At 43.1% G+C, this 61,841-nt stretch overlaps 1 protein-coding gene and 1 pseudogene across 2 annotated transcripts; both read left to right on the top strand.

Moving 5' to 3' along the window:
• Nucleotides 1–17,225: 17,225 nt before the first annotated feature.
• Nucleotides 17,226–29,763, top strand: LOC310785068 (uncharacterized protein; the record flags this gene model as incomplete). The annotated part of the gene is made up of 9 exons (XM_083646058.1): nucleotides 17,226–17,358; nucleotides 18,797–19,676; nucleotides 19,847–19,970; nucleotides 21,140–21,344; nucleotides 21,454–22,517; nucleotides 25,403–25,670; nucleotides 26,254–27,127; nucleotides 27,298–27,421; nucleotides 29,554–29,763. 9 exons carry the CDS (start codon nucleotides 17,226–17,228, stop codon nucleotides 29,761–29,763), a joined length of 3,882 nt encoding a protein of 1,293 aa, XP_083502184.1.
• Nucleotides 29,764–37,515: 7,752 nt separating this feature from the next.
• On the top strand, nucleotides 37,516–39,383 carry LOC310785067 (riboflavin transporter 2 pseudogene; annotated as a pseudogene). Its single transcript has 3 exons — nucleotides 37,516–38,522; nucleotides 38,720–38,843; nucleotides 39,162–39,383. The product of its transcript is annotated as a riboflavin transporter 2 pseudogene (transcript).
• The last annotated feature ends 22,458 nt before the right edge of the window (nucleotides 39,384–61,841 follow it).

The following is a 61,841-nucleotide window of genomic DNA, read 5'->3' as shown; positions in this document are numbered from 1 at the left end:
GTCTCTATTGTTTTACAGGATGAAACGAGAAGTAAAACGATGATAACTAATGTGAAAGTTCGTCGTTAGCATCCTGCCACAACCCATTGTGATTGTCGTTACACCGCGATCGATGGATTACCTTTGCCGACCGAATTAGCTAACCCTTGTGCATGCTTTTAACAATAATACAATTATTAAAGAACTTTGTGTATAAAAATATACATAAATAATACCAGGCATACAAATATAATGTATAGTTAATTTTCTTTTTGATTAGACCGTAATTTGTATGAAAAATAAATAAATACATATTTTCAATGCTGAATGCAAAGGTGGAATTATTATTATTATTATTATTATCACAGTCTGGGATATGTCATTGATTAGCACCAACATTGATTTTGACCCATTGTTATTTTTTGTGCACTGTCAGATAAAAAAAAAATATAGGCTATATATAAATACATGTGTGTGTGTGTGTGTGTGTGTGTGTGTGTGTGTGTGTGTGTGTGTGTGTGTGAGAGTGAGACACGCACACACACACACACACACACACACACACACACACACAAAATTTACACTCGCACACAAATTTGCTAAAGCCTAATGTCAAAGAATTCATGCTTTTATGCAAAAAAAAAAAAAGTCTGGAAGTCGAAAAATGTCACTTTTTATCATTAAAAACAATGATAAATTATGTCATGGCTCACAAATGAAAATGGCTCAAACTGGTGGTTGTTGGTGACAACAACTATAATTTTGAAGCCTTAATAGTCTAGGGAATCTGTGAGAAAAAATGACCCAACCTTAAACAAATTGCAACAGAAATTATTTGTGTTGTATTCAGCTCTTGAAACCTTCCAATTTAACATACTGAAAATCCCAGAAAATCCCAGTAGTGGAACATTCTCAAAATTGGCATTGTCTCCACAAAGGAGGTGATGTTTTCGGTGCTGTTTGTCTGACCGTTTGTCTGTTAGCAGGAGGATTACGGCAAAACTACTGGGCCGATTTTCATGAAACTTGGTGGAAGGGTAGCATGGGCCAAGGAAGAACCCATTACATTTTGGAGCGGATCTGATCCGGGTCGGCTCAATGGAGGGGGCGGGGCTAGGGAAAATAGTCTGTTGCTAGGGATAGGAAGGTCGTAGAGAGTCTGGATTCGAGAGGTGGGTAGGGGGCATGGACAGGTGTATCGGGGGGGAGTGTATGTGGGAGGTGGGAGGGGGTGTGGTCAGGAAAGGGGTGGGGCTAGGGAAAAGCTCTACCAAACATTAGGGCTGTGCCGATTCACTTATCTCCCGATTCGATACTATCACGATACTTTGGTGCCGATTCGATATATATTGCGATTCACGATTATTGCGATTCTACGATTATTGCGATTCGATATTACGATTTATTGCGATTTTTGTTTATTTTTTTCTTTTATTTTTTCAGTTTGTTTGCTTTTTTACACTAGATTAGAACATGGGAAAAGTTGAATCATACACTAGAGACTGTATATTATATATCATGAGTAGGGCTGGGCGATATAGTTAAAAACAGGGGCGGACTGGGATCATAATTCAGGCCGGGCATTAGATACCAAGCAGGCCAGGCCGATATGGGCCAACGCGCGTGAAATTTGGGCCGTTTGAAGCCAGATTTGGGTCCAATTTTACAATGAGATGCACCCACTTTAACCCTGAAGTGTAATTATTACTTCAGACTAACTAATAAAGTAATAAAACCACTAGTAAACCAGTAGGCGGCGCCTGGCCTGCTGTTCAGTGAGTGGCCTGACTGCAAGCACCCAAAATTTTTTTTTTTTTTTTTTTTTTTTTTTTTTTTTTTTTTTTTAATTTGCGATTATCGATTCTGGAATAAAAGATCGATCCAAAAAATCGTGACATTAAAAATCGCGATACTTAGGTGAATCGATTTTTTCCCCCACCCCTACCAAACATACTGTAACATAACAAAACAAAACATAAAAAATGTAAGTGTGGCTAATATGTTCTAATAGTTAGTGGAAAAGGGTGAGTTTTCATGCACATCTTGTTCCCTCAGACAGCCATCGCAAACCATAACTTCATAGTCATGTCATTCACGAGTCTCGCATTGGAGGCAATTTGATTTCGGCAAGGCACATCGCAAGTTGTAGCTCAAACATGCAGACGAGAGGACAGGTAGGCTAAAGGCCGTTTCACACCGGTGCGGATCTCCGTGCGAATAATCGGCACAGACATTCGCAATTTTCTTTTTTAATTAGTTGTAATTGAAGCTTGCACACCGCGGCCGAACATTCGTGCAGCATTTTATTTTTCCGGATAGACATTGACGTCCGCGGATTTCCGCCTGCGGAAAATACGTTTGACCAATGAAATCCTTTGTTTACAGCTGACGTCATACCTCCACTACTCTTGCCGAACCTCATCAATTTGGTTTCTCAACATCCAATTTTATATGACAAACACCATGACGATCAACACCGAAATTAAGGACAATAGATCTTCAGATCGCCCAGCAGCTGGGATTCACTGAAGATGGTAATGTAGCTGAAACGAATTCCTACTTGCTAACCTTGTAAACCACTGTTGTAAATGGATGGAGCTAATGTTAGCCACTTGTATCCAAATGCTAACTAGCAGTTTAACATCAAAATTGGGGTCCGCTGCTCCTGCCTCCATTTCACTGAAATGGACGGCAATTTCACTGCCTCCAGTTGCTTTTCATGGCTCGTCTCGCTGCTGTGTCTGTCTGTCTGTGTCTGACGTTAGCCGACTGGTAGCTAGCTTGCGCAAGTAGATGGTGCTGTCCTACTAGACGGGAGCCGGGGAGGGACATTAACTACTGGTTACACTGAACACTGTTTTTCCGCTGCGGAAAATTAATGTGGGACTGCGAATAATTCGCACCGGACCTGTGTGTATAGGTTGCAATGTGGAAAATTCGCACGGAATTTCGTACCACATTCCGCCTCTGCATTCGCACCGCATCTGTGTGAAACAGCCTTAAGTCTCCATATCCGAAGGTTATGGGTAAGTTGACCGCCATTTATTGTCTGTTACCAATGACAGTCATTGTCTGTTACCATTCAAAGTAGGCTAGCTTATTAAGCACTTACTAGTTAGTAGGGGTGCACCGATCGATCGGCACGCAATCTGTATCGGCCGATTTTGACCTCAAATATGTGATCTGCTGCTGCAGATATTTCTTTATTGTCGCTGATCGCATAGCCGATCATGCTGCACGTGAGAAACATGAGGCAGCCCATTTTCATGTCTTCAATGTCCATCGTTTAACTTTAATATTGTGCTCTAACGTTTATATCAGGGGCACTCAATTAAAATTCAAAGAGGTCCAGTTCGAGAAAATGTCCTTAAGCAAAGGTCCGGAACATTGTAACGTAGCTTGCATTATGATTCAGTGCCATTGAACTCAATGACTAAAGTAGCCTAATGGTACAATGTCTGTATACAACTGACTGTTAAATCAAGCCAACAAACCTCCGGCTCCACCTTTTCTCTTTAGAGAAGTGAGCTGTCTGTCTGTCTGTCTGTCTGTCTGTCTGTCTATCTATCTATCTATCTATCTATCTATCTATCTATCTATCTATCTATCTATCCATCCATCCATCCATCCATCCATCCATCCATCCATCAATCTATCCGTCTGCCCCCTCTGTCTGTGTCTGTGTCTGTCTGTCGAGCGTTCCCAATGCAAACTTCTCCGTCGGGCAAGTGAATGTGTGTGTGCGCTGGTGTGTGTGTGCTTGCTCATGTGTGGCGCTTCCATAGACAGGTCAGGATCGGATCGCACTTCAACTGAGACATACTGGTTTTGAACTGCCCGTAAGAACAATGAATGGACATGTAAGAGTCATTTGTTTTGACCACGCCATATGAAATTACTTCTATCATCGCCTCCGTCCATGTGTCACTCTCACAGCAGCACTAGGAAACGACAGGGAGAAACGATTCGCTTATTTGATTGGCCGAGTAGCATCACGTGCGATGATTTACAGCGCATTCATTGGTCTGTGAGCTTCCTGGCAGATGAACCAGTATTACCGTAAAGGTTAGAAAAGCATGTACCGGTTAAAATAGAAACGCTCCGTGAAAATGTAAGTTATCAATGATTTGTAGGTTATAGGGCTCGGTCCGGATAGGACGGCGTCTCGGTCCGGATGCGGACCGGAGTCCGGACTTTGAGGATCGCCGGTTTATATCATTGTGTTGCAAAGCACACGCTTTGCTTTCGTCAGCCGTACTTTCCGTACTATAAGGCGCAGCAGCTAAATTGAATGATTGTTACAAGCCGCGCTGGACTAAGCCGCAGGTGTTTTAATGTTTAAAACTGGTCAGGAGGAGGCGTAGCGCCTGCCTGTAACAGAGATCTCCGTGTCTTATCAGCGGAGACCATTTTGAGTCCGATGAACAAATCAATCAAAAACACTTCACTACGTCCAACATAGGCTACAAGATTCGTTTCATTCCATTGAATTTGGCAGCGCGGACGAAACATGGGTGGAACGAAACATGCAAATTACATGTTTTGCATCCTCATCGTCGTAACACAGCCAGTTCTCCATCTTTTGAAGCATGATGTTAGATTACAACGAGCTAGTTGTGTGGCTTAGCCTTCCAAAATGTTGCCGTTAAGTTTTTAGAATGTAATACATAGAATTGGGAACGTTACATTCAATTTCATTCAGACTGTGTTTCTGGCTCAATCGCCGACTTTTTTCCCCCGGAGCGAGGGAGGGTGAGAGGAGGGAGGGTGTTTTACAGTAGTGGCTGATAGAGCGTAGTGGCACAGTGCTCCAATCAGGTCGCGAGGCACATTTTTTGCAACATCATCCAATCAGGGTCTCGCTCTCGTAATGTCTGTCTTACTCTTGTTCTGTCTCTCGTACCAAAATCCATAGATTTAGGAGGTCCCCTAGTGGCCGTTAGCTGTAAAAATCCATAGATAAGCCGCACCGTTATATAAGCCGCATTTTATGTAAAATGGAAATATATATGGAAATATATATATATATATATATATATTAGGGCTGTGCGATTAATCGATTTTGAATCGTAATCGAATTAATTAGTTAGGACGATGTTAAAAAAATTAAAATCGTAAAATCGTTTTTTTTTTTTTTTTTTTTTTTTTTTTAAATTTTTTAATTTTAAATTTAATTTTCACTTTAACTAGGGTAATTACGTTACGGGGGGCGGCTCTCTCTCATGTACGCATGCTGCTACTTGTCCATTCTCCCAGCTGTAAAGTCTCTCTAGAGGCTGTGATACTGGCTACTAAAGACAGCAGCGCAATGGACTTATTTCAACACCTCCGACCAAAAAGCACAGAGTGAGCACTGAGCGCAGCTTGTTGCACTGCGGGCTGTAGCCTACAAGATAACGATTGCCACAACACACTCACGCGCGCACACGAACACAGACGTTATCACCGGACGATGAAACGTTGCCTTTACAGTTCACATAATAACAAAACAACACGTGAGGCCACTGAGTACTGATAGATTGGCTGTATTCATGGCTGTAACTTAGCAGCCTCAGCTGACTCACCAGGCTGTCCCTGTGTGTCTGAATTTCCCCCTAACTGCTATCGCAGTTCCACGCATTCCTGTTGTGACTTTGTGTTATTCTAGTACAGATATAACTCCGAGCACGGGTGGTCGGAGTTAGACACTAATTATCTCACGGAGGAACACGCAAATCCACCAGTGTCAAGTTAGCAAACGCAAGCCAGGAAGTTAAGCATAGCAGCGGCAAGCTAAAACAGGAAGTTGAGTTGTTCTGCCTTCAGAGTAAAAGCGTAAATTGTCAATTATGGAAAAAAGGTGGAAAAAGAGCTCTGCAGGGCAACAAATGTTTAAAGAAGTATAATAGTATAATAAATCGAAATCGAAAATCGAGTTTTGAGAGAAAAAATCGTCAATTTTAGTTTTAGGCAAAATCGCACAGCCCTAATATATATATATATATATATATATATATATATATATATATATATATCGGTAATCGGTGATCGGTCGATGATCGGTTGGGCAGATATTTCTCATAGGTGATCGGCAATCGGTGATCGGTGGCAAAAAACGTGATCGGTGCACCCCTACTAGTTAGCTATAATAGGTATAGCTTAATAATAGCTTATTAAGATACTTGTACTATCTGTTATTCATTTTCTTTGTGCAAATAAACAATAAACAAACATAAATAAACAATAAACACTTACTCTGGAGATGATGTAGCCTACCACTTGTGCTCTTCTCCCTACTTATACTCCAACCACTTATAAAGCCTCAGCCAGGCGGTAATGCAACATAAGGGCCTGTGTCCACCTAGCGTCTTTTTCCGACGTTAAACGCTGGGAGTGCGCTGGGGGGCGCTGATCCCAGCGCACAATATACAAGGAAGCAGTCCGAAAGTAACGTTAGTTCAGCTTGATAGCTGACAGCTAGCAAGCTAACAACACAGGTAGGCTACGTTATTAAAAGCAGTAAGCACAACACTCACCAGAAATATTAAGTGTCTAGCCAATCTGCTCCCACAATTGAGCCGTTCTGTCTCTGTTGCGATAGTTTTTCCATTATGATTAGCTGCCAGAAAGGAGCAGCCGACACCAGCGTCTTTCTGAAAAGTTAACATATTTTCAGCTGGGAGCGCTGGGAGCCGGCGCACAAAAACGCTGGAACGCTCTGAAAAAAGACGCTGGGCACTGCGCACTTTCTATAGACGTCCGTGTGCGCCCGCATAAGCTCTCCCCCCATTGGAAACAACTGAAAAAAGACGCTGGACCTGAGGAAAAGACGCTAGGTGGACACAGGCCCTTAAGGATGCCAACTGCCATAAAACACCACAGAAGGATTTATTACATAACTGATGACATCACAATTGCTCGAGTGACATCACTGATCGAGTGACATCACTGATGACATCACAATTGCTCAAGTGACATCACTGATGACATCACAATTGCTCAAGTGACATCACTGATGACATCACTGATACATGACAATCGTGACATCACAATCGTGGCACACACACCGCCCGCCCACTTATTGGACCATAACATCAGAACCATTGATGGCCACAACACATTCCATGTTATGGGCATTATAGCTGGAGTTACACCAGAGAGCCAAACCAGTACCTCTGATAGCTGTGACATAGCAGCAGTTTGACACATCATTTGATTTTGGCAAGGCACAGCGCAAGTTGTAGCTCAAACATGCAGACGAGTGGACAGGTAAGCTAAGTATTCTCCATATCCGAAGGTTATGGATAAGTTGACCGCCATTTATCGTCTGTTACCAATGACAGTCTTTGTGTGTTACCATTCAAAGTAGGCTAGCTTAATAAGCACTTACTAGTTAGCTAATAGCTTACTAATAGGTATAGCTTAATAATAGCTAATTAAGATACTTTCTAAGGTACTATCTGTTGTTATTCATTTTCTTTGTGCAAATAAACAATAAACAAACATAAATAAACAATTATAGCTGCTGCGCAGCAATGGGTCGTGGCCGGGCAAGTCTCAAGGCTTTGAGCTAGAGTCCCCAAGTCAAGGCTGAAGTCTTTTAGCTATACTCCAAGTCAAGTCTCACGTCTTTGGTCACAAGTCCAAGTCAAGTCTCAAGTCTCTTATGTATGAGCGTTCTATCATCTGCTTCTGCTGCATGCCATCCAGTCTGCTTAGAACATTGCATAGCTAAAACTAAGGGATTCAAAGCAGGTTCAGGTTTCTTTGCAGCATGTAGCTTTTTCATCATCTGATTCCGTTTTTTGTTGCGAGGCATCTCACAACAATACAAGTAGGAATCAGTATATTCACAAACAAAAGTAGTAGTTACTTGCCTGTTGCCTCACTGTTGTAGAGTGGATGAGGTACTGGTGGAGTTGATGTTAGATGGAGAGGGAGGCTGAGCGATTAATAGCCACCTGGGGAGTTTGTATCTCTTCGGTCCTACGCTGCAGGTCTGTGGGGTCACACAACTGATATACCAGCAGGAGCTGCTTTTTCGTCTTATGGACAGACTGGATGCTTGCTGGTGGTGTTTTATGGGACTGGATGCTTGCGTGTAAAAAGACACACTGCTCCCACTTATAGGGTGAGCCAGGAAGGATTTATGACATCACTGATGACATCACAATTGCTCGAGTGACATCACTGATGGCATCACAATTTCTCGAGATGATGTCATCAGTGGGACGGACAGACAAACAAACAGAGCCCTAGCTCCCTTAGATAGATAGATGTGCTCATTTTTGATGTATTTCCAGACACTTTTAGAGACACTGAGGCAATAAATTCATTACCGTAACACATTTTTAATTGGAAATATGAAACAAACTTTTTTTTTCAATGGCAAGCACTTTAATATGCTCAAGGGTAATGGGTAGGCTATCACCCAAAATGTGTATGATTAACAAATACGAAGTTGTAGCTAACATTGTGAGAAATGACATGTTGTATTACGACTACATACTTACATGAGAAAATAAAAATCTGTTCTACTTAGAGACTCAACAACCATTTCTGTGGATTCCTTGCCCCCAAAAATGTGGAAATAGACACCAAATTTGTAATTCTAGGTCTAGTTGGAGTCAAGATATGGCCAACATTTTAACACATTCACTGCCAGACGTTTTTTTTTTTACTGTAGTTAGCTTCTGCCAGAGGGGTTTTTTGAGGATTCTGGCTCATCTTTCAAGACCCGAGGATTCTTTTCTGCTAAGATTTTGTGAACACACAATATCTCAAAAGAACTAATAGAATGTGTGCTTTCTCTGTCTAAAAGAGTTAGTTTGTAGAGTTAGTAGTTATGTAAGCATTAGCAGTTGAATACAGCATGGTTTCAGCGTCAGAAAAATTATTCAGAGATAAACGGCTTTTTGTGAAATTCGATAGAACAGTCACTTTAACCATTCATTTTTGGCTCTCTCTCTCTCCCTCCCCCTCTCGCTCTCTCTCCCTCCCCCCCTCTCGCTCTCCCTCCCTCTCTCTCTCTCTCTCCCTCCCTCTCGCTCTCCCTCCCTCTCTCTCTCCCGGAGACGCACTAGGTTTAATCCTAGTGAGAGGGGGAGAGGGAGAGAGAGAGAGAGAGAGGGAGGGAGGGAGAGAGAGAGAGAGAGAGAATGAGAGAGAGAGAGAGAGAGCGAGAGGGAGAGTTGCTTCCAACTCCTCCCTCCGTGGGCGTTCTTCTTGGCTGCAGCGGCCGTCACAAGCTTGTCACCAGTCTCACTGCTTTGCTGCTGTCCTGTGCCTGTCTGCGCGGCCGCTGTTTGAGGAAGTCTGGATGGACTCGCTCGCTTCTTGGAGTTTTGGTTGAGAGAAGCTTTTGCGATTCTGGTCATATTTATGCTGCGTGTTTCAAAGTGTGTTCCACCTGTAATCTATTATGCAAATTTGCAATCCAGCATCGCCAGCAATCAGCGCGAAAACGAAAGCGTTTTCCCCCATCCATTTTCATGAGAATGGCTGCTTTTTGCTTGCCTTCCTCTAGTCAGGAGGGCACTGTCGCCACTTAGTGGCTCGGTGGAATGGGTTGTAAACGTTCGGTGGCTCCAATAATTATATAAGAGATGTAAAAGGGTTAGATGCACATCCCACGGTCAAAAAAAAAAAAAACATTTTTTTGACGTATTAATACGTCATTGGCAGTCAACCGTTGGATTATTTTTGACGTATTAATACGTCAATGGCAGTGAACGTGTTAATAATGGCAGCCATTTTGAAAAAATGTAATTTTAACATATTTCCACTAATGGGATTTTCTGGGATTTTTAACACGTTCACTGCCAATGACGTGTTTTTACGTCAAACAAAATCCAACCGTTCACTGCCAATGACGTGTTTTTACGTAAAAAAAATAGATTTTGTTTTTTTGACGGTGGGATGTGCATCTAACCCTTTTACATCTCTTATATAAGTATTGGACGTGTACAACGTGTACAACCCATTCCACCGACCCACTAAGTGGCGACAGTGCTTTCCTGACTAGAGGAAGGCAAGCAAAAAGCAGTGTGACGAAGCCATTCTCATGAAAATGGATTGGCGAAAACGGGCGAAAACGCTTTCGTTTTCGCGCTGATTGCTGGCGGTGCGGGATTGCAAATTTGCATAATAGATTACGGGTGGAACACACTTTGAAACACGCAGCATAAATATGACCAGAATCGCAAAAGCTTCATCAAAGCTCTCAACCAAAACTCCAAGAAGCAAGCGAGTCCATCCAGACTTCCTCAAAGAGCGGCCGCGCAGACAGGCACAGCAGCAGCAAAGCAGTGAGACTGGTGACAAGCTTGTGACACGGCCGCTGCAGCCAAGAAGAATGCCCACGGAGGGAGGAGTTGGAAGCAGAGGGGGGTTTCCTGCTGTTATGGAGGAAATTACTGTTCAAAACTATTGTTTAGATGTCTGACATCTTACTGATGCCAAAAATGAATGGTTAAAGTGACTGTTCTATCGAATTTCACAAAAAGCCGTTTATCTCAGAATAATTTTTCTGACGCTGAAACCATGCTGTATTCAACTGCTAATGCTTACATAAATACTAACTCTACAAACTAACTCTTTTAGACAGAGAAAGCACACATTCTATTAGTTCTTTTGAGATATTGTGTGTTCACAAAATCTTAGCAGAAAAGAATCCTCGGGTCTTGAAAGATGAGCCAGAATCCTCAAAAAAACCCTCTGGCAGAACCTACCTACAGTAAAAAAAAAACGGCTGGCAGTGAATGTGTTAATATAGTGTTTCGGGCATCAATATACACATAAAAATGTGAAAATAAATTCTGTTGCAATTAGTTTAAGGTCAAACCTTATTTTCCCTAGCTCCCTAAGTCCAGTTCTGGTGACAACGCTGATGAAGGCTGCCTGCTGAAATGCTTATGTTGTTGCTGTGCTGTACAAGAACCTATATTAAACGCTTAAAGGACATTCTGGAGTGCTGGCCTTTTTCCTTTGTTAAGATTCTGCCTTGGCCCTGCACCTTGATTTAACTTTATTTTGGAGTGTGTTGTACTGTACTGCTGTTTTTAGAGATTTAAACATGCCTGTGTCTTTTCTCAGTTGGCAATGGAGGACGGCCAAGACTTCTCTATTTTTGGGAAGGCAGCTGTAACAGAGGCTAATCTGAGTAAGTTTGAAAACCTTTAATTTATAATAGAATAACTAACTTGTCATGCAGTAAGCCTCTAATTAAAGTGAAATCAAAAGTTACCTGCCACACAAACATCACATCACACAAGATTACCTGACCTGCCTTTTTCCACCTCAAAAACATAGCACGTCTCCACCCTTCACTCTCTTTCTCTGCTGCTGAAACTTTGGTCCATGCTTTCATCTACATTACATTACGTCATTTAGCAGACGCATTTGTCCAAAGCGACTTACAATATCACAATTTGTCAACAGTACAGAAAACCACTATGCAACACAATCAATGACAGCTAAGATATTTTGATAGACTAGCACCATGTAGGAAGTAGTTTGAGAAGGAATAAGTAACATGTAGCATTAGTATTTTTTTATTTTTTTTTCTCCCTCTCATCCTGCATTGACTACTGCAATAGCATTCTATATGGCACAACATCCAAAGTCCTCAATAAACTCCAGTACATCCAGAACTCTGCCGCCTGTCTGCTCACCCGCTCCCGTGACCACATCACCCCTGTCCTCCATAAGCTCCACCGGCTCCCTGTCCCGCAATGCATTCAGTTCAAAGTCCTTCTCCTCACTCCCCCATAACCAGGCCCCGTCGTACCTCACTGACCTGCTCCACCACCGTACCCCCCGTAGCCTCCCCTCCTCCCCCCTCGCAAACCTCTTGTCAGAGGGAGTGACAGAGCCTTCTCCAGTACTGCCTCTGGAACTCTCTCCACAGAGACTGCACCCATCTGCCCACATTCGAGTCATTAATCAAATCTCACCTGTTCAGAAGTGCTTTTAACCCGTGATAACTGTGTATTGTCGTCTGTATTATGTTTTAACATGTTTCCTCATTCTTTGATCATTTGTATTGTGTATTTTTTTTTATGTGTTGTTTCCCTGATCTTTTTAACCCTATGTAAAGCGGCTTTGAGTAGCACGAAAAGAGCTCTATAAATTAAATGTATTATTATTATTGTTGTTGTTGTTGTTGTTTTGGATGTTCACTCCTGAAAAATGTGTACGTTGTTTGTTTATTTTTCCTCATCACTCTCCAACTTGTGTGTTTTTCAGGAGATGACACCTTCAGGAAGCTTGTTGCAGACTTCCTTGGTCCTCAAACAGGGGGAGGATTGGAGCTCGATAAGGCACCCTGCAAAAACAGACTTTTGATTCAAGTAGGACTTATGAAAGAGGACAAAAATAGTTCTTGGAAAAGTGTCATTGAATGGCTTCAGAAGATCTTCCCAGAGCATCAGTCGGCTGACTTTCGCTGTTTGATCGAAACGGGGATCGCCACGACATTGAGTCTGGGAAGCGAGGCGAGGCTGACCTTCCTGGAATCAGACGTGAACTTTAATTTTGTCGGCCCAATATGCGATAGCATTGGAGTCGAGCGAGCACATCTTTTGGAGATGAGCGATTTCTCCGAGCAAGCAAAGTCCATCGAAGTCACAAATGGATTGATCCTCGAGTTGAGTAACTTTGTCGACAGGGAAAACATTGACCCGGGGATTTTAGTTACTTGGCTTAGAAATTTCAATCCTATGTTTTGTAAAGACGGGAATATCCACAAAGCAAGTCGATTCCTTAGGCCTAAGATCAGAAAGCTGAAACTGTATTATCACAATTACACCGAAACAAGAAGTCACAGGAGGCATGCAGTGAGAGAAAATCTGCTTCAAACTCCATTTGAACTGGTGCCGAACAAAGTCGTCGACGTATGTCAAATAGTGAAGAAAGAAAGAAAGAAGCAAAGCTATCGAAAGGTGACAGTAAAGGAGGAATATGAGAGTTATGAAAGTATGCAAGATGACGAGAGCCATGAACCAGATGCAAAAAAGAGGACGATGGACGAGGGAAAGTCCACATCAAGCGATGAAAGTGACGGCGATTCAAATAAATCCAGCGGTAAAGATGAAATCCCACATGACAAAGCAGAAGCCTTAACCTTGCTGGACATCGCTATGCTTTCTGTCCAAAAGCTGACGAGTGTGTATGGTGGGAAATCAGATGCGTCCAAGAAAGTTTCCATGGATCTTCTCAAAAACCAGTATGCTCTCACATGCAAAGAGCATCCGGCCATGATGCAGTTTGAGGAACAAATTGACTCACTTCCTGCGAGCGCGTCACTGGTTTCTCCCATAGCTTTTTTACACTACAATGCCCACTTCCTCGTCGACATGCACGACGCGATCGAGCAGCAGATCATGAGCATTGAAAGCGAGATTGCGCAGGCTACCGGAGAGAAACTGGGCCGCGATAGGATTCCGAAGTTCAAGAGGTTTGTGAATTTCTCCGAAAGCGCCACTTCGCGTTACATCCACATGGTCTGTGACGTCTTAAGCCCCCGTGCGCCTGCTAAGGAAAACTACAGGAAGCATTGGGTTGCTTTCTGTGAAGAGAAGAAAAACCCCTCCAGACTTGCGGTGAATCTGTCGAACCGATTCAACAACTACTTTGAAGCTGCGGCGGGCCTGGTCCACCATCACAAAGAGATCGCCCTCTTCTTCTCCGATCTGCTGTTACTGAACAACGACGACGAACCCAATGTCATTCTGGAGAGTGTCACCGCTGATGCCGGTGACGATGTGATCCAGAACCTCGTATGTGTTCTGGCCATTGTATACTGCAAAATCCTCGGTCCTTACTGGCAGCTTCTGAAAAGCGTCGGGGAATACTCGCTCTTCAGCCGATACATACTCTGTCTCTACCAGAAGCTCCTGGAGTGGTCCAAAGATCCTTCAACGCTCCTGGAGCCCGAGTTGATGGCCAACGTATTCCTGCAGACCCCACTGCAAGAGAAAACCTTTGACAGGGTTTTCCATTATTGTGGTCAATGGCACACAGACCGGGAGCTGATCAGAGCCTGTTTGAAGAAGATGGTAAAGGTGGTTGCTGCTGTCGCTGAGGAAAACCTGAGGGATTTCCTGCCGGGAGGAAAATATGGCCACAGTCCACCACGAGAGGTGTGCTTGCAAATCGCAAACTGCAAATTCTCGGTCTTGATGGGAGAGTATCCGTACGGTCACGCGTACCCATACCATACGGAAAGCCCCGACAAGTCCTCCAAACGCCCCTCAAAAAACGTCTCCTCGGGCAGCCCTCAGGAAGACGATCACCAGTCTGATTCGGCTGAAGACGACACTTTTGAGGAATCTCACCGTTCGCCAGTAAATAAGAATGTCAGGCGACACAACGGAAAGATCGGGGAAAATCCTTGGAGACACGATCCAGATGATGCCGACGATGAACCTGAACCGCCGAGCATGGACAGACAGTACATCCTGCATACAGTGAGCAAAAATGGAGGACCTTGCAAGACGCAGCAGGATGTCGACAAATTGCTTTTGCGATTGGCCGAAAGACCCCGAGCTGTCAAATATGAATCGCTGCGCTGTGAGATCATGTACCAGAAAATGGTTCTTGACAACAATGACCCAATCCTGGACAGAGCGTTAAACTGCACCTCCTACACACAGGCGGCTAGTAAACTGAAAATCGCACTTCCCCGGGTTAAACCTGGGTACCGTTTTGTCATGTCACCTAAACTGACATCGCCTAGTAAGCATGCAACAACAGAGGCTCAAACTGGTCCGAGTGGAAGCAGTAGCAGCTCGTGAGAGAGCTTTGATTTGGGCTATAAAACTTTAATTTGAGGTGTAGATACGTGATAAATGAGTTGCATGTCACTATGCAGAAATCACGTCAATCTGGGACTCGGCAGTATGATTCTGTGTTCACAAGCTAAGAAAGCTTGCAGGTGTGAAAATGAAAACCCCAGATAACAAAGGAGAAGCCTTACGCCTGCTGGACATTGTTATGATTTCTGTCCAAGAGCTGACAAGTGTGTATGATTTGAAATCAGGTGCGTCCAATCAAGTTTCCATGGATCTTCTGAAAAATCAGTATGCTCTTAACATGCAAAGAGCATCCAACCATGATATCATTTGAGGTGGAAAATTAATTTGTTACTGTGCAAAACACTTCACTGGTTTCTCCTATAGCTTTTTTTTTGTACACTACAATGTCCATTTAATTGTGGACATACATGATGCAATTGAGAAGAAGATTATGAACTTTGAAAGAGCTCACATGGACCACTGGAGTGATAGGAATTCCAAATTGAGGAGGTTTGGGAATGTCTCATTAAGTGCCACTTTGCATTCCATCCATCCATGTCTTAATGCCCTTATTATGGAAAGGTAGAGAAAGCATTGCTTTCTATGAAGAAAATAAAAATACCTCAAGACTTGCAGTTCAACTTTCATTTGAGGTGTAGATACATGATGATATGACTTGCATGTCACTAGACCGATATGTCGATGTGGGACTCGGCAGTATGATTCTGTGTTCACAAGCTAAGAAAGCATGTTGTGACCTCAGGCATGCCTCACATTTAAACTACATGTATCACTCAGTATATCGCAGATGCAGCTAACATGCGCTGTACATTTTGTTGATGCCATAGTAAAATAAAACACATTTGGTTTTGTGCTTATATATTTTTGATATTACATAATGCTCATTGTCACAATTGCCAAATTGTATGACACTGTATTTTCCTATTGGTTTTTATAGAAAGGTGACATTTTTGTTGCTGAAAAGTAGTTGACTGTTAATACTTTTGTTTGTTGTTTTTATAGCACATAAAACTAATTTTCATCATTCAAAGGACAGTCAATAGTGCTGACTTCAAAGGTGTATGTGAACACTGGCAAAATAAAGTTTGTTTTTGCTTTGTATTTTGTTGGTCATTTTAGTTACATCATCTACAGCTACATGATAAACTAGGAAAGCGTAGCCTGGTGCCAAGTCATTTATTTCTAAGTTTGATGATTGTGATGATATGCATTTTTTAATCAACACATCTTTAGTTGTATTTTGATTTTGTTGAATGTCAGTCTTATACAGTCATGTGTGGTTGCATCAACTCTGTCAGTGAGTTCCTGCTTGTGAAAGAGTTGACTGGGGGAGGAGCTCAAGAAAAGAAGGAAACAGCAATGATTGCGAGGGGCTTATTGGGGTCACTGTGTCAAAAGTCAATACACTACTAGGATTTATTCATTTTGAATGTCAACAACAATCCACAGAAGGATCAAGACCGTCCCAGCAGCAAAATAGCTTAATTACACTACCATTAGTATTTGATTTGAAGGCCAGTCAGAGAATGTTATAGGAATATCTTTGAACCCTCTTTCATTTTTTGTTTGTTTTTCCATTCACTGTTAAAACCATGGATGTGTGTGAATTGTTATGGAAATAATACTTGACTAGCCTTATCTCCCCAACTACAGTATAAATAGATAAACAGTGGTTCGGTGCTGTACTAATCATTACTATCAACAGAAACTTGTCAATCAAAGGTCCGTTAGTGGTCCGTAGTCTAATCTGTTCGGTCGGGGCGGGGGCTTGGCAGGGGAACGTTGGGAACCATGTCTGCTTTTGACAGAGATGCTGCTGGTGTGTCGCCCGGACTGGAGGAGACGGATAACGAAATTTTCTCGAAATGCCCGCCCCCTTGTTTTTTCAGTGCTGAGCTGAGAAGAGCCTGGTGACGCGAGGTTAGTGCTGAGCGGTTCTGTGCTAATGCTGCCTTCAAGTGCAAGTGCTAATAATAATTACAATTGGAGCGCCAATGAAGGACCGAACAATGTGCTGCAACCATATTGCTACAACAGGGATACCAGAGAGTTGCAAACATGTGACTGTTTTACATGTAGTTGTTGTCACGCACAACATCCATTTTGGCCAATCATTACAACATGAATTTCAAGCCTGATGCAGTCCCCCCTTCATTCCGCTGCTGCAGCAGAAGCTCTGATTCATAAAATAAAACAGTCACAAAACAACTTTTGTTCAGGGTCTATTGCAAAAAGTGCTGTTTTCCCCGACCAATAGCACTTGAAATACCCCGCTTATGGTATTTACGAGTTTGCAAGTCGAAAGACGGAGCTTACGAGGAGTACTTGAAGGCATCAAAAGAGGCGGGAACACGGCGTGTGGGACCCCAGACCCACATTGTCGGCGTCAACAGGCAGAAGCAAGCCAAATGACAACACCCATCAATTAATTTCCTCCCAGAGTTAGCAACAATGTCCCGGGCTAGCTGGTGGAGCAGCGAGGCGGTGACACACGGGCTGGTGGCTCTCTTCGCTATGGGGTCCTGGATCTCGGTCAACAGTTTGTGGGTTGAGCTCCCGGTGGTTGTCAGTGTCCTGCCCGAAGGTCAGTGCTCCTCAGATGACCTTTGCATGGTCTGTTTACGTTTATCCAGCTCACCGATCGCTGGCTCCTCCAGTGAGAACTTGGCGTTGTTGGTGCTATTAACGTTATCTTTCCGTTGAGATGTACAGGAAAGGATTGCTACTTTTATGCTGTTAGTTCAGCCGCTGCTGCTATAGGTAACAATAATGAATACCCAGCAAACATCGTCTTGACCGCGACATCACCAGACGATAGAATTGTGGTTTGGCATCTACCATCTAAGTCTGACGTTCTCTCCACATTCCTCCAAAGTAACGTTTAGACTGTCACTTCAAAACAAAAAATATTGACCTCATATTGCTTTGAAAACACCACATGTAGGTGTCTTTTGTGTTTTTGTTGAATAAAATGACGTTTGATTGACAATTTACCTGTTGTGTGATCAGATACTCACAGTGTGACATGCACTCCACCTGCAATGACGACTTTTATTGAACGCCCTTTTCTTTTTTTAATATGAAAACACGTTTATGTCATATAAGTGCAAGTGTCTCTTGCTATGGGCTTGTATTTATCACAAACTTCCTGAATCCTGGTATTGTCCCATTTCTCTTGCCGTAACTAAACGCAGTGTTGTGGGTTTTGGATGTGCTATGCTGTCTGCTAAAGTCACGTTGGTTATATTATCGTAAATTATATAAATATACCTGTCTCATCGCTGGTTGAAATCATGAAACAGAATTAGCGAGGCAGCTAGCCTATCAACGCAACTTCCAGTCGGGACCGTCAAAATGCTAAGTGCTCAATGTTAAGTATCTCTATATATGACCAAATCCGTAGCATTTGTAACTAATTCGGTGGCCTAATGGATAAGACACATGACTGCGAAGCGGGCGCTGCAGGATCGAATCCCGCATGAGGTGTGATCTTTTGTCTTTCAAAAATCGTTGAATCTGGACACGTTGTGGGGAAGTAGAGGAATTACGTCGCTAAGATTTCCATTCAGAATATATAATTAGACCCTGACTAGATGTAGTGGTTTGACGTGCAGCAGACGGTCGTTATACGTGAAAATGTTTGCTGGGTAATAATAATAAGTATGATACCAATATCAGAATCAGCTTTATTGGCCAAGTATGTACACTACACATACAAGGAATTGGGCTCCGATGTTGCTTTAATAATAAGTATGGTACCAATGTGTAGTTTTATGGTAGTAATTTGCATAACTAAGCAAATTAATAATTAGTTTAGTTGGGTAAATTAAATCAGAACACATTTTTGACTGTTTCACTGATGAGTGATATAGTTAATTGTTTTCCCATGTTTTAATTCACTGCTATTGCATGTAATCCAGCTATATGACGTATAAGGCCAGGTTGTATGTTTGCAATATCACAGTATTTGCAAATTATTGACATAGCATTAGCTGATGATGACTGCCTTTTCTTGTTTGTAGGGTGGAACCTGCCCGCCTACCTCTCAGTGCTTATAGCCTTCGGGAACCTGGGTCCAATAGCAGTCACCGTTACACACCACTGTGCTCCAGGGAGGTTAAACGAGCGCCTCCTCATCCACTGCATCCAGGCGTTGGCGGTGGTGGCGTCGGCGTTCCTGGCCGTCTTCTGGTCGCACACGGTCACGGTGGGCGGAGAGGAGCGCTCGCTGCCCTTCCTGCTCCTCACCTTTGTGTTGTCTCTGGTCTGCTGCACGTCCAACGTCACCTTCCTGCCGTTCATGTCTCGTTACCCCCCTCAGTATATCCGCAGCTTCTTCATCGGACAGGGCCTCAGCGCCTTGTTCCCCTGCGTCGTGGCCTTGGGCCAAGGCGTGGGGAAGGTGGAGTGTAAAACGGTGAACGGCACGGTGCAACCCGAGTACTTGAAAGAGAGCTTCCCCGCCCAGAACTTCTTCTGGTTCTTGTTCATCATGCTGTTGGTCTCGGCCCTGAGCTTCCTGGCGTTGATGCGGAGGCGGACAGAATCGCAAGCAGACACGCCGCAGCAGCAGCAGCAGGAGCCGGCCGACGCCACGGCAGCAGCGAAGGGGAACGGGGACGAGACGCACGAGATGCACCCGCTGCACAACAGCGGGCCGCCCGCGTCCGAGGAGCAGGTGCAGGTGGAGGAACAGCCGCCTGTCCAGACGTTCTGGACGCCGCGCAACATCTACCTGCTGGCGCTGCTCGCCATCTCCCAAGCCCTCAAAAACGGCGTCCTGCCATCTGTCCAGAGCTTCTCCTGTCTGCCCTACGGCACCATGACCTTTCACCTCTCCGTGGTCCTTGGCAACATAGCGAACCCCGTGGCCTGCTTTGTGGCCGGGTTCCTTCTCCTCAGGTGAGAAAATATGACGAGCGATTGAATGACAAAGGATCTTTTTTGACATCGATTGAGCTTAGTGAACCTAGGAGCACAGTTCTTACTGTACATCTGATAGTTAGGACTGTTTGTTCCTATGAAAACCTTTTGACTAAATTCTTGTGATCATCTCTGCTTTTGTCTTCCAGGTCCTCCGCTGGTCTTGGGTGCATGTCTTTGGGAGCAGGAGTGTTTGCTGTCTATCTCCTGGTGTTAGCAGCACTCAGCCCCTGTCCCCCTCTGTTGGGAAGCCACTCCGGTGAGGCTTTAGTGGTGAGTGAAGACACACATTTCTCATCAGACCATTAACACCTAGACCAGACCAGTGGATCTCAACGTGGAGTCTGGAGACCAGGTGCAGGAGGCCTTGAGGGGGTTCCAAGGCGTCCCCAGCAAATTGATGAATTGTTAGAGGTCAGCAGAATCAGAATCGGATATCATTTATTCACCATTTATGTTATGTAACATATAGGAACTTGCTTTGGCATTAAAGTGCATTAATCTTTTCACATAAAAGGGACAAGTGCAAAACAAGACAGATACAGTGGAACAGCAGCACAAAGAAAGTGCAATTACTAGTGATCAGACAGATATGGGCAGTGCAAGCTTAGATTAGAGTTCAGTCCCGAGGCAGCTCCCCTGAGGGGGGAGGGGGGAGCAGGGGGATACCTGACTGATTTACAAGACGTGCAGCTGAGGGGAAAAAGCTGAGTCTGTGGCGGTTTTTCAGAGTGGGGAAGCATGGTGAAGAGGTCGTGACCCGGGTGGGATGGGTCAGCCATGATCTTTCTGGCCCCCCTCAAGGCCCTGGTGTCGTGTAGGGACTCGAGGGAGGGGAGGGGGCAGCCGATCACCTTCTCCGCATTTCACTTTGAAGAAGTTAACACAATTAGAGAATGTAGAAGAATGGCTGTTTTGATTACCTACAATATATTAATAACAACAATAACTTTATATACTACACATTTTTCAAAACAGTTACTTGTGCTTTCCATAAAATAAAACATAGGAAGAGTAACAGTTCCAATAAAACCCGACAAGGGAAAACAAGCAACAAGTAATGAACAGAAGAGGCAAATAAGACGAAGCAATAAAACCATAAAACTAAAACAATAAGACGGAGATAAAACATCAGTAAAAGGGGTGTGGCTAAGGAATAAATTCAATAAAACTATAAGAAGGCCTTTGTATAAAAGTGAGTCTTAAGATTCGACCTAAAAGACGACACCGATTTATAGTTTTCTGGATAAAATCATACCTAATCATAAAAATATTCTCTGATTTTGGTCCGAGAGACAAAATGGGGTCCATGGCTCTAACGTGGACTAAATATGGCGTCCTTGATATGAGAAAGGTTGAGAATAACTGACAATAGACACTTCAGTTTCACCGGTGTTTCCCCCTGTACCCGCTGACTTGAACCACTTGTTTGTGCTCCGCAGGTGATCTCCTGGATCATCTTCACTGGCCTCTTCTCCTACCTGAAGGTGGCGATCGGGACGCTGCTCCACGAAGCCGGTCACGCCGCCCTGCTGTGGTGCGGCATCTCCATCCAGGCCGGCTCCCTCGTGGGCGCGCTCGCCATGTTCCCCCTGGTCAGCGTCTACCACGTGTTCGCCAGGGCTCAGGAGTGCGTGGACAACTGCAGCTAGCGGGGGGGAGCGAGACACGTCACGTCGGACTGGGTTTGGCTTGTTTTGGACACACAGCTCCCAAGAGATGGCTCTTTTCTCTGGTGAACTGGTGCCGAACAAAGTCGTCGACGTATGTCAAATAGTGAAGAAAGAAAGAAAGAAGCAAAACTATCGAAAGGTGACAGTAAAGGAGGAATATGAGAGTTATGAAAGTATGCAAGATGACGAGAGCCATGAACCAGATGCAAAAAAGAGGACGATGGACGAGGGAAAGTCCACATCAAGCGATGAAAGTGACGGCGATTCAAATAAATCCAGCGGTAAAGATGAAACGCCACATGACAAAGCAGAAGCCTTAACCTTGCTGGACATCGCTATGCTTTCTGTCCAAAAGCTGACGAGTGTGTATGGTGGGAAATCAGATGCGTCCAAGAAAGTTTCGATGGATCTTCTCAAAAACCAGTATGCTCTCACATGCAAAGAGCATCCGGCCATGATGCAGTTTGAGGAACAAATTGACTCACTTCCTGCGAGCGCGTCACTGGTTTCTCCCATAGCTTTTTTACACTACAATGCCCACTTCCTCGTCGACATGCACGACGCGATCGAGCAGCAGATCATGAGCATTGAAAGCGAGATCACGCAGGCTACTGGAGAGAAACTGGGCCGCGATAGGATTCCGAAGTTCAAGAGGTTTGTGAATTTCTCCGAAAGCGCCACTTCGCGTTACATCCACATGGTCTGTGACGTCTTAAGCCCCCGTGCGCCTGCTAAGGAAAACTACAGGAAGCATTGGGTGGCTTTCTGTGAAGAGAAGAAAAACCCCTCCAGACTTGCGGTGAATCTGTCGAACCGATTCAACAACTACTTTGAAGCTGCGGCGGGCCTGGTTCACCATCACAAAGAGATCGCCCTCTTCTTCTCCGATCTGCTGTTACTGAACAACGACGACGAACCCAATGTCATTCTGGAGAGTGTCACCGCTGATGCCGGTGACGATGTGATCCAGAACCTCGTATGTGTTCTGGCCATCGTATACTGCAAAATCCTCGGTCCTTACTGGCAGCTTCTGAAAAGCGTCGGGGAATACTCGCTCTTCAGCCGATACATACTCTGTCTCTACCAGAAGCTCCTGGAGTGGTCCAAAGATCCTTCAACGCTCCTGGAGCCCGAGTTGATGGCCAACGTATTCCTGCAGACCCCACTGCAAGAGAAAACCTTTGACAGTACATCATGCATACAGTGAGCAAAAATGGAGGACCTTGCAAGACGCAGCAGGATGTCGACAAATTGCTTTTGCGATTGGCCGAAAGACCCCGAGCTGTCAAATATGAATCGCTGCGCTGTGAGATCATGTACCAGAAAATGGTTCTTGACAACAATGACCCAATCCTGGACAGAGCGTTAAACTGCACCTCCTACACACAGGCGGCTAGTAAACTGAAAATCGCACTTCCCCGGGTTAAACCTGGGTACCGTTTTGTCATGTCACCTAAACTGACATCGCCTAGTAAGCATGCAACAACAGAGGCTCAAACTGGTCCGAGTGGAAGCAGCAGCAGCTCGTGAGAGAGCTTTGATTTGGGCTATAAAACTTTCATTTGAGGTCTAGATACGTGATAAATAAGTTGCATGTCACTATGCAGAAATCACGTCAATCTGGGACTCGGCAGTATGATTCTGTGTTCACAAGCTAAGAAAGCTTGCAGGTGTGAAAATGAAAACCCCAGATAACAAAGGAGAAGCCTTACGCCTGCTGGACATTGTTATGATTTCTGTCCAAGAGCTGACAAGTGTGTATGATTTGAAATCAGGTGCGTCCAATCAAGTTTCCATGGATCTTCTGAAAAATCAGTATGCTCTTAACATGCAAAGAGCATCCAACCATGATATCATTTGAGGTGGAAAATTAATTTGTTACTGTGCAAAACACTTCACTGGTTTCTCCTATAGCTTTTTTTTGTACACTACAATGTCCATTTAATTGTGGACATACATGATGCAATTGAGAAGAAGATTATGAACTTTGAAAGAGCTCACATGGACCACTGGAGTGATAGGAATTCCAAATTGAGGAGGTTTGGGAATGTCTCATTAAGTGCCACTTTGCATTCCATCCATCCATGTCTTAAGCCCTTATTATGGAAAGGTAGAGAAAGCATTGGATGGCTTTCTATGAAGAAAAGAAAAATACCTCAAGACTTGCAGTTGAACTTTCATTTGAGGTGTAGATACATGATGATATGACTTGCATGTCACTAGACAGATATGTCGATGTGGGACTCGGCAGTATGATTCTGTGTTCACAAGCTAAGAAAGCATGCTGTGACCTCAAGCATGCCTCACATTTAAACTACGGTACATGTATCACTCAGTTTATCGCAGATGCAGCTAACATGCGCTGTACATTTTGTTGATGCCATAGTACAAGAATAAACTCCCACACACTGTCTCCACATGCAATCAAAAGTTTAATAAGAATAACGTTTCGGTCGTGAGACCTTCATCAGATTATCTTGATGCCATAGTAAAATAAAACGCATTTGGTTTTGTGCTTATATATTTTTGATATTACATAATGCTTATTGTCACAATTGCCAAATTGTATGACACTGTATTTTCCTATTGGTTTTTATAGAAAGGTGACATTTTTGTTGCTGAAAAGTAGTTGACTGTTAATACTTTTGTTTGTTGTTTTTATAGCACATGAAACTAATTTTCATCATTCAAAGGACAGTCAATAGTGCTGACTTCAAAGGTGTATGTGAACACTAGCAAAATAAAGTTTGTTTTTGCTTTGTATTTTGTTGGTCATTTTAGTTACATCATCTAAAGCTACATGATAAACTAGGAAAGCGTAGCCTGGTGCCAAGTCATTTATTTCTAAGTTTGATTGTGATGATATGCATTTTTTAATCAACACATCTTTAGTTGTATTTTGATTTTGTTGAATGTCAGTCTTATACAGTCATGTGTGGTTGCATCAACTCTGTCAGTGAGTTCCTGCTTGTGAAAGAGTTGACTGGGGGAGGAGCTCAAGAAAAGAAGGAAACAGCAATGATTGCGAGGGGCTTATTGGGGTCACTGTGTCAAAAGTCAATACACTACTAGGATTTATTCATTTTTAATGTCAACAACAATCCACAGAAGGATCAAGACCGTCCCAGCAGCAAAATAGCTTAATTACACTACTATTAGTATTGTGTTGTATATTGTATTGTATTAGTATAGTGATTTGAAGGCCAGTCAGAGAATGTTATAGGAATCTCTTTGAACCCTCTTTCATTTTTGTTTGTTTTTCCATTTACTGTGTTGAAACCATGGATGTGTGTGAATTGTTATGCAAATAATACTTGACTAGCCTTATCTCCCCAACTACAGTATAAATAGATAAACAGTGGTTCGGTGCTGTACTAATCATTACTATCAACAATGCTATCAACAGAAACTTATCAATCAAAGGTTCGTTAGTGGTCCGTAGTCTAATCTGTTCGGGCGGGGCGGGGGCTTGGCAGGGAAACGTTTGGGAACCCTGTCTGCTTCATGGGTCTGCTTTTGACAGAGATGCTGCTGGTGTGTCGCCCGGACTGGAGGAGACAAGATAACGAACGCACCCATTTTCTCGAAATGCCCGCCCCCTTGTTTTTTCAGTGCTGAGCGGTTCTGTGCTAATGCTGCCTTCAAGTGCAAGTGCTAATAATATTTACAAGTGGAGCGCCAATGAAGGACCGAACAATGTGCTGCTACTACAACCATATTGCTACAACACGGATACCAGAGAGTTGCAAAGATGTGACTCTTTTACATGTAGTTGTTGTCACGCACAACATTTGGCCAATCATTACAACATGAATTTCAAGCCTGATGCAGTCTCCCGTCCATTCCGCTGCTGCAGCAGAAGCTCTGATTCATAAAATAAAACAGTCACAAAACAACTTTTGTTCAGGGTCTATTTACGAGTTGCACGTCGAAAGCCGGAGCTTACGAGGAGTACATGAAGGCATCAAAAGGGGCGGGAACTTTGCGTAAAGCTACACCATTCATTTGTTTTCCTTCTACTGTCTCGCCGAGACCACCCTGCGAGCTCATGATGGATTTGTAGGGCAACATCGCAGGGCGTGTGGGACCCACATTGTCGGCGTCAACAGGCGGAAACAAGCCAAACGACAACACACGTCAATTAATTTCCTCCCAGAGTTAGCAACAATGTCCTGGGCTAGCTGGTGGAGCAGCGAGGCGGTGACACACGGGCTGATGGCTCTCTTCGCTATGGGCTCCTGGATCTCGGTCAACAGTTTGTGGGTTGAGCTCCCGGTGGTTGTCAGTGTCCTGCCCGAAGGTCAGTGCTCCTCAGATGACCTTTGCATGGTCTGTTTACGGAGTTTACGTTTATCCAGCTCAACGATCGCTGGCTCCTCCAGTGGGAACTTGGCGTTGTTGGTGCTATTAACGTTATCTTTCCGTTGAGATGTACAGGAAAGGATTGCTACTTTTATGCTGTTAGTTCAGCCGCTGCTCCTATAGGTAACAATAATGAATAATAATAATAATTATGATACCAATATCAGAATCAGCTTTATTGGCCAAGTATGTACACTACACATACAAAGAATTGGGCTCCGATGTTGCTTTAATAATAAGTATGGTACCAATGTGTAGTTGTATGGTAGTAATTTGCATAACTAAGCAAATTAATAATTAGTTGGTTAAATTAAATCAGAACACATTTTTGACTGTTTCACTGATGCTTGGCTGGTGATGATTGATAGAGTTAATTGTTTTCCCATGTTTTAATTCACTGCTATTGCATGTAATCCAGCTATATGACGTATAAGGCCAAGTTGTATGTTTGCAATATCACAGTATTTGCAAATTATTGACATGGCATTTAGCTGATGATGACTGCCTTTTCTTATTTGTAGGGTGGAACCTGCCCGCCTACCTCTCAGTGCTTATAGCCTTCGGGAACCTGGGTCCAATAGCAGTCACCGTTACACACCACTGTGCTCCGGGGAGGTTAAATGAGCGCCTCCTCATCCACTGCATCCAGGCGCTGGCGGTGGTGGCGTCGGCGTTCCTGGCCGTCTTCTGGTCGCACACGGTCACGGTGGGCGGAGAGGAGCGCTCGCTGCCCTTCCTGCTCCTCACCTTTGTGTTGTCTCTGGTCTGCTGCACGTCCAACGTCACCTTCCTGCCGTTCATGTTCCGTTACCCCCCCCAGTATATCCGCACCTTCTTCATCGGACAGGGCCTCAGCGCCTTGTTCCCCTGCGTCGTGGCCTTGGGCCAAGGCGTGGGGAAGGTGGAGTGTAAAACGGTGAACGGCACGGTGCAACCCGAGTACTTGAAAGAGAGCTTCCCCGCCCAGAACTTCTTCTGGTTCTTGTTCATCATGCTGTCGGTCTCGGCCCTGAGCTTCCTGGCGTTGACGCGGAGGCGGACAGAATCGCAAGCAGACGCGCCGCCGCCGCAGCAGCAGCAGGAGCCGGCCGACGCCACGGCAGCAGCGAAGGGGAACGGGGACGAAACTCACCCGCTGCACAACGGAGGGCCGCCCGCGTCCGAGGAGCAGGTGCAGGTGGAGGAACAGCCGCCTGTCCAGACGTTCTGGACGCCGCGCAACATCTACCTGCTGGCGCTGCTCGCCATCTCCAACGCCCTCACCAACGGCGTCCTGCCATCTGTCCAGAGCTTCTCCTGTCTGCCCTACGGCACCATGACCTTTCACCTCTCCGTGGTCCTTGGCAACATAGCGAACCCCGTGGCCTGCTTTGTGGCCATGTTCCTTCTCCTCAGGTGAGAAGATATGATGAGCGATTGAATGACAAAGGATCTTTTTTGACATCGATTGACCTTAGTGAACCTAGGAGCACAGTTCTTACTGTACATCTGATAGTTAGGACTGTTTGTTCCTATGAAAACCTTTTGACTAAATTCTTGTGATCATCTCTGCTTTTGTCTTCCAGGTCCTCCGCTGGTCTTGGGTGCATGTCTTTGGGAGCAGGAGTGTTTGCTGTCTATCTCCTGGTGTTAGCAGCACTCAGCCCCTGTCCCCCTCTGTTGGGAAGCCACTCTGGTGTGGCTTTAGTGGTGAGTGAAGACACACATTTCTCATCAGACCATTAACACCTAGACCAGACCAGTGGATCTCAACGTGGAGTCTGGAGACCAGGTGCAGGAGGCCTTGAGGGGGTTCCAAGGCGTCCCCAGCAAATTGATGAATTGTTAGAGGTCAGCAGAATCAGAATCGGATATCATTTATTCACCATTTATGTTATGTAACATATAGGAACTTGCTTTGGCATTAAAGTGCATTCATCTTTTCACATAAAAGGGACAAGTGCAAAACAAGACAAATACAGTGGAACAGCAGCAGCACAAAGAAAGTGCAATTACTGGTGATCAGACTGATATGGGCAGTGCAAGCTTAGATTAGAGTTCAGTCCCGAGGCAGCTCCCCTGAGGGGGGAGGGGGAGCAGGGGGATACCTGACTGATTTACAAGACGTGCAGCTGAGGGGAGAAAGCTGAGTCTGTGGCGGTTTTTCAGAGTCACTGGCAGGCGTAGCAGCCGCCTACCGTGGGGAAGCATGGTGAAGAGGTCGTGACCCGGGTGGGATGGGTCAGCCATGATCTTTCTGGCCCTCCTCAAGGCCCTGGTGTCGTGTAGGGACTCGAGGGAGGGGAGGGGGCAGCCGATCACCTTCTCCGCATTTCACTTTGAAGAAGTTAACACAGTTAGAGAATGTAGAAGAATGGCTGTTTTGATTACCTACAATATATTAATAACAACAATAACTTTATATACTACACATTTTTCAAAACAGTTACTTGTGCTTTCCATAAAATAAAAGATAGGAAGAGTAACAGTTCCAATAAAACCCGACAAGGGAAAACAAGCAACAAGTAAGGAACAGAACAGGCAAATAAGACGAAGCAATAAAACCATAAAACTGTAAAACAACAAGACAGCGATAAAACATCAGTAAAAGGGGTGTGGCTAAGGAATAAATTCAATAAAACTATAAGAAGGCCTTTGTATAAAAGTGAGTCTTAACACATTCACTGCCAGCCGTTTTTTTTTACTGTAGGTAGGTTCTGCCAGAGGGTTTTTTTGAGGATTCTGGCTCATCTTTCAAGACCCGAGGATTCTTTTCTGCTAAGATTTTGTGAACACACAATATCTCAAAAGAACTAATAGAATGTGTGCTTTCTCTGTCTAAAAGAGTTAGTTTGTAGAGTTAGTAGTAGCAGTTGAATACAGCATGGTTTCAGCGTCTGAAAAAATATTCAGAGATAAACGGCTTTTTGTGAAATTCGATAGAACAGTCACTTTAACCATTCATTTTTGGCATCAGTAAGACGTCAGACATCTAAACAATAGTTTTGAACAGTAATTTCCTCCATAACAGCAGGAAACCCCCCTCTGCTTCCAACTCCTCCCTCCGTGGGCGTTCTTCTTGGCTGCAGCGGCCGTGTCACAAGCTCGTTGCTGCTGCTGCTGCTGCTGCTGCTGCTGCTGCTGCTGCTGCTGCTGCTGCTGTGCCTGTCTGCGCGGCCGCTCTTTGAGGAAGTCTGGATGGACTCGCTTGTTTCTTGGAGTTTTGGTTGAGAGCTTTGATGAAGCTTTTGCGATTCTGGTCATATTTATGCTGCGTGTTTCAAAGTGTGTTCCACCCGTAATCTATTATGCAAATTTGCAATCCCGCACCGCCAGCAATCAGCGCGAAAACGAAAGCGTTTTCGCCAATCCATTTTCATGAAAATGCTTGCCTTCCTCTAGTCAGGAGAGCACTGTCGCCACTTAGTGGGTCGGTGGAATGGGTTGTAAACGTTCGGTGGTTCCAATAATTATATAAGAGATGTAAAAGGGTTAGATGCACATCCCACGGTCAAAAAAAAAAAAAAAAATTTTGACGGAGTAATACGTCATTGGCAGTGAACCGTTGGATTTTTTTTGACGGAGTAATACGTCGTTGGCAGTGAACGTGTTAAGATTTGACCTAAACCGATTTATAGTTTTCTGGACAAAATCATACCTAACCATAAAAATATTCTCCGATTTTGGTCCGAGAGACAAAATGGGGTCCATGGCTCTAACGTGGACTAAATATGGCGTCCTCGATATGAGAAAGGTTGAGAATAACTGACAATAGACACTTCAGTTTCACCGGTGTTTCCCCCTGTACCCGCTGACTTGAACCACTTGTTTGTGCTCCGCAGGTGATCTCCTGGATCATCTTCACTGGCCTCTTCTCCTACCTGAAGGTGGCGATCGGGACGCTGCTCCACGAAGCCGGTCACGCCGCCCTGCTGTGGTGCGGCATCTCCATCCAGGCCGGCTCCCTCGTGGGCGCACTCGCCATGTTCCCCCTGGTCAGCGTCTACCACGTGTTCGCCAGGGCTCAGGAGTGCGTGGACAACTGCAGCTAGCGGGGGGGGGGGGGGGGGGGGGGGGGGGGGCGAGACACGTCGCGTCGGACTCTGGGTTTGGCTTGTTTTGGACACACAGCTCCCAAGAGATGGCTCTTTTCTCCGCGCGTTTTGGGGTCTTTGAGTTGAGCACACGTCTGCCTAATCGTTCTTGGGGATCAGGGCCACGGGTGAGGCATCCTCTCCCATGTCAAAGAGTCTACGGCCCTGGAGCTTGTTTGTGTAACTAAGAGCATTCCCAGATAATGGCTGCATTGAGCTGGTGGCCAAGGGGATGTAAAATGCCTAATACCACATGTGCTTTGTGCGGTGGTTTTATAATGAATCTCTATGTTGTTGAAGTTGTTTACAATAACAGAGCTGCTGTTGTTTCTTTTGCCCATTACTTCATATCACATGAAAAGTATGATTTACTCAGGGAGAGAATCAGTAACTCATTCATCCACACTGGTTGCTCCTCCTGGGCCTCACGCAGAAAAACAACATTCACATTGAGAAAGTACAGTGGCTCTGTGTCCCATCCCACTGCCATTCAGTTGAGCCTTTTCAAAGGCTGGCGGCTACCTCTTCCACTTGACTTCATTCCACATGAAGATGAAAGAGAGAGTGCAGATTTAGCAAACAGCTGACTCACATTTTGACATTGTCAGAATAAGATGGACAACAACCCAGTTCTGCTGTGGAAGTCAGTGCACAGTATTTGAAAAATACCAATGCAATGACTTGAAACATGTAATTCATAGATGTAGATGTACTTATTATTACATACAGTGACATTCGTTGATTTCATGCCAAAATTATTTGTGTATGCCTGAGAAATGTTAACTTTAAAGTTATAATCCCAAAGATTTTCATCTATTTATAAAAGGGAGCAAGTGGGCGTTGTTCTCGGTTTCAATTTTTGTCCCGGAAGTGATGTCATAGGCACAATTTTTGTGACATCATCAGTGATGTCATAAATGATCTTATTGTGACACCACTGATGTCATAGGCATTGTGACATCATCAGTGATGCTAAGTTATGACATCATCAGTGATGTCATAAGAGCAGTGAGCCTGCACTGCAGTTGAGCTGCACGTTACTGTAGGTTCCCAACAACTCTTGTGGGAAGTAGGATAACAAGCTACTTTTTCCCCCGTCTCTGCTAGCATTGCGGGTGGTTACTATGGCCCAACAAACTGACAAACTTAAAGGGATACGCCAACATTTTGGGAATTTGTCATATTGTCTATGTCAAAAACTAGAATGTACATGGTGCGCTGTACTGCGCATGCACCACGTGGCAAACGAGGAAGTCACTTCGGTTATACTCATTAGGTTTGGTTTGGTTTTCGGTGTGTGGATTTACTACAAAAATGACGTTTGGTGAGTGCACGAGTCACCCCATGGACATGTGAGTGTTTGTGTTGCTGTTGCAATGTGTATTTTGGGCGACTGACGGCTGTACCCGTCACTAGCATTGTAGTGCTAGCTAAGTAGCAACGATGGCTGTACCGCTCTGAAAATGAAACCATGTATATTCTAGTTTTGATATAAACAATATGACAAATGGCCTAAACTCCCAAAATGTTGGCGTATCCCTTTAACATAATGCAACACTGTTTAGACTGCACCTGCTCATTGCCATAGGTGTCAGCAAAGAGAAGGAAATCTTCGAGATTATTAGTTTTAAAATATGACTTTTAGATATTACAGTTTCTTCTAGATTTGGCTGTGTGTTGTTTTTCAAAATGTTTTTTTTTATTTTTACTAACATTTTTTATTTTAAACTATCTGATCATTTTTGGGAGATTTCTGATCATTCCAAATGTATAGAAAGATTATGTCATATTAAGGGAAGAACACCTTGCTTTGTTGTTGAATAAATAGTATATTAATAGTGAATAGTTTATGCACACTTATGTTGTTTTGCTAACAAGGGATTGTGATATTTCAGTTCATGAAGGAGTAACAATGTGTATAGTATCTGATATGCACTACTACCTTGTAAAGTCATTTTATTTAACATGCTGCTACAGTACATCACATTTATAAAATACACTAAATGCTTCAGAATTCTGTGAAAGAATAGTCTCAGAAAGTTGCCTTAACTTCATGGTGCAAGATACTTGTGGTGTGTGGAGATGGTGAGTACTCTGTACTGATTTTTAACAAATGGTAAATTATGTGATTAATGGCTCTTTCAACACACACAGCTGTGGCTTAGGAGACAGAGCGGGTTGTCACTAATCGAAGATCGTTTGTTCGATACCTGCCGCCTTTGTCGAAGTGTCCTTGGGCAAGATACTGAACCCCAAATTGCTCCTTGTGGTTGTGCCAGCACCCTGCATGCGTAGGGTAGCTTGTCGCTATCGGTGTATGAATGTGTGAGTGAATGAATAATTAGGCATTGTTGTGAAGCGCTTTGATTGGTCGGTTGAATAGAAAAGCACTATATAATGAGCAAGTCCATTTGCTACAGCATTCGTGACGGCGTCGGTGGCCGTTTGTAACCTTTCCCCTCAGCTTTCATTTTGTTTTGTTGATGGTTGACTTTTTTCAGATGATTATCATGCACAGTTTACGATACACACAGTTCAGTTCAGTATAACCAGGGTTATGATATCAAAATGTTAAGTGTAGCTGTGAAATGACGACTGGTAAAACAATAAAGATTTGTTGGAAAAACAAAACTTTCGGCGCATGTTTATTTAATTAAAGGATGATGCTAAGGCCTAAAGCTTGGATAACAGTCTCAAAACCCAATGCTCGTGTGTAGCTATTCTCACCTTATTCAGAAGAGACCGTCTGGCTTGAGAGACTAACGGGAAGTGTAAATACAATCAGATGTTCCGATTGTATTTACACTTCCTGTGACTCATAAACCTAGTCTGACACATAATAATGTGAGTTAAACTAGGTTTGACCAGGTGAGTCAGACTGGTTTGAGCAGGTAAAACAGATTTTTTTTTTGCAGTATAAAATTCAGCTTTATTGTTGTGGCAGTGTTTTGTAATATAATCCCCTGTCCCACATAAAAACCTGCACAGGCGACAATACTCCACTCCAATTTCTAATTCTTTCTAAAACCTCAGTGCCAACTTAATCCAAACACTGCATATTCTGTTTCTTTATTTTATTTTATTTTATTCAGAAAAAGGCAATTTCACAAAGAAACAAACTTTCCATTATTTTTTACAAATAGTCCTTTTCCAGTGATATAAACAGACAAAAAGATCAGGGGTTTTCAAAGCCTGAGACTGTGGGCCTCCCCCTCGCTCAATTCCTGGATCCTTATTGGATCATGATTATGTTATTTGATCCCATTGACACTCAACAATTTGAGCCAACATAACCTGATATTCCTGTTTGACATACTTCATACTGCACCAAATACATAAAAAGGTCTGTCTGAAAGCATTTACTTGTTCCTGGCTCTAGGAAAGTCGGGGAAACTGAAATTCCCCAAAACTATCTCTGAACTATCTCTTTAATCAAATCAAACACATTTAGGCTATTCTATGAAACCTCCTTTTAATAATAACTAATGTAAAAAAGAAAATCACTTCCCTTCACTGAGCCTCCCCTGAAACTGCTTGGAGCCCCCCTGGGGAGGCCCACCTCCCACTTTGAAAACCTCTGCATTAGATAATTATACATTGCAATATTGTCAATTTCCCTCTAGATGGCATAGTAATCAGAAAAGGAATGCTGCTGGTGTGGGATCACTGCACTGGTCAATATACAGTATTTTGAATGACCATTACACACATCCAAAATACTGACCAGCAGCTTGACCCAAAAGGAGAAGCAACAGAAAAATGCCTGAAGAAGTCTATAGACGGTTTTCACGGAATTGGGTAAAGGTAAAGTCCCACTGATTGTCACACAATTTGTGAAATTTGTTCTCCGCATTTGACCCATCCCCTGGGGGAGCGGTGAGCGGCAGCGTGCGCCGCGCTCGGGAATCATATGGTGATCCCCCCCCCAATTCCAACCCTTTGATGCTGAGTGCCAAGCAGGGAGGCAATGGGTTCCATTTTTATAGTCTTTGGTATGACTCGGCCGGGGATCGAACTCACAACCTCCCAGTCTCAGGGCGGACATTCAGACCACAAGGCCACTGAGCTGGTTGGGTTGCTATGGGAACAGTTTGAACCCTAGCTTATTTCCTGTCAGCTATTGTATTAGCAAACATTGCAACAGGAAGTAAGCTAGGGGCAATTTTGAATGTTTATGTTGTCAAATTAAAAGCGTCTATACTGTATAAAGTCCAAACATTTTGACTAGAGTGCAGATACATTTGCACATACATTTGTATTTCTTTAATTTCACTTGACTCAAGATGCAAAATGATGTCGGATGAAAACTGCTGTTCTAAGATCAATATGGGACCAGCTGAGCACATTTCAAAGTAAGTGTATGTGTCACAATAAACTAACTACTAATCATCATACTAAACACTCACTTGTTATTATGTCTTAGACTGTTTTCAATAATGAAGACTACTTCACTAGTCAATGATTGTTTATCCATCCCATTCACTAATCCATGGTTCCTTTCCATTCATCTCTCTCTCCCCTGCAGCAACGCCCTCAGGTTACATCAGCCATTCATAAATATGCACGCCCTCTTTATCCCTGTCCAATCAACGTCTCCCACGCTTTCCCTCTCTTCGGCTGTTGCCAATCACCTAAATGAAGTTCTATTTAAGACTCTTGCAAGTTGTAACTCACCCTGTTTGTTCACCCATATAGCTGCTGTTCCTGCGTTGCTGCTGCTTCGCCCCTCCTCCTCCCCTGAACACCACCAATGTCATGACTCCAGTAGAACTCCCTATGGGGGTTCTCTATCCTATAAATCACTGACGTCCTCCTCTTGTCTCAGAGGAGCGTCATCATTCCATGGAGTCATTCGCCAAATCTAAGTGTTGTTTTATCATTAAAGTTTATTGTACTTTCCTTCTAGTCTCTCATGATTGAAATACAGTAGATGTCAACATGAAATCTTTCAAATGTCATCTGACAAATTGATTACTTGCATTAACATAAATAGATTTTTGACAATGCTGATTTAAGGCCTTTACTGAAGAGTAAGTACAGTATGTATTTGCAGTTAAATTCAGGTTATTTAGTTATTTAGTTATATTTATTTATTTATTCAAAATTAATATTCTGTAATAGTAATGGCTTTGTTTTTACCCTTTAGTCAACTTCTGAAATGTGAAATGCAACTGAATGGTGAAAACACGTCCATACATTATCCCCTTAAGGAGAATTACCGAATCTTGTAGATTCTTGTACAGTATGTGTGGACTCAGGAGTTGTTTTCACTGAGAACACATGGTGATCTCTTTTGATGAACCCGAAGTCCTGCTGACAACATATTTCTTACAGGTTAAGAACATGAGCGCTCAAACAGGCGTGTGTCACATGGTTGGCTAGACGCTCTCACACCCACTGGTCCAAGGAGGGCTTAATCCCGCGGGCCGCCGGGCGGGTCACGCAGCGTTTACTGTACAGGACTTTGACTTCGCTCTCTGCAGAAACCTCCAACCCTGAAGCACACAGCATGTGAGTATCTGCAAGGATGCACACCTCCTTTATTCTCTGCAAATGAAAACACTGATTTTTAATGGTTTGAATGTTCTATATTTATTTATTTGTTTATTTATTTATTTATTATTGAAAGCTCAGTTATTATTTTCATGCAGATTGTTTCTTGGAAGTATGTTGATGCTTTAAATTGAATGCTCCCACATTATTCATAGTGATATATTCCAAGTGGCACAGGTCAGTCGATACTGAACTTTTTATAAACTTCTGACAATATCAAACTAGATTTTCTTCTTTATAATATACTTTTTCTTTTATAATTATGCTTCTATGTTACCTGAGATCAACCCTAACAGAGTGTCTTAACACTTGCTTTTCATGTTACATTCACCTTTGAAGACACTCTTCTAACGCAACGCATGCATTTCCTACTATTGTTCCCTCATTCCTTTACTGATTAAAGCCCTTCCACCGCATGCCTTTTCCATCTCAATAAACAATGTCCTGCTCAGATGTTTCCACAGGTTATGTAACCCTCGTGGACGTTACCACAGCAGTGGGTGGTCATGTTTACCTTACTGCACGCTTGCTGTTTTAAGCCAGTGGTAACCCAACCCTTTTTTGTGTTAGGTGCCCCCTGACCTGTTTTGGCATGCCAATATTATCCCCTCACTCATGCATGTCCATGATTCTCCTAAATGTGTTATATTAAACTCATATTACACTTTTAGTAGGCCTCTCTAACACATCTGATTATTAAATGAAAATACAATTCTGGCAGTTTTCAATTGGAAAAAGCATCTATTTTTTGTGTGCATGTTTTTAGCGGGGGGGGGTTCTTATCTGGAGGAAACCCCAGGGGAGCACGGGGAGAACATGCAAACTCCACACACAAGTCGTCAGTTTTGCCAAGATGGGCCTATGAAATTACTTTGAATATTGTTTTTTTTAAATCATTTTGGAAAGAAATTGTAATCACCAATCTTTCCAAGTACCACCTGCAAAGCTGCTTAAGTACCCCATAGGGGTACACGTTTACCCCTGGTTGGGAAACACTGTTTTAAGCAAGTTGAACCTGCCTTTGCTCAAATAAAACAACGGGCCAGCAGGGTGAAATTTGGCACAGGACCCATGCAATGTTTCAGATCACATGACGCTCCCTGTGCCCTGGTGGTAATGCAGAATAATCTGCACCCGCACAGTCTGCACTGTGCATTGTACAGAAATACACAGGGCACGTGGATTAGACAATTACGAGTTTTTTTTTAAGAAGAAAAGGTTGACAGGTTTAACTAGGCTCCACACTGCAGGGACACTGAGTAAACATTAACTTGAACACTAGCTTATGTACAGTAGGAATAAGTTACATGCAAGAGATGCCTGCTCACGGTGGTCATCAATCTGTGAGTTTGACATTGTCATGCTTTGTGTTGTTATTGTCATTATTTGTTTCATAGCCTTTAAGATGTTTTACTTTTTCTATTTCTGTTAACCATGTCCTTCTCTCAATTTCCCAGGTTTTATGTTATCACTATTTAATATGAGAGGGGAGTATGGGCTATGTTACTACTGTGCATGAAAGGTCGGTGTTTAATATTTAAAAAACACTTTAAACACAGATAATTACACATTTTAAAAAGATACCAGGCAGTTTGAGTTAAAGGTTGAAGTTATCTAGTAACGTCAGTGCTTTTAAGTGTTATTTTATCAGACTAAAAGTGTCACATTCTTCCTTTCATTTTGATGTGAAACTTATCAGGTATCCGTGTAATCTGGGCACCCAGAGTCTATCAGTCTGACGACGACGACTCTTGGACAGACGGCTGATATTTCTGGCTTTCCGGTGTAGAGCCGATGTCTGTGCCAAGACTTCCACTTTCGTGCGCCGCGGTCAATGTTTGCAGTCCAACTGACGCGCAAATGGAGTTGGAGTTGACCAATCGATACATTTTGTAGGTGTTCTAGGTTCCAGACGAAATGGCTGAACTCTAATAAACAGATAACCGCATATGAGACTGTAAACAATGATGGAAGCAGAATTCCTGGTGCAGACGTCCGCTCTCCACCGGAAACAGCGAGATATCGTCTGTCTGTCCCAGAGTCTTATAGTCGTCAGACTGATAGACTCTGAGTTCCCAGATTGGATAACATTTACAGACTTCCGTTATCTCATTTTAGAACCTCTGTGACTCATAAAGCCGCCTCCCACTCGACACCATGTCCCTGCTCACCCACCTGTTGGCGTGCCTGTTTGGCATGGGCTCCTGGGTGTCCATCAACGGCCTGTGGGTGGAGCTGCCCCTGATCGTGCCCCAGATCCCGGAGGGCTGGTACCTGCCCTCCTACCTCTCCGTCGTCATCCAGATGGCCAACGTGGGGCCGCTGTTCGTCACCCTGATGCACCGCTTCCGGCCGGGCGCGCTCAACGAGACGGCCGTCATCTACGCCATCATCGCCCTGGGCACGGCGGCCAGCTTCCTGCTGGCTTTCTTCTGGAGGGAGAGCGTGGAGGTGGGGGGCGTCCCGCGCAGCGTGGCCCTCCTGGTCCTCACCTTCTTCCTCTCCGCCGTGGACTGCACCTCCTCGGTCACGTTCCTGCCGTTCATGACGCGCCTCAAGCCCCAGTATCTCACCACCTACTACATCGGGGAGGGCGTGAGCGGCCTGCTGCCTGCCCTGGTGGCTCTGGTCCAGGGGGTCGGGGTGGTGCACTGTGTGAACAGCACCCAGGCGGCGAACCGCACCCTCGACAGCTCCCACGGCGGCGCCGCGACCTTTGACCTGCGGGCTCAGTACCAGCCAGCCAACTTCTCGGCGGACGCGTTTTTCTTCTTCCTGAGCGCCATGATGCTGGTGTGCCTGCTGGCTTTCCTGCTGCTGAACTACCACCCCGCTGTGGCCCGGGAGCACGTCGTCAACGCTCGTTACACCAACGGGGTGAAACCGAGGAAGTGGGCCGAGGAGAAGCCCATGATCCTGGATCCGTACCGGGTGGGCAGCGTGAAGGCCAGAAGCAGCTTCGGCACCGGCGCCTACAGCTGGACGCAGGTGCTCTACATCTTTGTCATCCTGGCCTGGGTCAGCGGCCTTTCCAACGTGGTGCTTCCCTCGGTGCAGTCCTACTCCTGCATGCCCTACGGGAACAACATCTACCACCTGTCAGCCACCATGGCTGCTGTGTCCAACCCTCTGGCCTGCTTCATCGCCCTGTTCTTCCCAATAAGGTCGGTTTGGATTGTGACCCAATGGAGAACATGAAAACATTTATTAGGGCCATTGTAGGTGACATTGTTGTGTGATTTCTGAGGAGAGAAAAAACAAACTCATGAATCTGAAGGGAAAATTTTGATTGAAATTTGCAAGCGGGGGGGATGCGGGTCTCGCAACACCTCAACATATTGGTGTCATTCTGTCAACTCAGGTCCCTCCTGCTGATGGGAACTCTCACAGTCTTGGGCAGTGGAGTCGGAGCCTACATCATGACCATGGCAGTGCTGAGTCCATGTCCACTGCTAGTCAACGACTTCTCTGGAGGCGCCCTCATTGTGAGTCCATTGCTAGGCTTCAATTACTCAAATGCTAATGTTACCTTCTTACTCAGAAGTGGAAAAATGAAAAGTTTGATTCTAAGCAAGGTGGTTATACCCTTTTGGATTTCATATCTATATTGGAAAATATTGATACCTGAAGTGAATCATTCAATATCGCTGAAACACAGAGAAGCCCATTTTTAAAGGATGATTTAGGAACTTATTTTAAAAGATTTGATTTTTGTAATGATGTGCTATAAAGAGATGGTGCCACATTTTGTCTTAGGGTTTCCTTATTCTACAAGCCCACCTTCCTGTCCCTCTGCTCCTCAGGTGTTGGCCTGGATCGTCTTTATTCTCAGTCTGTCCTACGTGAAGGTGATCATCGGACTGATCCTGCGTGATGAGGGCCACAGCGCTCTCGTGTGGTGCGGAGCCGTAGTGCAGTTAGGCTCCTTGTTGGGAGCTGTCACGATGTTTCCACTGGTCAGTGTGTACAGCTTCTTCTCATCAGGAGACCCATGCACCACACAATGTCCCTCAAAGAAGATGTGACTGGACTGGAGGATACTCAACTAGTCTCTCAGGCCAGTCTATCTCTTCCACAATCCTACTTTAGCCCGTTGAAATTTGCCCAGAGGAAGTTGTTGTCGACGTCTTCCAAAGAAAAGAAAAAAAAACGCTTCAGACTGGAGGAAGTTCGATGGAATTCGTCCAATCACTACACATGTTAACAAAACCGATGCAGGTGATTGGAGAAATTAGCAGATGTCCCGCCTTGAGCGGATGTCCTGCCTTATTTCCGTTTTGACCAACTTTATGAAGTACACACGGCTAGGCGGAGCTAGCTTGCAAATTGCGGGAGCCAACACGTCTGTTTCGAGAGACTAATACTCAACAGTGGGAATCAAGATGAGATCTATGATTATTATTTATTCGTCCTGTTCGGGGAAGTAACCAGGAAGAGCCGGTGTTGACTTATCCTGTCGTTTCGGTATGAGGATGTGTCGCACGGTTACATATTCTGCATCAAATACCACCTGAAAGAGCCCTTTACAATTGTCTGATATATATATTGATAATATAAATATATAACACGACATGTAGCTAATCTCAGATAAGTGGCAAGAATTTTTTTTTCCACAGAATTCATTGAATTCCAATTCAATTCCAATTCTGTTTCCTGTAGTTTCCTTCTTCTTCTTCAAATTCCAGTTCCTCGTTTGAGTTGGAAATGATAAATTAACTCATGACTTGACCCCAGCTCTGGCTTATAGTCTCAACGCCAGACCCATGAGAGTTCTTACGCTGTTACACTACGTTACTGCATGCTGCAGATCTCTCTCTGGGTCTGGGACACTTTCCCTCAGCCAGCTCGCTGGTTATGGGAGGGAACCGTTCACTTGGCCAGTGATATGCCAGTGGTGGATTCAGTCCTCTCCAATCAGTAACGACTTTGTGATCAGACGACACGGGAGGCGCAGCCCATTTTTCGAACCGCTCTCTCAACGGTGCTACGACCTGTCACTCATTCAATTTCAACCCGCCTTCAAAAACCAGCAGTGGCTGTGAAGTGGCACAGACTCATTTATGTAGTATGCGGAGAGACTACTGTTTATGCTGCTATTGAGAGTTCCATTCTCATACAGGATCCAAATCTATACCGTAGTTTGTTGCAGAAGCTGTTGAGATTACTATGCAATGAAGTTATGTAGTGTGACGAATGTGTTGATACTGTAGCTGTAGTTTAAACCTCTGGAGGATTAAGGGTTCGGGTTAGAGTTAACCCTAAGGCATGTTCTTACAGAGGAGAATAAATCTACAGGAGTTTAGATCACACACAATTATGTGGCTGTATTATAGATATGTACATATAGTATTTCCCAAAGTTGGTTACTTCTTGGGTACAATCTGTAAAATTGACTGAAAAGCATTTTGTGTTTATCTGTTTACATGTGCCTGGTGCGGCCTGCCGTGTGTACATTGTTAGAATGACAAGATGAAAAATATTCATTAAAGTCAAATGAAAATGAAATATTTAATGTAGTAATTCAGCAATCGTATTTCAGTGATGAATAATGTTGTAATAAAGAATAATAGAGACAAGTTTGCCGTCCGTTGATTAGTGTTCACTTTAATGAATACATGCATGGAGAGAAGTACACTATAGCAAAGGAACTTATGCAGGTCTCTGACTCGAGTCAAGCTAGGATCTCATCAGGTTGATAAAGGTCAAGCAGTGCTCCTCCTAGGATCTCATGATGTTGGTTGTAAGAATGAGTGGGGGTCTGAGGAACAATAGCTCTGTCTATCTATAGGATGAGGTCGTAGCACATGACAGGCATATGATAGAGCATATGATGTTGATCAATACATTGTAATAGCATAGATTTTCCTCATCATTCAGTGATCATATTTCTATTTATTTACATGTGTATATATATAATATCAAATTAAGCTACAATGTAATCAACAAAGGAATATAGCAAAAGGATTATAATGTATCTATTTTCTTTTTATGTTGACTGCCACAGAGGGGAAATCATCGCCTATACTGTAACATGAACATCCATGCATCCATAAGCATTGATGATCACAGTCATGTCAGAATACAGGTTGTATTGTTTAAATAAAGAAAATAAAAAATCAAGAGAGACATTCCACTGCACACAAGTGTCTAAGTCAATACAGATATTCTAACTGATAATCTTTCATGTACAGGATGTGGCCTAGCCTACTTGATGTTACACTGGTAATATTTTTGGGCGGTGTCTGGTGTTGTGTCTACAGTGCAGCGCAAAAGCATTATTGTTTTCAGTAAACATGCAAAAAAGAGTGCAAAAGGAATATACTAAAATAATTATGGACTCTGTCCTATATGCAAAGCCAGTAATGCGATACTTGCATGCAAATTATGATTGAAATTTCGAGGTCCTGATCGAGGCAGATGGGAGTTTTACAATATTTTTAGTTAGACAAACATTTCTCAGAGGCGGAGCTGCCCTTGTGGCAAAATAATCTCATTGAGTTAAACCTCGATGGGCAGAGCCAGAGAACCACCGTTTTTCTAACACAAGGTAGCTAACAAACTTGAATGGCAAAGAAGGAACTGAGGTCAAAATATGAATAAAAAAGTAGAAATGTAGCCCCTACCCCCCATTCACTTAAACCCATGTCATTCATAATCTTAAAGGGCAGCAGGCTAGTTAGCTAGTTTACCTATATGGAAAGATAGTCTTGCTAATTTGAACTTGGAAGCTAGTCTAACTAGCTAGATCAGTCATTTTCAGTCAGCAGCAGAGTGCTAGGTGGTCCGGGCATCTAGTAAGTAAGGAAGCCTCCTGGTTGCCTCCACCAAGGATTTCCAGGCAAGTCGAACTGTGAGGAGGGTGTAGACCAAGGACCAAGTGTAGGGATTACTTCTCCACACTGGCCTGAGAATGCCTTGATCCCCCAGTCAGAGCGGGCTAAAGTGACCAAGGAAAGGAAAGTTTGGGGTCCCCTTGCTGGAACTGCTACCTCCGCGACCCATTTGAAGATGGATGGGTGGAGCAGAATAGGCTTCATGTTAGCGTCCACCTCTCTCATCTTTTTCACTGAGCTTCAGTCTGTTAGCAGAAAACTGGCTCCGCACATTGAGGTTTTAACTGGGTCCAACCAACAATTGTTGGTAGTGCAGTGCCCGTTCGCCCCCGCTGCTGCTTAGAGCACTGTTCACCCCGCTGCTAAGTTTATGAATTGAATGTGTCGCGTCTCCAGATTTCACCAAATCGGACACTGCGCTTCCTCGGGTCCCCAGCAATACACGCACCAAGTCTGAATGCGATCGGACAAATGGTTTTCGAGATATGCAAAGGACAGAGATTCCAGTGCAGTGCCAGTTCAAAGCGTGCCTGTCTGGAACGGGCCGATTGCCTAAGTTGCGGCTTTCTTGAGAACCGCTCTCGCCTGTTCAATGCATGTCGGGAACGGGCGATTGCGGCTTGTTTTCTCGAGAACCGCTCATCCCCCAAAAAAACACGTCACAATCACAGCTCCGCTGCACGTAGTCTCTTAAAACAGACGAGTTGGCTTCGGAAATTTTCTAATGCTTCCATCGCCGGATGTAGATGAGACAGTTTGTTTTAAGAGACTACGCTGCACTAAGACACGGAGCTTAGCAGCTCGCTTTTCACTTGTTTAGTCAAAGTTGATTACATATTGTCCAAATTGCACCGAATCTGAAACTGCTCTTCCTCGGGTCCCCAGCAACACTTGTAAACCCTATAGCTTTTGTTGTTGGTTTTCTCAAGTTTTTTCAGTTTTTCTCCGATTTCCCCCCCAATTGTACTTTGCCAATTCACCCTGCTGTCCCGGTCGTTGCTTGCTCCACCCCCTCTGCCGATCTGGGGAGAGTTGTAGACTAGCACCATGCTTCCTCGGATACAGCCACTCCTTTTCACCTGACAGCGGGGGGTTCAGTGGGAGGATGTGGCGCGTGGAAGGCGCTCCGCCCGACCAGAGGAGGCACTAGTGCAGCGACCAGGACTCATACCCCACCACCGGCTTCCCACCCGCAGACACGGCCAATTGTGTCTGTAAGGGCGTCTGACCACGCCGGAGGTACCGCTGTCGGGAATTGAACCCGGGCCCCTGCGGTGGTAGGTGAGTGCTTTTACCTCGACACTACCCAGATGCCCCCTTGCTGCTGCTGCTGTTGTTGTTGTTGTTGTTGTTGTTGTTGTTGTTGTTGTTGTTGTTGTTGTTGTTGTTGTTGTTCTGCTCTCTGAGTGCCTACTTATTACTATGAGCAGTAGTAGCCAGTAGAGAGATTATTTTGAACAGCAAAACAACTTTCCTTGGGTGGAGAGGTAAAGCATTGAATGGGCAACACTTGCAGCCGACACCAAGAATATAATTACAGCGACAGCTCCTTGTTCATACAAGGTACCATCCCTATACAGCTTCCTATATACGATAAGATATAAAGAGGCTGGAATGTAACAACACATTGCATTGACTGAAATGGCGGCGACAATTTTGAAGGCCCGCTTTTTGGCGGGGTGCAGCCCGTCCCTGCCCGGGCCGGACCGCCTGAGCGCGATCAGAATAGTGGAGTTGCACCATATCATGACTACAATCAGGACTATCATTAAAGCAGATGGGACATCCTCCACAGCGTCGGACACGCCCTTAGAACCTAGAACTTTGAGCAAGGCGAGCAGAACGGCACCAAGCCACATGACCGCAGCGCACACCTCTCTGCACCGGTACTGCCTCAGCAGGGGGTACGCTAGTGGGTGGATCACCGCGACGTAACGCTCCAGGCAGATGAAAGACAAATTCAGGGGGCTTCCTATCTGTAGGTACACAAACAGAAACTTCAAGACGTCGACGTGGTATTTTGGCAGCAAAAATAGGGCGAGCAAATGACAGATTGACACCAGGTACTGGACGTTGTGAAAGAGGGCTAAATTGAAATTCAGGATGTCTATCGTCTTCTTGGACGTGATGGCGATCCACATCAGTTTGAGGGTCACCGGTTGTCCGATAAGAAAGGTCAGGATCTCGATCGATGAGACACTAACTAGAAAGGTGAGATTTAAAGTGCCGTTGGTGGTCTGGTTGAGAGTTATATTCTCCATCTTCCAAGGTTGTGGTTGAAGGCTGAAAAGAAAGCATAGAGATGCCACTGCTGGAGATTTAAAACTTTTTTATCAGATGATCTGTCACCATGGTTACTAATTTAGTTGTCTTTAATATCTTAGTGATATCTTTTAGCACCATATGCTGTAGATTAGATTTTTCTCTCTCTCTTTACATGCAGAACATTAATGCTATTTACTAATGGTAATTTGCTAATGTTAACTGTATATTAGACATTGTAGGCTACACTGCAAAAAATGACAAGTGATTTTAACTATATATATATATATATATATATATATATATATATATATATATATATATATATATATATATATATATATATATATATACATACAGTATTCATGCATACACACACACACACACACACACACACACACACACACACACACACACACACACACACACACACACACACACACACACACACACAGTAGACACATAGTCAAACTATCTCACTTCATGACAGATAATACAATGAGAAGATAATATAAGAGAGGGCTACGACGCTCTGGATCAAAGTTGATAAATTTAAAAAAGAAGGTGCTCTTTGGAACTCAAAAGGGGAAAGTCCATAAGAAAATAGAAAAAAAGTCCAAGGCAACTCTTCTTATGAATAAAAAGCCTTTATTCTATCTGAGTTGAGTTCAAACACTCCAACATGTTTCGGCCTAAGCCTTCATCAGGGACAATCTGAATGAGCTAGATAATACAATACATTCAATACATTTCACTTGATACGACTAATATGACTTCTTTCAAGAAATCATCATAAAACAAAAAAGGTTTCACTCTAAGTAAATGTCCTGAAACGAGTTACTCCCCCCTCCCCCACCAGAAAAAAGGTCAAATTTCTTGAAAATGGTATAACTAATCTTAAAATAAGATGATTAAAGATACAATATAAAAAAATATATAATAATACAAAGAAGTTTGTCAGGTTTTGCAATGAATCACAGTAAATCAAATCCTGTTTAATTGTCTGGTTCTATTGTTATATTGAACTGTAGACATTGCAGTATCCCAGTTAATAAAACATTTTCTTTTGCTTTCTCTTCTGACCAGTCGTGAATGATAGAGATTCCAATTTAATTGCAAAATTAAATCACTACGAAATTGAGCAAAAATAAGGTATAAAAGTGGATGTTTACCAGGTTTGTGTAGCTGCTGCTCGAAGGTTCCGCAAGAAGCTCTCCTCCTGTCACTAAAATCTTGTGCTGAATTTATTGATAGGATGACACCTGATTTGCCTAGTGGACACATGCTGTGAGAGTGACAGGTGCAGTAGACGGCCAGGCAAAACCACTAAACCAGATGTCTGGGTTATTTTCATATGATGGTAGTCTCTACTTTAGTTTTGTAATTGTGCCTAAAGGAAAAGTTTATTTAGCTTATTTGCACAAAAAATACATTAGGAGAATGAATAAAGAAGGAAATGAGAAAGAAATGTAGACACGACATCTGATGTGCAGGTGAGGTAAAAAGCTCACAACCTTTTCAAAACCTCACTGAGGTTATACAAATGATGTAACCTAAGTGACAGCCACTGAAAGCTTTTTAAGCAGCTACAATAATAAAAATGCAAAAACTAGTTACATAATAGTGTCTGTCTGTCTGTCTGTCTGTCTGTCTGTCTGTCTGTCTGTCTGTCTGTCTGTCTGTCTATTTTTAATCAATCAATCAATCTATATCAGTGGTGCCCAATTTGGGGCCCGCGCTCTTTTTTTTTCAAAGAAATTGAAATTTTTTTGCCCGCCACGGATTTGGGGGTAAAAAAAAAAAAAAAAAAAAAAAAAATTGCCCGATTTTTTTTTTGCAGTTGCCCGACGTGCCCGATTATCCAGTCCGTGCCTGAATGGAGATGTCGGGACTCTTCTATCTACGATTAACGTTAATTTTGTGCAGCTGGTATTCTCTCTCCCCGACTCTATCACACGGGTGTGAGGCATTGCTATCTGAGGATTGATTGCTCCTGATTGGTTGGCTGAATCACCTGGTTGGGGGGTGAGCTCTGATATTTGATCCCTCCCCAGTCACTGGCTTTACACCAGCTCAGCAAGAGTATTTTTTTTCCCTAAGTAAATTCAACAGCGGTTTGTCTCATTTGCAGACAGAGTGGCTGTTTTGAAAGAGTACAATATACGTCGCCACTACGAAACTGATTTTCAAAGTACCTTGAGGATTTCTCAAGTTGTGAATTCAGTCAAATTTCTCTCTTGATTACAAAGGTGGAAAATACAACTGTTTTTAACTGGGTGTTTACTGATTAAATGTTTAAGCTCCCCACAAATGCAGATGTTTTTTTAAATATATATACCAATTGCAAATTATTACAATTACCAAACGGATAAAAAGTAGATTATTATATTGAAATGTTATTTTAGATTTAGAATGTTAATTTTCTATAAAACACAATACATTTTAATGTAATTCCACAACGTTTATTTTTGGCCCTCGGCCCTCCACCCAGATTGAGTTTTGGCCCTTCATGGGAAATAATTTGGGCACCCCTGATCTATATGTATGTATGTATGTATGTATGTATGTATGTATGTATGTATGTATGTATGTATGTATGTATGTATGTATGTATGTATGTATGTATGTATGTACATGGATGAGTATATGACTACTGAACTAATAGTTTGGTCCATGTGTAAAGTAGAGCAGACCTGACACAGACCACATGGTGCCAGTGTTCACTGCAATACAAACTGCATCTACCCATTGGAACTGAACTGCAATGGAGACTGTGTTGAACCTTAAATGGTCAATATAATATAGCTATTCAAGGCTAAACAGAGTATAATATATTGCTGGTTGTTCCGCACTGGAATAATATATCATGAAGCATTATGAGGTGAAAGATTTGAGCTATGACCTAAACAACTATGGTTCCTAAAAAAGTGTTTTATCACAAATTAGAGCAAAAATTGGTTCTCTGGTCCTCTTGCTTTTGGAGTTGCTCGTGTTCAGAAGTGTTGATTGAATTGTACGCGCATGCTTTTTAAGGATGTGCTGTCACTTCATTGGTTGGGTCCATTGGTTAGTCTGGTGTACAAGATGCAATCAGTGCTACTAGTAACTCAGTTTGGATACAATTTTGATTTCAAGGCCAAGAATATATGGACGTTTTAATGTTATATTTGTGGTGTGAACACAGCCATTCTATTTACTTATAACAAATGTAATATTTTTTATAGTTATAGTATATCTTTAGGCTATAGTTGCCGTTCTAAGTGTGAATGGGCCTTTACTCTTGGGTTTGATTCATCACCTCCTGCGGGGGGCAGAACTGATCATACCAGACACCAAATAGGCTGAATCGAATGAGGTCTCAATGAAGTTAGAGGGGATGAGACATCGCAGCCCCACTTTGTCATTTGTAGTAGCCTACCTGATGATTTAGGCAGACAAGGATATACCGTAGTGTCTTTTATCACTGAGCCTGGGTGAACCCAGCCTTCAATGTGACGTCACAGACTATGCCTGTAACATAGGTTTCGTGACTGATAGGACATAGAGGTCACGTGGAGGCTGAGTTTACCCAGGCTATCTATCGCTAGTATTGTAATAGTTCTGTGTTTTTACAATAGTTATAGTACAATAGTTTTGTGTCTTTTAGACACAAAATGGGTGAATTGGGTGGGAAGTCAAATAGGCCACCATGGCTGCTGTGTCCAACCCTCTGGCCTGCTTCATCGCCCTGTTCTTCCCAATAAGGTCGGTTTGGATTACGGCCCAATGACATTTGTGTGTGATTTCTGAAGAGAGAACAAACAAACTCATAAATCTGAAGGGAAAAAAACATTGAAATTTGGGGGGGGGTGCGGGTCTCACAAAGTTTTTCGCAGAAATCAAAAGAAAACTTCACCTACAACGGCCCTCCTGACATTAAATTGAAAAATCTGCAAGAAGACAGCCAACACCTCAACATATTGGTGTCATTCTGTCAACTCAGGTCCCTCCTGCTGATGGGAGCTCTCACAGTCTTGGGCAGTGGAGTCAGAGCCTACATTATGACCATGGCAGTGCTGAGTCCATGTCCACTGCTAGTCAACGACTTCTCTGGAGGTGTCCTCATTGTGAGTCATTTGCAGGCTTTGTAGGCTTCATTTACTCAAATGCTAACTTCACTCAGAAGTGGAAAAATGAAGTTTGATTCTAATCAAGGTGGTTATACCCTATTGGATTTCATATCTATATTGGAAAATATTGATACCTGAAGTTAATCATTCAATATCGCTGAAACACAGAGAAGCCCGTTTTTAAAGGATGATTTAGGAACTTATTTTAAAAGACTTAATTTTTGTAATGATGTGCTATAAAGAGATGGTGCCACATTTTGTCTTAGGTTGTCCTTATTCTACAAGCTCACCTTCCTGTCCCTCTGCTCCTCAGGTGTTGGCCTGGATCGTCTTTATTCTCAGTCTGTCCTACGTGAAGGTGATCATCGGACTGATCCTGCGTGATGAGGGCCACAGCGCTCTCGTGTGGTGCGGAGCCGTAGTGCAGTTAGGCTCCTTGTTGGGAGCTGTCACGATGTTTCCACTGGTCAGTGTGTACAGCTTCTTCTCATCAGGAGACCCATGCACCACACCAGGCACGTGCACACATAGACATGAAAGGGGGCTTGAGCCCCTGCCTTTTTTTCAGTCTGTAAAAAGTGCCTTTTTTTTTTCTTTTTTTTTTATAATACATTTTTAATTTTCATTCCAACAACACATGAACAAAACAAACAGCTCAGACACATGAAAAAATAAAATAAAAAGTGCCCTTTCCTGACCATGAATGCATTTCTAATGGTGCTTTGTATGGAAATTGCCCTTTCCATGCCATCACTGAAGGCAGCATTCAAAGAGAAATGCCTTTTCCGAGCTCTCTTGGCCTTGAATGCACCATTTGTAATAGGCCTCTGCATGGAGCAGTGTTTTTCTAAACCGCCCCTGAAGGCACCAACCCAAAATGCACGTGGCCCGTCCCCACCCACTCCAGCAGTGCGCACTCCACTCAGCCAGAGCAACCATGCAGACGGACAGCAGCAGCACAGGCGCACACAGTCTGACAGATATATCAGTCAGTCAACGTGAATCAGGTATGTATGTTTGTCAAAGTCTCATCCTAAAATGAGATATTCCTCTAAATCTGGTTAAAATCTGAATATTTAAAATGAGTTATACCCCTAAATTGGCCTTCAAATTGCCTCAAATTTCCGTAGTAGTAGTAGTACTGTAGTGCCCTTTTATGAATTTGAGTCCCTGCCCCTCTAATGTTCTCTGCACGTCCCTGTACCACACAATGTCCCTCAAAGAAGATGTGACTGGACTGGAGGATACTCAACTAGTCTCTCAGGCCAGTCTATCTCTTCCACAATCTTTGAATACTCCAGAGACAGTCTGTACTTTAGCCCGTTGAAATTTGCCCAGAGGAAGTTGTCATCTTCCAAAGAAAAGAAAAAAATGCTTCAGACTGGAGGAAGTTCGATGGTATTCGTCCAATCACTACACATGTTAACAAAACCGATGCAGGTGATTGGAGAAATTAGCAGATGTCCCGCCTTGAGCGGATGTCCTGCCTTATTTCCGTCTTGACCAACTTTATGAAGTACACACGGCTAGGCGGAGCTAGCTTGCAAATTGCGGGAGCCAACACGTCTGTTTCGAGAGACTAATACTCAACAGTGGGAATCAAGATGAGATCTATGATTATTATTTATTCGCCCTGCTCGGGGAAGTAACCAGGAAGAGCCGGTGTTGACTTATCCTGTCGTTTCGGTATGAGGATGTGTCGCACGGTTACATATTCTGCATCAAATACCACCTGAAAGAGCCCTTTACAATTGTCTGATATATATATTGATAATATAAATATATAACACGACATGTAGCTAATCTCAGATAAGTGGCAAGAAAAAAAAATCACAGAATTCATTGAATTCCAATTCTGTTTCCTGTAGTTTTCTTCTTCTTCTTCAAATTCCAGTTCCTCGTTTGAGTTGGAAATGATCAATTAACTCATGACATGACCCCAGCTCTGGCTTATAGTCTCAACGCCAGACCCATGAGAGTTCTTACGCTGTTACACTACGTTACTGCATGCTGCAGAGCTCTCTCTGGGTCTGGGACACTTTCCCTCAGCCGGCTGGTTATGGGAGGGAACCGTTCACTTGGCCAGTGATATGCCAGTGATGGATTCAGTCCTCTCCAATCAGTAACGACTTTGTGATCAGACGACACGGGAGGCGCAGCCCATTTTTCGAACCGCTCTCTCATCGGTGCTATGACCTGTCACTCACTCAATTTCAACCCGCCTTCAAAAACCAGCAGTGGCTGTGAAGTGGCACAGACTCATTTATGTAGTATGCGGAGAGACTACTGTTTATGCTGCTATTGAGAGTTCCATTCTCATACAGGATCCAAATCTATACCGTAGTTTGTTGCAGAAGCTGTTGAGATTACTATGCAATGAAGTTATGTAGTGTGACGAATGTGTTGATACTGTAGCATAGTTTAAACTAGGGTGACCATACGTCCTCTTTTGCCCGGACATGTCCTCTTTTCACGTCCTGTCCGGGGTGTCCGGGGGGGGGTTTATTAATTATTGAAAATGTCCGGGTTTTCACAGGACCATTAGGCATAACGGTGCCTGGCGCTTTAAATAGTACTCTGTTGTGTGTGACGGAAAACGGAGGATTTGCATTTCATACTGTGAAACACCACAACAGCTACAGGTCCATGGATTGCACTCTAGTGCCTTGAAGTAATATTGATAGTATTATATTAATATTGAAGTAGCCTAATTTTTGGTTTGTTACGGTTTTATTATTTACATTATTACATTGACAATATTGTAAGAGATATTTTGTTAAAATATTTTCTAATACAGAGGTATTATTTATAACATTATTTCATATTTTTGTATTTATTTTTCCAGTAAGACTTGAAAAGAGTATTTTTTTGTATTATAGGCTATATAATAAAGTATCTCGAGGCGGAGCCGAGTGTCCTCTTTTTGGAAATCAAAATATGGTCACCCTATTTAAACCTCTGGAGGATGTTCGGGTTAGAGTTAACCCTAAGGCATGTTGGTCTTACAGAGGAGAATAAATCTACAGGAGTTTAGATCACACACAATTATGTGGCTGTATTATAGATATGTACATATAGTATTTCCCAAAGTTGGTTACTTCTTGGGTACAATCTGTAAAATTGACTGAAAAGCATTGTGTGTTTATCTGTTTACATGTGCCTGGTGCGGCCTGCCGTGTGTACATTGTTAGAATGACAAGATGAAAAATATTCATTAAAGTCAAATGAAAATGAAATATTTAATGTAGTAATTCAGCAATCGTATTTCAGTGATGAATAATGTTGTAATAAAGAATAATAGAGACAAGTTTGCCGTCCGTTGATTAGTGTTCACTTTAATGAATACATGCATGGAGAGAAGTACACTATAGCAAAGGAACTTATGCAGGTTTCTGACTCGAGTCAAGCTAGGATCTCATCAGGTTGTCAAGGTCAAGCAGTGCTCCTCCTAGGATCTCATGATGTTGGTTGTAAGAATGAGTGGGGGTCTGAGGAACAATAGCTCTGTCTATCTATAGGATGAGGTCGTAGCACATGACAGGCATATGATAGAGCATATGATGTTGATCAATACATTGTAATAGCATAGATTTTCCTCATCATTCAGTGATCATATTTCTATTTATTTACATGTGTATATATATAATATCAAATTAAGCTACAATGTAATCAACAAAGGAATATAGCAAAAGGATTATAATGTATCTATTTTCTTTTTATGTTGACTGCCACAGAGGGGAAATCATAGCCTATATTGTTAGCCTGGGTAAACCCATCCCCCACGTGACCTGCTCTCAGACCTGTTCTCAGTCACTATGACTATAGTGACTGGGAACTGAGAGAGCAGGTCACGTGGTGGCTGGGTTTACCTAGGCTACTATACTGTAACATGAACATCCATGCATCCATAAGCATTGATGATCACAGTCATGTCAGAATACAGGTTGTATTGTTTAAATAAAGAAAATAAAAAATCAAGAGAGACATTCCACTGCACACAAGTGTCTAAGTCAATACAGATATTCTAACTGATAATCTTTCATGTACAGGATGTGGCCTAGCCTACTTGATGTTACACTGGTAATATTTTTGGGCGGTGTCTGGTGTTGTCTCTACAGTGCAGCACAAAAGCATTATTGTTTTCAGTAAACATGCAAAAAAGAGTGCAAAAGGAATATACTAAAATAATTATGGACTCTGTCCTATATGCAAAGCCAGTAATGCCAGTAAAGCCATGCAAATTATGATTTAAATTTCGAGGTCCTGAGGCAGATGGGAGTTTTACAATATTTTTAGTTAGACAAACATTTCTCAGAGGCGGAGCTGCCCTTGTGGCAAAATAATCTCATTGAGTTAAACCTCGATGGGCGGAGCCAGAGAACCACCGTTTTTCCAACACAAGGTAGCTAACAAACTTGAATGGCAAAGAAGGAACTGAGGTCAAAATATGAATAAAAAAGTAGAAATGTAGCCCCCACCCCCCATTCACTTAATGGCATTCATGATCTTAAAGGGCAGCAGGCTAGCTAGTTTACCTAAATATGGAAAGATAGTCTTGCTAATTTGAACTTGGAAGCTAGTCTAACTAGCTAGATCAGTCATTTTCAGTCAGCAGCAGAGTGCTAGGTGGTCCGGGCATCTAGTAAGTATAGGAAGCCTCCTGGTTGCCTCCACCAAGGATTTCCAGGCAAGTCGAACTGTGAGGAGGCCACGGTGTAGACCAAGGACCAAGTGTAGGGATTACTTCTCCACACTGGCCTGAGAATGCCTTGATCCCCCAGTCAGAGCGGGCTAAAGTGACCAAGGAAAGGAAAGTTTGGGGTCCTCTTGCTGGAACTGCTACCTCCGCGACCCGTTTGAAGATGGATGGGTGGAGCAGAATAGGCTTCATGTTAGCGTCCACCTCTCTCATCTTTTTCACTGAGCTTCAGTCTGTTAGCAGAAAACTGGCTCCGCACATTGAGGTTTTAACTGGGTCCAACCAACAATTGTTGGTAGTGCAGTGCCCGTTCGGCCCCGCTGCTGCTTAGAGCACTGTTCACCCCGCTGCTAAGTTTATGAATTGAACGTGTTGCGTCTCCAGATTTCACCAAATCGGACCAAATCGGACACTGCGCTTCGTCGGGTCCCCAGCAATACACGCACCAAGTCTGAACGCAATCGGACAAATGGTTTTCGAGATATGCAAAGGACAGAGATTCCAGTGCAGTGCCAGTTCAAAGCGTACCTGTCTGGAACAGGCCGATTGCCTAAGTTGCGGCTTTCTTGAGAACCGCTCTCGCCTGTTCAATGCATGTCGGGAACGGGCGATTGCGGCTTGTTTTCTCGAGAACCGCTCATCCCCAAAAAAAACACGTCACAATCACAGCTCCACTGCACATAGTCTCTTAAAACAGACGAGTTGGCTTCCGCAATTTTCAAATGCTTCCATCGCCGGATGTAGATGAGACAGTTTGTTTTAAGAGACTACGCTGCACTCAGACACGGAGCTTAGCAGCTCGCTTTTCACTTGTTTAGTCAAAGTTGATTACATATTGTCCAAATTGCACCGAATCTGAAACTGCTCTTCCTCGGGTCCCCAGCAACACTTGTAAACCCTATAGCTTTTGTTGTTGGTTTTCTCAAGTTTTTTCAGTTTTTCTCCGATTTCCCCCCCAATTGTACTTGGCCAATCTTTCACCCTGCTGTCCCGGTCGTTGCTTGCTGCACCCCCTCTGCCGATCTGGGGAGAGTTGTAGACTAGCACATGCTTCCTCGGATACAGCCACTCCTTTTCACCTGACGGCGAAAAGATTCACCGGGAGGATCTGACGCGTGGGAGGCGCCCCGCCCGACCAGAGGAGGCACTAGTGCAGCGACCAGTAGCATGTACTACGAAGCTAGTTTAATGCCTTATCCGAGTAAGTTTGAGTTTAAACCTGGTTTAGCCGTACTACAAAGCAAGTTAACTTTCAATCACCATGGCAACTGACGCTGCAAAGCTAACCTGGTCGCGACCAGGTTAGCTTCAGAGGATAAGATCAAAATCCATGACAGACTCATATAATCGGCTCTCTGGAGTCACTCACCATTCATATAAGATCGCCATATGAAAAATAGATTGCAGTCAACTGAGAATATGACAAGAAAAACATTTGTGGCTCTGTAGGCTACATAATTAAATTAAGCCTACTTACCACTTTATGTCTTAACAGCTCAACGATGCGTGGGGAAATATGATCACTATTAATCACGCAGCGCATATCATACACGGAGCCTCAAATGGAGTGAGGGTGATATTCTCCTACATGCCAGAAAAGCCTATAGCCTACATATAATATAGATATGGGATAAATATGGGATAGCCCCAATAGGCTACTAAATATGCAAGCAATTCTTGCATGTATCAGCTGGAACTGTGTCCTGTAGGCTGTATGCCAATATATGAGCAAAAATAGGCTAGTTTTTATCAATGAAAACTATGCCCGCATCGTCTCAATTCAGTTCAGCAGTTTTCTCTTTTATATTAGGCATCAGCATTATCATTATTTTATATATTAATTATTCGATCAGTGCAACTACACACATAATGAGTGATAGAGATCATTATTCATTGAGCCTGCGTTTCTAAATCTATGGTCTAAATAGGTTTACAGATTGTGGAAATTTATAGGCTGAGATTACACATTTAGGGGACAGAAATCGCTGATCAAAGTAAATCAAATGACTGATGTGAATACAAGCGGCAGCTTTAGCAGTCCTTCAGCAGAATATATCCAACGCGGATTTTCATTCTGACATAGGTTACATTAAATATCCGCTAAAACTCTGATCACGCACTGCGCTTTCATTGAATGAGGAAATGGGTGTAGAAATGGGTGTGGGCGTGGATCAACTCAGCTGTTCATAATGTGATTGGCTAGCGCACCTCTTTCGCGTGGACGCGCGCCTGTGCACGAGCGAAAAACGTGCGCGTGCACAGGCAGATCCCAGATAAAGTAGAAAGTCAGGTTGCAAGCACACTCAAAAATATTTAAAAACTCACTGGGTGCAAGGCAAGCACGAATTATGAACAAGAGAAAAGCCAGCACTCCAAATGTCTTTTTGTTGATTTATTCCCTCAGTACACCTGGGCAGCAGCAACGAACGTTTCAGTCAGAGACCTTCTTCAGCGTTGTGCTGTGTCAGGCAAAAAAGACGGCTAAATACAGTCATGCCGGAAGTACAATCAATTAGGAAAATAAAATGAAACATTTTGTAATGTGCCTTGTCCCGAGTAGAGGCAAGGAACTATTTAGTAACACATTGAGAATAATACATTTAGAATAATACATAGAAAAGTTAAAAATACAAGTGTTGTATAAAGACCTCCCAAACGGAAGTGCTTCACAATAAGGCTCTGTATATAATGAGCATGATCGTACCAGAACTTACAACGGGGGCTCTAGTGACAAGCTACTGTAGGAGGTTGGCTAGCCACACATGGAGCAAACAGGCACAGGGGTCCCAATGTTCTCAGCACAATCGCAACCACATTGAGAATAATACACCAATAGAAAACAAGAAAAAATATTAAAGAAAACAGCTAAGAAGTAGCTCCTCGTTTAGGCCTTTACAGAACATCCTAAAGGCCTAAACGAGGAGCTACTTCTTAGCTGTTTTCTTTAATATTTTTTCTTGTTTTCTATTGGTGTATTCTCAAGTATGTGGTTGCGATTGTGCTGAGAACATTGGGACCCCTGTGCCTGTTTGCTCCATGTATGTCTCCTACAGTAGCTTGTCACTAGAGCCCCCGTTATAAGTTCTGGTACGATCATGCTCATTATATACAGAGCCTTATTGTGAAGCACTTCCGTTTGGGAGGTCTTTATACAACACTTGTATTTTTAACTTTTCTATGTATTATTCTAAATGTATTATTCTCAATGTGTTACTAAATAGTTCCTTGCCTCTACTCGGGACAAGGCACATTACAAAATGTTTCATTTTATTTTCCTAATTGATTGTACTTCCGGCATGACTGTATTTAGCCGTCTTTTTTGCCTGACACAGCACAACGCTGAAGAAGGTCTCTGACTGAAACGTTCGTTGCTGCTGCCCAGGTGTACTGAGGGAATAAATCAACAAAAAGACATTTGGAGTGCTGGCTTTTCTCTTGTTCATAGATCCCAGATAAAGCCAGCTTCAGTTATCGAGTAGAAAACCAGCGTCGTAGTATCGGTTAACTAGATAGCTTTGATCCTGTTCAGTCAAACCAGATAAAAGGGACTTATCGCGGATCTGTTAAGATAGCTTCGTAGTACAGGCTACAGGACTCATACCCCACCACCGGCTTCCCCACGGCCAATTGTGTCTGTAAGGGCGTCTGACCACGCCGGAGGTACCGCTGTCGGGAATTGAACCCGGGCCCCTGCGGTGGTAGGTGAGTGCTTTTACCTCGACACTACCCAGATGCCCCCTTGCTGCTGCTGTTGTTGTTGTTGTTGTTGTTGTTGTTGTTGTTGTTGTTGTTGTTGTTGTTGTTGTTGTTGTTGTTGTTGTTGTTGTTGTTGTTGTTCTGCTCTCTGAGTGCCTACTTATTACTATGAGCAGTAGTAGCCAGTAGAGAGATTATTTTGAACAGCAAAACAACTTTCCTTGGGTGGAGAGGTAAAGCATTGAATGGGCAACACTCGCAGCCAACACCAAGAATATAATTACAGCGACAGTTTCTTGTTCATACAAGGTATCATCCCTATACAGCTTCCTATATACGATAAGATATAAAGAGGCTGGAATGTAACAACACATTGCATTGACTGAAATGGCGGCGACAATTTTGAAGGCCCGCTTTTTGGCGGGGTGCAGCCCGTCCCTGCCCGGGCCGGACCGCCTGAGCGCGATCAGAATAGTGGAGTTGCACCATATCATGACTACAATCAGGACTATCATTAAAGCAGATGGGACATCCTCCACAGCCGCAGACACGTCCTGAGAACCTAGAACTTTGAGCAAGGCGAGCAGAACGGCACTGAGCCACATGAGCGCAGCGCACACCTCTCTGCACCGGTACTGCTTCAGCAGGTGTACCGCTAGCGGGTGGATCACCGCGACGTAACGCTCTAAACAGATGAAAGACAAATTCAGGGGCCCTCCTATCTGTAGGTACACAAACAGAAACTTCAGGACGTCGACGTGGTGTTTTTGCAGCAAAAACAGGGTGAGCAAATGACAGATGGACACCAGGTAGTGGACGTTGTGAAAGAGGGCTAAATTGAAATTCAGGATGTCTATCGTCTTCTTGGACGTGATGGCGATCCACATCAGTTTGAGGGTCAACGGTTGTCCGATAAGAAAGGTCAGGATCTCGATCGATGAGACACTAACTAGAAAGGTGAGACTTAAAGAGCCGTTGGTGGTCTGGTTGAGAGTTATATTCTCCATCTTCCAAGGTTGTGGTTGAAGGCTGAAAAGAAAGCATAGAGATGCCACTGCTGGAGATTTAAAACTTTTTTATCAGATGATCTGTCACCATGGTTACTAATTTAGTTGTCTTTAATATCTAAGTGATATCTTTTAGCACCATATGCTGTAGATTAGATTTTTCTCTCTCTCTTTACATGCAGAACATTAATGCTATTTACTAATGGTAATTTGCTAATTTTATACATTGAACTGTATATTAGACATTGTAGGCTACACTGCAAAAAATGACAAGTGATTTTAACTATATATATATATATATATATATATATATATATATATATATATATATATATATATATATATATATATATATATATATATATATATATACAGTATATACATCATGCATATATATATATATGATGTATACATCATATGTATATGCATGCATATATATATATACAGTATATACATCATGCATACACACACACACACACACACACACACACACACACACACACACACACACACACACACACACACACACACACACACACACACACACAGTAGACACAGATTAGTCAAACTATCTCACTTCATGACAGATAATACAATACATTCAATACATTTCACTTGATACGACTTATGACTTCTTTCAAGAAATCATCATAAAACAAAAAAAGTTTAACTCTAAGTAAATGTCCTGAAACGAGTTACTCCCCCCTCCCCCACCAGAAAAAAGGTCAAATTTCTTGAAAATGGTATAACTAATCTTAAAATAAGATGATTAAAGATACAATATAAAAAAATATATAATAATACAAAGAAGTTTGTCAGGTTTTGCAGTGAATCACAGTAAATCAAATCCTGTTTAATTGTCTGGTTCTATTGTTATATTGAACTGTAGACATTGCAGTATCCCAGTTAATAAAACATTTTCTTTCGCTTTCTCTTCTGACCAGTCGTGAATGATAGAGATTCAAATTTAATTGCAAAATTAAATCACTACGAAAATGAGCAAAAATAAGGTATAAAAGTGGATGTTTACCAGGTTTGTGTAGCTGCTGCTCGAAGGTTCCGCAAGAAGCTCTCCTCCTGTCACTAAAATCTTGTGCTGAATTTATTGACAGGTTGACACCTGATTTGCCTAGTGGACACGTGCTGTGAGAGTGACAGGTGCAGTAGACGGCCAGGCAAAACCACTAAACCAGATGTCTGGGTTATTTTCATAATGATGGCAGTCTCTACTTTAGTTTTGTAATTGTGCCTAAAGGAAAAGTAAAATACATTAGGAGAATGAGTAAAGAAGGAAATGAGAAAGAAATGTAGACACGACATCTGATGTGCAGGTGAGGTAAAAAGCTCACGGCCTTTTCAAAACCTCACTGAGGTTATACAAATGATGTAGCCTAAGTGACAGCCACTGAAAGCTTTTTAAGCAGCTACAATAATAAAAATGCAATTACTAGTTACATAATAGTGTCTGTCTGTCTGTCTATTTTTAATCAATCAATCAATCTATATGTATGTATGTGTGTATGTATGTATGTATGTATGTATGTATGTATGTATGTATGTATGTATGTACGTACGTACGTACGTACATGGATGAGTATACGACTGCTGTGTTTGCTCCATGTGTAAAGTAGAGCAGACCTGACACAGACCACATGGTGCCAGTGTTCACTGCAATACAAACTGCATCTACCCATTGGAACTGAACTGCAATGGAGACTGTGTTGAACCTTAAATGGTCAATATAATATAGCTATTCAAGGCTAAACAGAGTATGATATATTGCTGGTTGTTCCGCACTGGAATAATATATCATGAAGCATTATGAGGTGAAAGATTTGAGCTATGACCTAAACAACTATATGGTTCCTAAAAAAGTGTTTTATCACAAATTAGAGCAACAATTGGTTCTCTGGTCCTCTTGCTTTTGGAGTTGCTCGTGTTCAGAAGTGTTGATTGAATTGTACGCGCGTGCTTTTTAAGGATGTGCTGTCACTTCATTGGTTGGGTCCATTGGTTAGTTTGGTGTACAAGATGCAATCAGTGCTTCTAGTAATTTCGATTTCAAAGCCAAGAATATATGGACGTTTTAATGTTATATTTGTGGTGTGAAGACAGCCATTCTATTTACAAATGTAATATTTTTATAGTTATAGTTTATCTTTAGGCTATAGTTGCCGTTCTAAGTGTGAATGGGCCTTTACTCTTGGGTTTGATTCATCACCTCCTGCGGGGGGCAGAACTGACCATACCAGACACCAAATAGGCTGAATCGAATGAGGTCTCAATGAAGTTAGAGGGGATGAGACATCGCAGCCCCACTTTGTCATTTTAGACTGATAAGACAAGTGTATTTTGACTTCAAAAACCATGTCCACTCCAGTCCAGGTAAAGTTGGGAGGTGATATTATATAAAATGAGTCCAGAAATCAGTGTTGGGCAAGTTACTTTCAAAATGTAATATATTACATATTACTTGTTACTTTCATTTGAAAGTAATAAGTTACTTTACAATATTACTGTCTGTGTAGAGTAACTCGTTACTTATTAGTGGCCGGGCCAGCGAAGCGGCAGGGCCACTTATTGTATTTGCCTTTATTATTTTTCTTCCCCCCGGGAAGTTCGACTTCCCATGGATGAAAACTAACCAAACTTGCACAAAGGTCCAGTCCCATGCCAAACGTCTTTGACACAAATTTGGGGCCAATAGTCCTAACGGTGGCACTACAGCGACCGTCTAAAGTTTAAAACTTAAAAAATTCATAAAAAATCAGGCATACGTGCTACGGCTTTGCAACTTTCACTGAAATGTGCGCCTAAATTGGGGGAAACTTTTGTACAATGCAACCTATGGCCAATTATGAAGTCTAAAGACCGCAAAACTGCAAAAACTGCAAAAACAAATTAAACCCTACTCCTCCCACATTTTTTCTTCAAACGACACCAAACTTCAGCATCTGCATCGTTAGACTGTCCTACACAAAAGTATCGAAACAGATTTTCGATCGGTCAAAAATTGAGCCCACAGTGCATCAAAACGTTGAATTCTGGCCCCGTGTATAGCCTAATTACCTTAATTACCTATGGCAATTAGGTTGTATTTGTGATGTCATCAGTCAGTCAAGCAATTGTGATGCCATCACTGATGTCACTCGAGCAATTGTGATGTCATAATAGCTCAAAGCCTTGAGACTTGCCCAGCCACGACCCATTGTGCGCAGCAGCCACTTTTTTGGCGCGTAATAACTCCCACAATTTCTGCGCCACATAGACATGCCCGAACTCAAAACATGCGGCTTATTGAGGACAGGTGTGCTGTGACTTTTCTAAGGGTTTGGTCAAGTGGTTTGGCACTTCTTTTGAATGGACCCAGACCCGGCCGGGTCCGGGTCGGAACCTCGGGTATTCGGGGGGTCAAAGCCTTGAGACTTGCCCGGCCACGACCCATTGCTGCGCAGCAGCTATAATTTACACTACTTTTGCATTACTTTCACTGTAATAACAGCAGTAGCAGAATGAGATCGCCGCCCCGGAACCATCCAGAAAAATAATTTCAACCACCTTGAAGTCAGTGTAAACAATCCAACATTCTAAATGTTATTCTTTTCCTTTGTTATTGTCATCTATAGTGGCTATTTGCATAAAAACAGACAGTTTGATTAGGAAATGATTGTATCTTTATTTAAATATGTGCTTTGATTTTTAAAAAAATAACTCAATTTGTAAGTTGTGTTACTTGACAAAGTAACTGGTATAATATTACTGAAATCCTATAAGTAATAAGTTATATTACTGAGTTACTGCTAAAAGTAATATATTACATGTAATATGTTACTTTTGTAATGAGTTACCCCCAACACTGCCAGAAATCCACTCAGAT

The sequence above is a fragment of the Poromitra crassiceps genome (genome assembly GCF_964638095.1).
Source record: "Poromitra crassiceps genome assembly, chromosome: 11".
Classification (NCBI taxonomy): domain Eukaryota; kingdom Metazoa; phylum Chordata; class Actinopteri; order Beryciformes; family Melamphaidae; genus Poromitra; species Poromitra crassiceps.
This window is presented reverse-complemented; position numbering and strand designations above follow the sequence as displayed.